General features: G+C 41.1%; 1 protein-coding gene across 1 annotated transcript; it reads right to left on the bottom strand.

The window, feature by feature from the left end:
• Positions 1 to 15,991: 15,991 nt before the first annotated feature.
• Positions 15,992 to 57,305, bottom strand: SLAMF1 (signaling lymphocytic activation molecule family member 1). Its single transcript, XM_007976481.3, has 7 exons — positions 57,127 to 57,305; positions 47,531 to 47,869; positions 45,267 to 45,551; positions 34,362 to 34,451; positions 29,376 to 29,449; positions 22,076 to 22,168; positions 15,992 to 20,370 (listed from the first exon to the last, which is right to left on the bottom strand). Exons 1-7 carry the CDS (start codon positions 57,200 to 57,202, stop codon positions 20,320 to 20,322), a joined length of 1,008 nt encoding a protein of 335 aa, XP_007974672.1. The 5' UTR covers positions 57,203 to 57,305; the 3' UTR covers positions 15,992 to 20,319.
• Between the last annotated feature and the right edge of the window lie 14,784 nt (positions 57,306 to 72,089).

Genomic DNA, 72,089 nt, shown 5'->3' with positions numbered 1-72,089 from the left:
CTATTGTCTTTCAGATTGGAGGAGATGGATGCCTGACAGTGTCTTAATCAAAGGCCCAGGAGGCCACCTTCAAGGAATAGGGTGAAGCAGAGGCAGATTAAACTTTATATAAATTGAAATTCAGGCCAATGAAGCTGGATCCCTTACTGCCATGAGGTGATCAGGCTCTTGTATCTGCCTAAGAGAAAGAAGGGAAAACACTCTCTGGTGGAAGAAAGTATAACTTTAAGCATTTCTGGTTCTTTTATATATAATGCACAGCATTGAATTTAAAAAATACCAGGCAGACAAAAATATGATTGATAATCAAGAGGTAAAAAGACATTAGAAACAGATCTATAGATATTAGATTAGGATACAAAGATGTTTAAATAGCTATAATTAATGTTTTGAAGAGAATAGTGGAAAAGATATATACAATAGGTGAAAATATATACACAATAGGTGAAAATTCTCTGTAGAGATATTTCAACAGAGATTTTGAATTAATTGAAAAATGAGGCCAGATGCAGTGGCTCACTCCTGTAATCCCAGCACTTTGGGAGGCTAAGGCAGGTAGATTACTACAGCCCAGGAGCTCGAGACCAGCCTGGGCAACATGGCAAAACCCTGTCTCTACAAAAAAATACAGAAATTAGCTGGGCATGGTGACATGTGTCTGTAGTTCCAGCTACCAGGGAGACTGAGGTGGGAAGATTGCTTGACCCTGGGAGGTCAAGGCTGTAGTGAGCCATGATCATGCCACTTCACTCCAGCCTGGGCAACAAAGTAAAACCCCGTCAAAAAACAAAAAACAAGGAAAGAAAGAAAAGAAAAAAGGAAAAGAAAAGTGAATCAGATATTATAAGAGATAGGAAAAACAAAAACAAAAACAAAAAAACCATATGGACCCTGTGTCACGTAATACCCAACCGTCCTTCTTCTCTTTGAAGAGACACCAACTTAGGCACATATTGGAGACTGTCTCTTCCGGGTTTGCAAACCAATATCACTAATAGTGCTTTCCTTCCTACTATTTAGCCATCCTGATCATCTTTTGGACAATATAGCTCTCAGAAAGAATGTTTCTGTCAGCCCCCCTAAGGTGTCAGACTTTCAGTCTCCCTCCCAGGAACCTATCCTTCCTAGATCTAGATAGATCTAGACAGGGCAGAGAAAGCCTGGCTGTTTATTTCACCAATGCAGACTTTCTCTACAGATGCAAATCTCCTCCACAAAAGGCAGCTTTGCAGGGCTATTCTCATCTTCAGGTCATCTGAACAGCCATCTTGAAATATATTCAGAGAAAACCACTGGGAGAAAGTAGGCAAGTTCCAAGAAGAAGTATTTTAATGTACAACAACTTGACTTTCTAGCAATGGAACCTCTCTAACAATGAAACATGAGAAACCTCTTTAACAATGGAAATGTACCATTGTTAGCTCTCTAACAATGGAACATGAGAAACTGTTGTGAGAGAGTTCAGGGAAGACATGGAGGATGTTTGGCCAGAGGAGGTGTTGGGGTTAGAGGGAGGGAACAACAAATTATACTTCCTCTACTCCTGATTTGGAATCAATTTTAAGGTAGACAGAAGATTCACACAGATGGAGAAAAAGTGTCAGCTCTGTTGTTGATAAAGCTGGTTGGCAAATGTGGCTTTAGGCAAGTTAATGCATGATTCACACTCAGGACCACACTTGGCACTTTCCTCAGTATCTTTCTTTTCTTCTTTCCTCAGTATCTTTCTTTTCTTCTTTCCTCACTATCTTACGATGTTGCCCAACCTAAAGTGCAATGGCTATTCACAGGTGTGATCATAGAGCACAACAGCACTGCAGCCTGGAACTCCTGGGCTCAAACAATCCTTCCCCCTCAGCCTCCTGAGCCACTGGGTCTACAGGCATGTGCCACCACACCCAGTTTATAAGACTATGTTTCTTAAAATACATTTCAGTCTTAGTTTGCTGCTGTTTCTCCATTCCCCTTTACCTCTTAATACAGACCTTCTTGATTACTCTTTTTTCCCAGTTGACTGATATTCTGTTCAGGATAAGAGTACCTCTTTTTAAGACTAAATAATGCTTCCTTCTGATTCCTTCTCTCCCAAGGTTGGCAGTAAAGTGTTGTTATACTACCATATTAACACATCTTAGGGATTCCAGAGAGCCCTCAACGGGACATCAAACAAAATTCTCAGATGAGCCTTTAACAGAACCTATGGAGAGATGGAGGAGCACGCCAATGAAAACACTAGACCTTAAAAGTTCTACTAGACTCTTCCTTGTCCTTATTGTGAAGCACCCCAGAATCTCCTTCACTGCCATTCACACACAAGTATCTGGCAAAAATGTAAAGACAAGAGATAAATTTACTTTTTATAGAGAAAGTTGGATAACTAAGGAAGGTCAGGAGTAGGAATTAAGAGAAGAATCAATGTCTCTAACTGTTCAAAGGATTTTCAGAGAGAAGAAGAATTAGATTTCATTCTACTCAGCTCCTAAGAGAAGAGAGGGACTAGTGAAGGTGAGGGGTGAATGGAGGGGGCCATGATAGGAAGGTGGATATTTGCTTCACTTAAAAGACTTTCTTACAAGCGGGAATGTACTCTGCCTTATTTGGGAGAGTGATTGTCCCCCTCACTAATGGAAGTGAAGCCTAGGTTACAGTGTCAGGGGTGTGGAAGAGAAGATCCAGGAATTTGGCCAAGAAATGACAGCATTAAGTGCTTTTAAGGTCTCTTCTAACCCTGACTATTCACAATCCTGTCAGTAGGAATGTTTGATCTATGACCTCAGAGATGTTCTGGAGCAAGAAGTGGCAAAATAAATAAATAAATAAATAAATAAATAAATAAATACATAAATAAATAAATAAATAAATAAATACCACCACCCTCCATTTGACATACAAATATTTATTTAATTTTGCTTCTTTCATTTTACTTTTTAGTTTTCCAAATCATCTCATGCAATCCGCCCATTTTATAATCCATTATTAAATTCAGTGGCCCTTTCTAAGCTCTCTGTCTCCTTTGACAGCTGATGTGGGTCATTGTTTTGTCCTCCTTGGAATCTCTTCTCCTACCATCTGTGGCAGCAAGTTACCTTATTTCCATCCTTGACTGTGTTTTAAATTCTTCTGCCTTTTAATGTGGGTATAACGTTATCAATGGCCTATTTTTTCTCTTTCTCTCTCTAGTCTCAACTTCAAAGTGTGACTACAACGGAGGTAACACTCATATCTTGGTTATATTTCTTTTTTCTGAGATACACTGTCTCATCATTGGCTGCTTCATGAGAATTTCCTACTTCATTTCCATTGTCACTTCAAACTTTTTAATCTAAAATAAACTTACCCCTCTTACTTAAGAAGAGAGTTGGGTGCACCTTCCATGTGCTTACTGAAGACCCCTCACTTCCTCTGTCATTAGGGTGACTACCCACCCTAGACACTGCCCCAGTGTAATTATTTTTAAATTTCTTTTATTTCAATAGTTTTTGGGGTACAGGTGGTGTTTGGTTACATGTATAAGTTCTTTAGTGGTGACTTCTGAGATTTTGGTGCACTCATCACCTGAGCAGTATACACTGTACCCAATGTGTAGTCTTTTATCTCTCACCCCCCTCCCACCATTCCCACTGAGTCCTCAAAGTCCATTGTATCATTCTTATGCCTTTGTGTCCTCACAGCTTAGCACTCACTTATAAGTGAGAACATACGATGTTTGGTTTTTCATTCCTGAGTTACTTCACTTACAATAATGGTCTTCGACTCCATCTAGGTTACTGCAAATGCCATTATTTTGTTCCTGTTTATGGCTGAGTAGTATTCCATGGTATATATATATACCACATTTTCTTTATCCACTCATTGATTGATGGGCATTTGGGTGGGTTCCATGTTTTTGCAATTGTGAATTGTGCTGCTATAAACATGCATGGACAAGTGTCTTTTTCATACAATGACTTCTTTTCCTCTGGGTAGATACCTAGTAGTGAGATTGCTAGATCAAATGGTAGATCTACTTTTAGTTATTTAAGGAACATCCATACTCTTTTACATAGTGGTTGTATTAGTTTACATTCCCACCAGCAGTGTAAAACTGTTCCCTTTTCACCACATCCACACTAACTTCTATTATTTTTTATTTTTGGCCATTATTGAAGGTGTAAGCTGGTATCGCACTGTCATTTTGATTTGCATTTCCCTGATTATTAGTGATGTTGAGCATTTTTTTCATATTTATTGGCCATTTGTATATCTTCTTTTGAGAACTGTCTATTCACATCCTTAGTCCACTTTTGGATGGGGTTATCTGTTTTGTTTTGTTTTGTTTTTTGCTGATTTGTTTGAGTTTCTTGTAGATTCCTTGAGATGTGACTTTAGTCCTTTGTCAGATGCACAGTTTTTGGAGATTTTCTCCCACTCTGTGCATTGCCTGTTTACTCTGCTAATTATTTATTTTGTTGTGCAGAAGCTTTTTAGTTTAATTAAGTCCTCTCTATTTCTTTTTGTTGCACTTGCTTTTGGGTTCATGGTCATGATGTCTTTGCTTAAACCAATGTCTAGAAGGGGTTTTTGTGATGTTACCTTCTAGAATTTTTATGGTTTCAGTTCTTAGATTTAAGTCTTTGATCCATCTTGAGTTGATTTTTGTATAAGGTGAGAGATGAGGATCCAGTTTCATTCTTCTACATGTGGCTTGCCAATTATCCCAGCACCATTTGTTGAATAGGGTGTCATTTCCCCACTTTATGTTTTTGTTGCTTTGTCAAAGATCATTTTGTTGTAAGTATTTGGCTTTATTTCTGGGTTCTCTGTTCTACTTCATTGGTCTGTGTGCCCATTTTTATACTAGTACCATGCTGTTTTAATGACTATAGCCTTGTAGTATAGTTTAAAGTCAGGTAATGTGATGACTCTAGATTTGTTCTTTTTGCTTAGTCTTGCTTTGGCTATGTAGGATCTTTTTGGGTTCCATATTAATTTTAGGATTGTTTTCTCTAGTTCCATGAAGAATAATGATGGTATTTTCATGGGAATTGCATTGAATTTGCAGATTGCTTTTAGCAGTATGGTCATTTTCACAATATTGAGTCTACCCATCCATGAGCATAGGATATACTTCCATTTGTTTGTGTCATCTATGATTTCTTTCAGCAGTGTTTTGTAGTTTTCCTTATAGAGGTCTTTCACCTCCTTGGTTAGGTATATTTCTAAGTATTTTAATTTTTTTTGCAGCTATTGTAAAAGGGGTAGAATTCTTGATTTGATTCTCAGCTTGGTCACCATTGGTGTATAGCAGTGCTATTGGTTTGTGTATATTGATTTTGTGTCCTGAAACTTTACTGAATTCATTTATCACATCTAGGAGTTTTTTTGGGTGAGTAAGGTTTGATACCTTCTACAATTATACCATCAGTGAAAAGCGACAGTTTGACTTCCTTTTTACCAATTTTGATGCCCTTGATTTCTTTCTCCTGTCTGATTGCTTTGACTAGGACTTCCAGTGCTATGTTGAATGGAAGTAGTGAAAGTGGGCATCCTTGCATTCTTCCAGTTCTCAGGGGGGAATGCTTTCAGCTTTTCCCTATTAAGTATAATGTTGGCTGTGAGTTTGTCATAGATGGGTTTTATTACCTTAAGTTATGTCCCATCTATGCCAATTTTGCCGAGGGTTTTAAACATGAAAGAATGCTGGATTTTGTCAAATGCTTTCTCTGTGTCTAATGAGATGAGCATATGATTTTTGTTTTTAACTCTGTTTATGTGGTGTGTCACATTTATTGACTTGTGTATATTAAATTATCCCTGCATTCCTGATATGAAACCCACTTGATCATGGTGGGTTATCTTTCTGATATGCTGTTGGATTCGGTTAGCTAGAATTTTGTTGAGGATTTTTGCATCTGTGTTCATCAGGGATATTAGTCTCTGTAGTTTTCTTTTTCTGTTATGTCCTTTCCTGGTTTTGGTATTAGGGTGATATTGGCTTCGTAGAATGATTTAGGAAGGATTCCCTCTTTCTCTATCTTTTTGAATAGTTTCAATAAGATTGGTATCAATTCTTCTTTGAATTCCTGATAAAATTCAGCTGTGAATCTATCTGGTCCTGGACTTTCTTGTTGTCGGCAATTTTTAAATTACCATTATTTTTATCTCGCTGCTTGTTATTAGTCTGTTCAAAATTTCTATTTCTTCCTGGTTTAATCTAGGAGTTCTGTACGTTTTCAGAAATTTATCCAACTCCTCTCAGTTTTCTAGTTTGTGCACATAAAGGTGTTCATAAAAACCTTGAATGGTCTTTTGTTTTTCTGTTGTATTGGTTGTAATATCTCCCATGTTGTTTCTAACTGAGCTTATTTGGATCTTCTCTCTTCTTTTCTTGGTTAATCTCACTAATGGTCTATCCCTTTTCTTTCTCTTTCAACAGAGCAGGTTTTCGTTTCATTTATCTTTGGTATTGTTTTCTGTTTGTTTTAATTTCATTTAGTTCTGCTGTCATCTTGGTTGTTTGTTTTATTTTGCTGGGTTTGAGTTTGGTTTGTTCACGTTTCTCTAGTTCCTTGAGAGGTGACCTTAGATTGTCTATTTGTACTCTTTCAGATTTTTTGATGTAGGGATTTAATGCTATGAAATTTTCTCTTTGCACTGCTTTTGCTGTATCTCAGAAGTTTTGATAGGTTGTGTCACTATTATTGTTCATTTCAAAGAAGTTTTAAATTTCTATCTTGATTCCATTGCTGATGCAAAGATCATTCAGGAGCAGATTATTTAATTTCCATGTATTTGCATAGTTTTGAGGGTTCCTTTTGGAGTTGATTTCCAATTTTATTCCACTGTGGTCTGACAGAGTACTTGATATAACTTTGATTTTCTTTAATTTATTAAGACTTGTTTTTCGGCCTATGTTTCACGTTCTGATGAGTAGAATATATATTTTACAGTTGTTGAGAGTGCTGTAAATATTTGTTAAGTCCATTTATTTTAGGGTATAGTTTCTTTGTTTATTTTCTGTCTTGATACTTTCTAGTTATGTCAGTGGAGTATTGAAGCTCCCCACTATTATTGTATTCTGTCTATCTCATTTCTTTTTATTTATTTATTTATTTTTTATTATACTTTAAGTTCTAGGGTACATGTGCACAACATGCAGGTTTGTTACATATGTATACATGTGCCACGTTGGTGTGCTGCACCCATTAACTCATCATTTACATTAGGTATATCTCCTAATGATATCCCTCCCCCCTCCCCTCATCCCCCAAAAGGTCCCAGTGTGTGATGTTCCCTTTCCTATGTCCAAGTGTTCTCATTGTTCAGTTCCCACCTATGAGTGAGAACATGCTGTGTTTGATTTTCTGTTCTTGTGATAGTTTGCTGAGAATGATGGTTTCCAGCTTCATCCATGTCCCTACAAAGGACATGAACTCATCCTTTTTTGTGACTGCATAGTATTCCATGGTGTATGTGTGCCACATTTTCTTAATCCAGTCTGTCATTGTTGGACATTTGGGTTGGTTCCAAGTCTTTGCTATTGTGAATAGTGCTGCAACAAACATACGTGTGCATGCATCTTTGTAGGAGCAAGATTTATTATTCTTTGGGCATATACCCAGTAATGGGATGGCTGGGTCAAATGGTATTTTAAGTTCTAGATCCTTGAGGAATCGCCACACCATCTTCCACAATGGTTGAACTAGTTTATAGTCCCACCAACTGTGTAAAAGTGTTCCTATTTGTCCACATCCTCTCCAGGACCTGTTGTTTCCTCACTTTTTAGTGATCACCATTCTAACTACTGTGAGATGGTATCTCATTGTGGTTTTGATTTGCATTTCTCTGATGGCTAGTGATGATGAGCATTTTTTCATGTGTCTGTTGGCTGCATAAATGTCTTCTTTTGAGAAGTGTCTGTTCATATCTTTTGCCCACATTTTGATGGGGTTGTTTGTTTTTTTCTTGTAAATTTATAAATTTGTTTGAGTTCTTTGTTGGTTCTGGATGTCAGATGAGTGGATTGCAAAAATTTTCTCCCATTCTGTAGGTTGCCTGTTCACTCTGATGATAGTTTCTTTTGCTGTGCATAAGCTTTTTAGTTTAATTAGATCCCATTTGTCAATTTTGGCTTTTTTTGCCTTTGCTTTTTGTGTTTTAGACATGAAGTCCTTGCCCATGCCTATGTCCTGAATGGTATTGCCTAGGCTTTCTTCTAGGGTTTTTATGGTATTAGGTCTAACATTTAAGTCTCTAATTCATCTTGAATTAATTTTTGTGTAAGGTGTAAGGAAGGGATCCAGTTTCAGCTTTCTACGTAGGGCTAGCCAGCTTTCCCAGCACCATTTATTAAATAGGGAATCCTTTCCTCGTTTCTTGTTTTTGTCAGGTTTGTCAAAGATCAGATGGCTGTAGATGTGTGGTATTATTTGTGAGGGCTTTGTTCTGTTCCATTGGTCTATATCTCTATTTTGGTACCAGTACCATGCTGTTTTGATTACTGTAGCCTTGTAGTATAGTTTGAAGTCAGATAACGTGATGCCTCCAGCTTTGTCCTTTTGGCTTAGGATTGTCTTGGCAATGCGGGCTCTTTTTTTGATTTCATATGAACTTTAAAGTAGTTTTTTCCAATTCTGTGAAGAAAGTCATTTGTAGCTTAATGGGGATGGCATTGAATCTATAAATTACCTTGGGCAATATGACCATTCTCACGATATTGGTTCCTCCTATCCATGAGCGTGGAATGTTCTTCCATTTGTTTGTGTCCTCTTTTATTTCATTGAGCAGTGGTTTGTAGTTCTCCTTGAAGAGGTCCTTCACATCCCTTGTAAGTTGGATTCCTAGGTATTTCATTCTCTTTGAAGTAGTTGTGAATGGGAGTTCACTCATGATTTGGCTCTCTGTTTGTCTGTTATTGGTGTTTACGAATGCCTGTGATTTTTGCACATTGATTTTGTATCCTGAGACTTTGCTGAAGTTGCTTAGTAGCTTAAGGAGATTTTGGGCTGAGATGATGGGGTTTTCTAAATACACAATCAGGTCATCTGCAAACAAGGACAATTTGACTTCTTCTTTTCCTAATTGAATACCTTTATTTCTTTTTCCTGCCTGATTGCCCTGGCCAGAACTTCCAACACTGTGTTGAATAGGAATGGTGAGAGAGGGCATCCCTCTTTTGTGGCAGTTTTCAAAGGGAATGCTTACAGTTTTTGCCCATTCAGTACGATATTGGCTATGGGTTTGTCATAAATAGCTCTTATTAATTTGAGGTGCATTCCATCAATACCAAATTTATTGAGAGTTTTTAGCATGAAGGGCTGTTGAATTTTGTCAAAGGCCTTTTCTGCATCTATTGAGATAATCATGTGATTTTTGTCTTTGGTTCTGTTTATATGCTGGATTACATTTATTGATTTGTGTATGTTGAACCAGCCTTGCATCCCAGGGATGAAGCCCACTTGATCATGGTGAGTAAGCTTTTTGATGTGCTGCTGGATTCGGTTTGCCAGTATTTCATTGAGGATTTTCACATCAATGTTCATCAGGGCTATTGGTCTAAAATTCTCCTTTTTTGTTGTGTGTCTGCTAGGCTTTGGTATCAGGATGATGCTGGCCTCATAAAATGAGTTAGGGAGGATTTCCTCTTTTTCCATTGATTGGAATAGTTTCAGAAGGAATGGTACCAACTCCTCCTTGTACCTCTGGTAGAATTCGGCTGTGAATCTGTCTGGTCCTGGACTTTTTTTGGTTGGTAGGCTGTTAATTATTGCCTCACTTTCAGAGAGTATTATTGGTCTATTCAGGGATTCAACTTCTTCCTGGTTTAGTCTTGGGAGAGTGTATGTGTCTGGGAATTTATCCCTTTCTTCTAGGTTTTCTAGTTTATATGTGGAGAAGTGTTTATAGTACTCTCTGATGGTAATTTACATTTCTGTGGGGTTGATGGTGATAACCCCTTTACCATTTTTTATTGCATCTATTTGATTCTTCTCTCTTTTCATCTTTATTAATCTTGCTAGTGGTCTATCAATTTTGTTATCTTTTCAAAAAACCAGCTCCTGGATTCATTGATTTTTTGAATGGTTTTGTGTGTCTCTCTCTCCTTCAGTTCTGCTCTGACCCTAGTTAATTCTTGCCGTCTGCTAGCTTTTGGATGTGTTTGCTCTTGCTTCTCTAGTTCTTTTAACTGTGATGTTAGGATGTCCATTTTAGATCTTTCCTGCTTTCTCTTGTGGGCATTTAGTGCTGCAAATTTCCCTCTACACACTGCTTTAGATGTGTCTCAGAGATTCTGGTATGTTGTATCTTTGTTCTCATTGGTCTCGAAGAACATCTTTATTTCTGCCTTCATTTTGTTATGTATCCAGTAGTCATTCAGGAGCAGGTTATTCAGTTTCCATGTAGTTGAGCAGTTTTGAGTGAGTTTCTTAATCCTCAGTTCTAGCTTGATTGCACTGTGGTCTGAGAGACAGTTTGTTATAATTTCTGTTCTTTTACATTTGCTGAAGAGTGCTTTACTTCCAACTATGTGCTCAATTTTGAATAAGTGTGATGAGGTGCTGAGAAAAGTGTATATTCTCTTGATTTGGGGTGGAGAGTTCTGTAGATGTCTATTAGGTCTGCTTAGTGCAGAGCTGAGTTCAAGTCCTGTATATCCTTGTTAAATTTCTGTCTTGTGGATCTGTCTAATGTTGACAGTAGGGTTTTAAAGACTCCCATTATTATTTTGTGGGATTATGAATCTGGGTACTTGCTTTATGAATCTGGGTACTCCTGTATTGGGTGCATATATATTTAGGATAGTTAGCTCTTCTTGTTGAATTGATCCCTTTACCATTATGTAATGGTCTTCTTTGTCTGTTTTGATCTTTATTGGTTTAAAGTCTGTTTTATCAGAGACTAGGATTTCAACCCCTGCCTTTTTTTTGTTTTGTTTTCCGTTTGCCTGGTAGATCTTTCTCCATCCCTTTATTTTGAGCCTATGTGTGTCTCTGCACATGAGATGAGTCTCCTGAATACAGCACACTGATGGGTCTTGACTCTTTATCCAATATGTGAGTCTGTGTCTTTTAATTGGACCATTTAGCCCATTTACATTTAAGGTTAATATTGTTATGTGTGAATTTGATCCTGTCATCATGATGTTAGCTGGTTAGTTTGCTCATTAGTTGATGCAGTTTCTTCCTAGCACCGATGGTCTTTACATTTTGGCATTTTTTTGCAGTGGCTGGTACTGCTTGTTTCTTTCCAAGTTTAGTGCTTCCTTCAGGAGCTCTTGTAGGGCAGGCCTGGTGGTGACAAAATCTCTCAGCATTTGCTTGTCTGTAAAGGACTTTATTTCTCCTCCACTTAGGAAACTTAGTTTGGCTGGATATGAAATTCTGGGTTGAAAATTCTTTTCTTTAAGAATGTTGAATACTGGTCCCCACTCTCCTCTGGCTTGTAGAGTTTCTGCTGAGAGATCTGCTGTTAGTCTGATGGGCTTCCCTTTGTGAGTAACCTGACCTTTCCCTCTGGCTGCCCATAACATTTTTTCCTCCATTTCAACTTTGGTGAATCTGACAATTATGTGTCTTCAAGTTGTTCTTCTCAAGGAGTATCTCTGTGGTGTTCTCTGTATTTCCTGAATTTGAATGTTGGCCTGCCTTGCTATGTTGGGGAAGTTATCCTGGATAATATCCTGCAGAGTGTTTTCTAACTTGGTTCCATTCTCCCCGTCACTTTCAGGTACACCAATCAGATGTAGATTTGGTCTTTCCACATAGTCCCATACTTCTTGGAGGCTTTGTTCATTTCTTTTTACTCTTTTTTCTCTAAACTTCTCTTCTGACTTCATTTCATTCATTTGATCTTCAATCACTGATACCCTTTCTTCCAGTTGATCAAATCGGTTACCGAAGCTTGTGCAGTTGTCACGTAGTTCTCGTGCCATAGTTTTAATCTCTATCAGGTCATTTAAGGACTTCTCTACATTGGTTACTCTAGTTAGCCATTTATCTAATCTTTTTTCAAGGTTTTTAGCTTCTTTGCAGTGGATTCGAACTTCCTCCTTTAGCTTGGAGAAGTTTGATCATCTGAAGCCTTCTCTCAACTTGTCAAAGTCATTCTCTGTCCGGTTTTGTTCCATTGCTGGTGAGGAGCTGCATTACTTTGGAGGGGGAGAGGTGCTCTGATTTTTAGAATTTTCAGCTTTTCTGCTCTGTTTTTCCCTCATCTTTGTGGTTTTATCTACCATTGGTCTTTGGTGATGGTGACGTACAGATGGGGTTTTGGTGTGGATGTCCTTTCTGCTTGTTAGTTTTCCTTCTAACAGTCAGGACCCTCAGCTGCAGGTCTGTTGGAGTTTGCTCAAGGTCCACTCCAGACCCTGTTTGCCTGGGTATCAGCAGTAGAGGCTGCAGAAGAGTGGATATTACTGAACAGCAAATGTTGCTGCCTGATCGTTCCTCTGGAAGCTTCGTCTCAGAGGGGTACCCGGCTGTGTGAGTTGTCTGTCTGCTCCTACTTGGGGGGTGGCTCCCAGTTAGGCTACTCAGGGGTCAGGGACCCACTTGAGGAGGCAGTCTGTCTATTCTCAAATCTCAACCTCTGTACTGGGAGAACCACTACTCCCTTCAAAGCTGTCAGACAGGGACATTTAAATCTGCAGAGGTTTCTGCTGCCTTTTATTTGGCTATGCCCTGTCCCCAGAGGTGGAGCCTACAGAGGCAGGCAGGCCTCCTTGAACTGTGGTGGGCTGCACCCAGTTCAAGCTTCCCGGCTGCTTTGTTTACCTACTCAAGCCTCAGCAATGGCAGGCACCCCTCCCCCAGCCTCACTGCCGCCTTGCAGTTAGATCTCAGATTGCTGTGCTAGCAGTGAGTGAGGCTCCATGGGTGTGGCACCCTCTGAGTCTGTCAAGGGATATAATATCCTGGTGTGCCATTTGCTAAGACCCTTGGAAAAGCACAGTGTTAGGGTGGGAATGACAAGATTTTCCAGGTGCTGTGTGTCACGGTTTCCCTTGGCTAGGAAAGGGAATTCCCTTACCCCTTGCGCTTCCTGGGTGATGCAATGCCTCGCTCTGCTTTGGCTCTCGCTCGGTGGGCTGCACCCACTGTCCGACATACCCCAGTGAGATGAACCTGGTACCCCAGTTGGAAATGCAGAAATCACCCATCTTCTGTGTTACTCACACTGGAAACTGTAGCCTGGAACTGTTCCTATTCAGCCATCTTGGAACCACCACTGCCTATCTGTCTCATTTCTTACATCTAGTAGTGATTGTTTTATAAATTTGGGAACTCCAGTGTTAGGTGCATATATATTTAGGATTGTAATATTTTCCTGCTGGACTAGTCTTTTTATTGTTATGTAATGTCCCTCTTTGTCTTTTAAAACTATTCTTGCTTTAAAGTCTGTTTTGTCTAATATAAGAATAGTTACTCCTGCTCAATTTCATGTCCATTTACATGCAGTATATTTTTCCACCCCTTTACCTTAAGTTTATGTTAGTCCTTATGTGTTAGGCAAGTCTCTCAAAGACAGCAGATACTTGGCTGGTGAATTCTTATTCATTGTGACATTCTGGATCTTGGAAGTGGAGCAGTTAGGCCATTTACATTTACTGTTAGTGTTGAGATATGATGTACTATTGTATTCATTGTGCTAGTTGTTGCCTGAATATCTTGTTTGTTTGTTTGTTTGTTTTTCATTGTGGTATCATTTCATAGGTCCTGTGAGATTTATGTTTTAAGAAGGTTCTATTTTGGTGTATTTTGAGGTTTTGTTTCAAGATTTAGAACTCCTTTTAGCATTTCTTGTAGTGCTGACTTTGTAGTGGCAAATTCTCTTGGTAGTGATAAATTCAGCATTTGCTTGCCTGAAAAAGACTTTATCTTCCCTTTGTATATGAAGCTTAGTTTTCCTGGGTACAAAATTCTTGGCTGATAATTATTCTTTTAAGGAGGCTAAAGTAAGGATAATTACTTCATTTAAGGAGATGAAAGATAGGACTCCAATCCCCTCTAACTTGTAGGGTTTCTGCTGAGGAATCTGCTGTTCATCTTATAGGTTTTCCTTTATAGGTTAGCTGATGCTTTTGCCTCACAACTCTTAAGATTCATTCCTTCATCTTGACTTTAGATAACCTGATGACTGTGTGTTTAGGTAATTATCTTTTTGCAATGAATTACCTGGGTGTTCTTTGAGTTTCTTGTATTTGGATGTCTAGATCTCTAGCAAAGCCAGAGAAGTTTTCCTCAATTATTTCCTCAAATTAGTTTTCCAAAATTTAGATTTCTCTTCTTCCTCAGGAACACAAATTATTCTAATGTTTGGTCATTTAACATAATCCCAAATTGGTTGGAGGCTTTGTTCATTAAAAAAAAATTTTTTTTCTTTGTCTGTGTTGGATTGGGTCAAGTCAATAGCATTGTCTTTGAGCTCTGAGGTTCTTTCTTCTACTTGTTCAATTCTATTGTTAAACCTTTTCAGTATATTTCGCATTTCTCTAAGTGTGTCTTTTATTTCCAAAAGTTCTTATTGTTTTTTATTTATAATATCTATTTCTCTGAAGTATTTTTGTCCATATCTTGTGTTATTTTAAAAATTTCTTTAAGTTGGTTTTCACTTTTCTCTGGTGCCTACTTGAGTAGCTTAATAATCAACCTTCTGAATTCTTTTTCTGGCAATTCAGAGATTTCTTCTTGGTTTGGATCTATTACTGGTGAACTAGTGTAATCTTTTGGTGGTGTTATAGAACTCTGTTTTATTATATTGCCAGAATTGTTTTTCTGGTTCTTTCTCATTTGGGTCAATTACGTCAGAGGAAAGGTCTGGTACTCAAGGGCTGCTGTTCAGATTCTTTTGTCCCACAGAGTGATCCTTTGATGTGGTGCTCTCCCCTTTCCCCTAGAGATAGGGCTTCCTGAGAGCTGAACTGCAGTGATTGTTATTGCTCTTCTGGCCCTAGAGATAGGGCTTCCTGAGAGCTGAACTGCAGTGATTGTTATTGCTCTTCTGGGTCTAGCCACCTAGTGGACCTACCAGGCTCCAGGCTGGTACTGGGGAGTGTCTGCAAAAAGTCCTGTGTTGTGATCTATTTTCAGGCCTCTCAACCATGGATACCAGCACCTACTCCAGTGGAGGTAGCAGGGGAGTGAAGCGGATTTTGTGAGAGTCCTTGGTTGTAGTTTTGTTTAGTGTGTGGGTTTTCTCAAATGCTGGTTATACTCACAGTGAAGTTGTCATGTGGACAGACTCAGGACCTCTGGTTAGCCACGATGTTACAAGTGGTGGAATTAGCTGTTGTTTTCTCCTTCCTTGGAGCAGGGCTGCTTTGTTATGAGTTGCTGTAATGGCTTGACTTGATTGGCCTCCAGCCAGAAGGTGGCAATTTCAAGACAGCATCAGCTGCAGCAGTATAGGGGGAATACAAACTTGCTCTAAGGTCACCTGGATAAGTATTTGGGTTTCTCAGGTGATGGGCAGGGCCACAGAACTCCCACAAGATTATGTCTTTTGTCTTCAGCTACCATGGCGGGCAGAGAAAAACCATCAGGTAGGGTCAGAGTTGGGCATGTCTGAGCTCAGACTATCCTTGGGCAGGGCTTAATGTGGCAACTGTGGAGTATGGGGGTGTGGTTCAGGCCAATGGAGTTATGTTCCCCAGGGGGATTATGGCTGCCTCTGTTGCTCTGTACAGGTAGCCAGGGAAGTGGGGGTGATAGGCCCCAGCAGTGATAGGCCTCACCCCACTCCCACAGAGCCAGCAAGGCCAGTCTCACTCCCGCCATGCTCCCCTAGTAACCAACAGAGTCAAATTTATATCCAGGCCTCTGGTAAGCAGGGCTGGGATGTTGCCCTGGGATACTATCCTCTCTGCTGAGAATGCAGGCAGGGCTTTCAGGCCTCACCCCTCCCTGCGTACTGTGGCTTCTGTGCTCGTATCTGCACTTTCTGTTCATCTCCACAGATCCTGCCAGGACAATTCATACTCAGTCAAAGTTATTACAAAGTTCAGCTGGAAGTTTCCTTCTCCCTGTGGCCCTTCCCCAATTCCACTGGCAGCCGTCCCCAAGGACCCCTGTGAGATAAAGTTAGAAATGACTTTCCTGGACTTCCCAGGGGACCAGGAGTGCCTGCAGTGCTCTTCCCACTGCTTCTTCTACTTCTATATTTTGCTTGGTTCTCTAAATTCATTTCAGCTCTAGGCAAAGTTAAATCCTTTTCCTGTTATTTGGATTTTCAGGTTTCCCCAGTGAAGATGTGTGTTCAGAGGTGGACTTTCCCCCTCTCACACTTTAGGCACTCACAGTTTTTCAGCTATTTCACTGAGTTCATGGTGGCAAGCCACTTCTTTCAAAGGGTCTGTGAATTCTTTCAATTTTCCTGCTATATTCCTGCAATGGTTCTTGGAGCAAAAGTTCATGATGTGAGTCTTCACACATGTTCTTCTGAGGGAGAGTTGCAAGTTAGTCCTGCCTCCTAGCTGCCATCTCCTGCCCCAGGGTAATTATTAATAGCATCTTCTTTTATTTTCCAATGGGTCTCAATAGATCACATAGTGATCTACCTGTCATAATATTTCAATTGCCTGTGTTCTCTGTATCTCCTGCTGGATGACAAGCTCAAACACTTAGTAGGAACTTAATAACTTTGTTGAATGAGTGAAGCATTGAGTAGAACTAGAAGTCTTCTGTGAAATAAACTTAGTACAGTTAACATTTTAGAGCCTGTCATTAATCTACATTGGCCTTCTTATCTCCTTGCAGCCTGTAAGAACTGAGAAACCAGCCGCAGTTTCAGCCAGTCTGTGACTAAGTCCACATCCTTTAGATACAAGGAAGTGGTGGGGATGCTAAGGTTGGGTAGGTTGTGTTGCTATATCACCCTCTTGTGGCTGGTGTGTGAAACTCATCACAAAATCCTTTCTGTGGTATAATCTCTAAGGTGGTAGTTCTATAGACCTCAACCCAGATCTCATTTTGGTTTCAGGTTAGATTTTGTCATCACTATTTTTTAAAAGTTACCCAGGTAATTCTAATATTTAGGTAGCTTTTGTTGTTATTGACAGGTTTGGGCCATGCTTAAGTGACCAGGTGGCCACCTTTGACAGACTACTTCTTGGTATATAGAAATGTATTTAGTTTTCTCAAAGCTCACCAGGGGGCCAGCATATCTCCAGATCAGTGGTTCTCAACTTGGGGAGATTTTGCCAAGCAGGGGGCATTTGGTAGTGTTTGGCGACACTTGATCGTCACAATCAAGGACAGGGCATGTGCTATAAACCCAGTGGGCAGAGGCCAAGGATGCTGTTAAACACCCTACAGTGCACAGGACAGCCCCATGACAAAAAAATTATCCAGCCCCAAATGTCATTAGTGTGGCTGTTGAGAAACCTTGCTCTAGATTTTGTCCACAAGGGGAATTTGGAAGAGTTCAGGGAAGGGAATTACTCTGGCAGTGACAAAAATTAAACAATCCTTTCAACACAGTTCTCCATGTGGAGGGTGTTTCCTGACCTTTAGTGAAAGGGATGCCAAGCTAACTCTTGTCCACCTCTAGGAAAGGGACAACCTCACATCCTATCTGATCAAATCTGCCTCCTTCAGCATTTCATAACTATGGCATGGAGACATAAGGCCAGGAAACACATCATGCCATGCTACTGTGTTATAAATCCTTTAGGAAACACAAGACGAAAGTGCAATTTCCTTGATGGACTGGTTGTAATTTATTCATTTCCGAAAAGTAGAAACATAAACTTTGGAAGAGGAATCAATTCACAGTGGCTTCTCAGCCAGCACACACCACCCCCTGTAATAATTACATCTCCGCTGTGTGAATGGAGGAAGCGTCCTGAAGAACCTGGGACGATGCCCAGTTGTACTTCAGAACATCAGTCCCTTCAAACTGAGAATGGGTGTGTTCCTCCTGATTTCTCTAGAATTCAGACATGCTTGGTCAAAAGAAAACAGCATTAGAGGGGAAACACGGGGAAAACTTATTGTTTTAAGCCTGAGGAAAACACAAGCTCCTGCTCCCCATAGTTTCCCATTTGGGGGAAACTAGAGAGTGGTGAATGTATCACCAGAAGGGGTTGTTTTCCCACTTGTAAACATGGTCTAGGGTGAGAGGCATAATGCCAGTGATGTTTGGTGGCTGGCCCAAAAGACTCCCTCCCCAGTGAGGTCTTGAGCCCAGGGGTTCAGGATACTTGGAAGTGAAAGCCTCTTCTTCACCCTTTGTTTCTGTCCTTCCATCAGTTAGAATTCAGCTACTGGAAAAATCCAAGTGCTGGGAACTGAGCTTCTAGAACAATCTGAGTTGTAGTAAAGGAATGGGTGCTCATAAGCCTAGCGTTTACAAATCTTCATTAGTAGCTCCACAGTTTTGAGAGTAGACAGTGAATGAGGGTAAGGTTATACAAGGGTGGCATAGTGTATAATTGTGAGGCATTTTTGTCTGCCTACCACCTGAATCCCACTTCTATTATTTGTAGAATTCCTTAATTCATAAGAAGTGAACATGGAAAATGCCAGATATTCAATTACCAGCCTCCCTCGGAGATAGGACGTGGACATGTGACCTAGGATTGACCACTCAATTCCAGACTTTGAATTATAAGTTAGAGATGAAAGGATGAAGAAGCATCCTGGAGAATTCATTTTCATGGCAGATAGTGCAGCCATAACAGTAATATCAAGTTTCCAAGTCCAGCGGAGACAGTGAGGCAGTGGTAGAGTCTGTGCCTAGTGCTGGGGACAGTGGCTGTGCATGAACAGGATGGTCATCCTTGGGCTAGTTTTGTAATTTTGGCTGTGCCCCCAAAGCCTAGTCTCCTCTTTTCCTGCTCACTTTCAAAGCATGGTTTTGCAGAACCTTCTAGCAGTTATTGGAACCAATCAGTATCTTTTCAATAGGTTCCTTTTCTACATTAAAAAGCCAAAGCCAGCTTCTGTTGATTGTAACCAAGAACTCTATTAAAGAAGTTGATACCAAGAAACGAGATGCACTAAGCAACAGGCTTACAATGTGAATAGACCACATAAAGGAGGAAAGATACAAGGCAATAAGGACCTGAGTTTTGAGCTGGGAAGTTGGTGCCCCTTATTATGCAATTGTATGATAGTAGCTGTTTCTTACAGTACTTGCCAAGTTTATATAAGAACCAATAAGAACAAGAAGAGCTTAAATTGAAGACAGCTTGTCTGAAAGCAAAGAATAGGAAAAAACATAGGACTTTATCAAAAAAAAGGCTCTTTCTGCCTGCAGCTTGCAAAATAAGTTATTGAGCATTCAATGATTTGAAGTTGTTAGACCAAAATAACTTAATTTTCTACTAGAAGATAAATTTAGTGTGAGGAGAGGTATGCAGGGAGTAGAAAGTGCCAAGGAAAGACCTTAACCTGCAATACCCCCTTGAAGCCCTGGATATAAAATACGTTCAGAATCTGGTCACAGAGAGTCTTAGCTGAGGTTCCAGGTTTGTTCAAGGGAATCAACAGAGAACTGGGATTTAAACATCATTTTGAGAAGTGAAAAATCACCATGGGACAAGTTCCTCTTAGTATTCCAAGCTCCTTTGTAACAGCACCATCAAACATTTGCTACTTTTTTCTTTAAAACTGAATGCCATTTGCACAGAAGTGTACTTTTAAGACTCTTACATGGTTTCCAGTCCACTGTTCAAAACTCAGAGATCTCAAAATTGTTCTTTCTGTTTATTGACTGTTTAGCTTCTGGGTTTTGCAAATAAAATAATGATATTCTTAGCTTCTTTTATACAATAATATCAGAGTGTTTTATGTATAATAAGAAATTCACCCTTCAGCCTCTATTCAATCTTTATCCTGAGAGAGAAACTGAGGCACAGAGGCTTGATCAGGTCTGCAGGTTATCATGATCAGCTCCCAGAACAAAGTAAAGATGGCCAAAATGTAAACTTTTCCAGACTTTGTGACTGGTGGTCCACTGTGTGAGATAGGTACTCAGATGTCCTGGCTTTCAGTCTTTGGTTTTTATTATCCAGTTCCAGCCAAGAGCAAGATGCCCAAAGTCTGAACTCACATTACCATCCATTTCATCTGCCACAACACAAAGATGGAACGCTGTTATCAAGTAACGCTCTGTCCTGCGCCTGCAGCCACGGCAGAGCAAGCTAAATTCTTGGGAAGCCTCACTTCCTTGTTCATTTCACAGATGTATGTGGAAGAAACATCACCAGGCAGTTGATCCGAGAAGGGTACAGATGTGTAGCATGTCTGTCAGAGGAAACCTGGGGCCTGGGGCCAAGTTCAGTGTTCATTTTGTTTTCTCCATTTTCCTTCAGAAAGTCCCTTTGTTCGGTCTTTGGTATCAGCTCTCTGGAAGTGTCACACTAGCATAGACTGTGATGGAATTTGTTTCCTGGGGACAAAGCAGAAGTCTGTGAGTGGAGGGACTGGATACTCACTTCATAGGATGCAAATGAAAACAGCGCTGCTGAGGAAAAGGAAAGGGTCTTAGAGATCATGGCTTGTGCAGGGTCTGTCACAGACAGGGCCTTGTTGGGGCAGCACTTGGGTACCCACACTGCTTCTCCACCTGCAACAAGGGCCACAGCTCCCTTCCAAGCATAAGCCTGCCATTATGGGGAGCATGATCTGAGGACCAGCACTCAATGCCCTGTCTCCCCGTTTGCCCTCTCCCCTTCCATCCCCTTGTAAGGCAAACCATTTGTTTTGCTGTTAGGCATGGATCACAATCTGGGGAAGCCAAGAGAGTTGTAAATTATTGAGTTTTTAAAAAGTCTAGCGGGACTCAAAGGGAGAAGAGAAAAGTGGTATTGTTAGGGGAGAGGAAGGGGAGAAGAGGGTTATGCGCAAAGATCTCTCATGTCAAAGAAACAAATAAAAGAGAATGGGAATTTAAGGGGTTTTTCCATAAAGTGTTAACTATAGCATATTGGTTTTGTCCTTAAGTAAATTTCATTAAAAATCTATATATTTTTTGAAGCTTTTGAAGTCAGGTTTATATTTTTACTTCCCTCTTAGATATGACAGTGTACTGAGAATGGATCTCAAGTTGAAGATGGATTTCATCTTGAAATAGGGCACCTGCCCAGGCATTTCTGGGTGGGTGTGTGGGCGGTAAGAGCTTTGAAAAATAAGGTGGATGCAGGCATTTGTGTGACGTTTGTGCCTCTATAGTCCTGGGCTCTCTTCTGAAACAGCCCAAGTGGACCAAAGCTTTCAGCCCAGAATTTATTTCTGTTCATTCAGCAAAGGAAAGATTCCTGTCACAAGTAAACTTAGTCCCTGCTGATCTTGCGATAGGGTAGAACAGGCAAGTCTCATTTTGAGCTGCACCTCATATTCTCTTCTAGGTTTAACACCTATGCAGAGCTCCACCCCTAAATATTCTAATTAAATGGGGCTGGACAGAGTCTAGGCATGAGCATTTTTACAGTGCTTCCCTGGTGAGTCCGCTTTGTAGCTGGAGTTGAGAACTCCTGGACTCCAGCTGCTGTTCCTAAACTTGAGTGTGTATCAGAATTATCTGGTGTGTGGGTTTTTTAATATGTAGGTCCCTGGCTACTCGCCATAGACATTTTCATTTAACAGAATCCTAGATGGAAGGCCCTAGGAATCTTTATTTTTAACAAGTACACCAGCTGATTCTGATGTGGTCCTTGGACAACTCTCAGAGAAACACTGGCCAGCGGGGAGTGAGCAGTGGCCCCATGTGAGCAGGTGTTGGGGGTTTCATGGAAATGGAAAACCAAGGCCACAGAGACTCTTTTTTGCCTGCATGCTGTGGCCCACCTTCCCCGGTCCAGGACTTATCCATGTGTTTCATTTAATTTGTTTTTGTTTTAGTTTTTTAATTTTTTTTTTACTTTTAAGTTCAGGCGTACATGTGCAGGTTTGTTACACAGGTAAACTTGTGTCATGGGGATTTGTCGTACACATTATTTTGTCACCCAGGTATTAAGCCTATGGCCCAATAGCTATTTTTTCCTGATCCTCTCCCTCCTCCCATCTTAAAACAAAACAAAACAAAACAAACTTCCTCCTTTTCCCCTCCTCCATATATTCCCCCTCTACAGAGAGTAGGCAGAGAGATGCCTCACCTGGACAGACTCTGGGACAGGCTCTGTGGCAGCAACATATATGGTGGTGCAAGGGTCCTGAGCTGGGAAGGTGTCAGGTTTCTTCTGAAGAGGCTACAAGAGAAGCAAAGAAAGCAGATTAGCTGAACAGAGAGAGCTAGTTCTCATCCATCTCTCTGATGGAGAAGCACAGACTCAAGAAGCCTTGAGGCAGAGCATTCCTTTGAGTCATTTGGTTCAACCTCCTTCTCAGGTGGGAATTCTCCCTCAAATTCTCTGGAACTCAATTCCCCAGGCTTTGCTTGGACTCCCCAAGTGGTGTCTTGGAGTGCACAACCTCCCAAGGCAGCCTCATCCATTGTTAATGCTTCCCAGATGTTTTAAATGTCTTCCTCAAAAGAAACTGAAATTGGTGTGGCTCTTACAGGAGCAGCTGGAGGGGACAGAATAGCAACAGCATTTAGTCCATCTCACTCGTATCACCAGCTACATGTGGAGTTCTTGCATCCCACACTGCCATTCCTACTCTTCCTCCTTTTCACATATGTCTTCTCATTTGCCTCACAACCACTCTATGCGTTAAATACTGTTACTCACACTTCACCGAGGATGAAGCTACAGCTCAGAAAGATCAAATGTTTTCCTAATGTGTACATGCAAGAAGTGTCAAAGCCAGGAGTCCCCTACCTTAAGCTCTTTTAACTTAAGGTACATGTCCTATCACTATTCTTCTTTGGTCACCTCAACTTATAATGACCTATCCCTTACCTAAATTCCTCAGGTATTTAAAGTCTAATTTATACATTATGGCAATCTATGCTATATTTAAAACATTCTGATATATTTATGTGTTGTTTCTCCAGTCTACACATTCCTTGAGAAATAAGCTATATAGTTTTGTATTCCCCACAGAACAGTGTGGGACGCATAAAAATAAACCCTTCGGTTGATATTTGTTGATGTTACTTTGAACAAATTAAAATCCACAATACCTGGACAAAGACTTCAAAGTAAATTGAGACCACATCCTTGTAAGATGCGGATGCCATCACTTATAATAGGAAAGTCATTAATTCAACACTTTTCGGGGACACTGGTTATGGGATAATGCTGCTGTCCACTCTCCCTGGGTATAGAGCCAGACTTGAAACCACACCACTTGTGTTTTGATGCGAGAAAGCTTGGAATTTTGTTATGTGATGGAAGGGTTAAAGAATTAGGAAAGTTTATTGGAGGAAAAAGGGATGGGACATAATTTTTCTCTTCATATATTTGATGAATTGCCATACAGAAAAGGAATTTGATTTGCTTGTAAAGTGTTTCAGGTTTAAACAAAGATTAGGATTTGGGGGAAATACTTTGGTTCAATATAATGAAGATCTTTCTGATAGTAAAAGATGCTCAAATGAGGGATAAATTGCCTTGACAGGCAATGAACTCCTATAGTTTTAAGTGCTTGGGCATGGTCTAAACCAGTGCTGCTGACTTTTATTATGCATATGAATTACTTGGGGATCTTGCTAAAGGGTTGATTCTACTTCAGAAGATCTGGGGCAGGGCCTGATTCTGCATTTCTAATGAAGTCCCAGGTGATGCAAATGCTGCTCGTTCACAAACTATATTTCAGTAAAAAGGAGCCAGGCAACACTTTGGAAGTAATGTTGTAACAGATAATTCAAGCAGTGATTGGGTGGTTCAAATAGATGACTTTCAAGATCCCATATAATTCTTAAATACATTTTGAAGAAATTTTGAGTTTAAGAAAGAATTTCTTGCAGTAATGAGATAGATTAAGAGGCTATGAAAACAGTTTATTAAGAGACCTTTATCAACACATGCAACCTCTGCTGGTCTTCCTGTTTGGAAGAACTTTAGCATGACCTGACCTAGAGGCAGAAGGAAGAAGGCAAATAAACTTACATTTTTAACATTAATTCAGAAGTTTTAGAAAAGACAAAAATATGTAAAAGAAATCACCCATCGTCCTATTAAAACTATGTGTGTGCTTAAATATTGGCTTCAGGATCTTTATCCAGGCATAGGGGATTATTTTAAACATAATTATAATAAGTTAGTATGTTTTTGTATCTTGTCATCTTCTGTTAGGATCACTGATTTGTGCATCTTTAGGGAACATCATTTACAAGCAACTCCAGGAGCATTATTTTCTCATAACTTTTGTGAATGGTGGCCCTTGGAATTAATTCTGCAAGATAGTAGCTCTGATAAGTCCTAGAAGAGTTCCTAGCACACAGTAAATATTTGTTAAGTGATTTTCATGTTATTATATTCTTTATAAGATTATTTTATAACCATTCCAAAAAGACTAAAGGCATTGTTAGTTTTTATTTTTTTTTATTATTTTTTAATTTTTTTTAGGTTTAATGTAAGAAAGAAAATACTCTATATACATATAACATATGCCAAAATGGTGCCTAAATTATAGATATTGTGAAATCTTAGGCAGTTTTAGGTTGGGTTTTATTGCCCTTTATTATTATTATTATTATTATTATTATTATTATTATACTTTAAGTTCTAGGGTACATGTGCATAACGTGCAGGTTTGTTACATATGTATACTTGTGCCATGTTGGTGTGCTGCACCCATTAACTCGTCAGCACCCATCAACTTGTCATTTACATCAGGTATAACTCCCAATGCAATCCCTTGTCTGCATTCTTACAGTCTTTATAATGACATAATAAAGACATTGCAAATATGAACAAAGAAAATTGTGAGAATGTGGGTAAGTCTAATTATATATTTTGTATATAAAACAATAATAATTATGTCTTGTATGTTTAAAATATATATGAAATTCAGATAATGACAAAACAGCCACATAAATCAAGAGGTGAAATTATTGTGGACTTAACGTATTATGCAGGAGAGAAGTAAACATTAGACTTTAGTAAGTCAAAGACATATTTTACAATTTCTAGGGTAGCCACTAAAAAGACAGAAAAAACTTATTCACTAATATGTAGAGGAGAAAATTGAATAATAAAAATATAACTTAAAAAAATTTCCAGCAAACAAACCCCAGTCTCAGATAGCTTTACTAGCAATTCCTACCAAATATTTAAGGGGAGAAATAAGACCAATTCTACCCCCAAATCCCAGAGAATGATAGAAAGGAAATGCACCCTGTAGTGGGTTGAACTGTGGCCCCAAAAGATATGTCCACCCAGAATCTCGAAATGTGACTATTTGAATAAAGGTCTTCACAGATGTCGAGATAAGGATTTCAAAATGAGGTCATCCTGGATTAGAATAGATCCTAAGTCTGACGATGAGTGTCCTTACAAGCGATGGAAAAAAAGAAGACACAGACAGGGAGGTTATGTGAAGATGAAGGCAAAAATTGCAGATAAACAACTATAAGCCAACAAATGCCACGGATAGCCTGGAGCCACCAGATGCTGGAAAAGGCAGAGGATTTTCTCCTAAAGCCTCCAGAGGGAGTGTGGCCCTGAGGATGTGGCTCCTTATTTTGGACTTCTGATCTCCAGAACTGTTAGAGAATAAATTTCTGTTGTTTTAAGCCACCAAGTTTCTAGTAATTTGTTACGGCAGCCCTAGGAAACTAACACATACCCCAACTCATTATGTGAATTAGCACAAATCTTTATATCAAAACCCCACTCGTTAGGCATGACTCCCCAGGTCCCTTCCAGTCTTAAAGTCTGAATTTTTAACAGGAGAGTGACCCACTTTACCATGATGTGGGTATTAGGGAGAGTAGCTCTTTGTCATTTTGGGATCCATCTGAGGCTTGTGATTAAAGAAGAGCCCAGGAAGAACTCTGTTACTTATTTTTTAAGGATATTTTAAATATTTCTACCTCAACTTGTATCCCAGTTAGATATATTCACAAGAATGCTATATACCAGCCACTGCAGTGCCTTCTTTAAAAACAAAAGGCATTACACAAGAGAATTACAGGCCAATTTCACTCAGAAACATAAGTGGAAAACAAAACTCTTCACAAAATACTAGCAAATAAAATCCAGTAATGCTTGAAAAGGACTAGACTAAATTGGTATGCAACAAAATTAAGACCTTCTCTTTACCAATAGGTATCTCTGAGAAATTTCAAAGGCAAGCCACAGATAGGTGAAGGTATTTGCTGACATATCTGCCAAAGGGAGCATATCCAAAATACATGAAAGGCATATGCTAGTCCATAGAAGAAAGACTAAACTTCAAAGGAAAACGGGCAAGAGATTAAATGTGCACTTTAAGAAAAAAGTTTAATATGGCCAATAAACATATGAAAAGTTGCTCAACTTCCTTAATAATTAGAGAGATGTGGAATAAAAGTATAATAAGACACATCTAACAGTAGGACTAAAATTAGACTGTTAATGCCAAGTTTTCATTAGAATGCAGAGCAATTGAGGCCGAGAGCAGTGGCTCAGGCCTGTAATCCCAGCACTTTGGGATGCCGAGGCAGTCAGATCGCCTGAGATCAGGAGTTCCAGACCACCCTGGCCAACATGGTGAAACCCTGTCTCTACTAAAAATACAAAAATGAGCCGGGTGTGGTGGCACGCACCTGTAATCCCAGCGACTTGGGAGGCTGAGACAGCAGAATGGCTTGAACCCAGGAGGCAGAGGTTGCAGTGAGCTAAGATCCTGCCACTGCACTCCAGCCTAGGCAACAGAGTGAAACTCTGTTTCAAAAATAAATAAATAAATAAATAAATAAATAAATAAATAAAGCATAGCAATTGAGACTCTCATATGTAACTGATAGAAAAGTAAATGGATACACCCACTTTGAAAAACAGCTCGGCCTTATCTAGTCAATTTGGAGATATGCATACTCTATGATTCAGCAATTCGACTTTTAGGTATATCTAGGTATATATTCAACAAAAATATTTGCACATATCCACTTAACGGCTTGCATATGAATATTCACAGCTGCAACTTTCATAATAGCTTCAACCTGGAAATAACCCACATGTCCATCAACAGTCAACTGGATAAATAAACTCTAGTATACTCATACATTTATATTCTATGAAGCAATGAAAAAGCATGCATTATATCTAAATTCAAAGACGTGTGGATCTCATAAAGATAATATTGAGCAAAATAAATCAGACATGAGAGAAAAAAGAATAAAGAATTCAATTTTTATAAAGGTCAAAGATAAAAAAGGAAAAAGCTAAACTATATTTCTAGAAGTCAGGATAGTGGTTATCTTTGGGGAGGAGAGAGGAAGTAATGATTGGGAAGTGGCACAGGAGGCCTTCAGGAAGTATGGGCAATGTTCTAGTCTTTGATCTGAGCGGTAGTTTTATGGTATTAGAAGACTCAATACTGAGGCCAGGCACAGTGGCTGACATCGGTAATCCCAGCACCTTGGGAGGCTAAAGTGGGCGGATCACTTGAGGTCAGGAGTTTGAGACCAGCCTGGCCAACATGGGGAAACCCCATCTCTACTAAAGATATAAAAATGAGCTGGGTGCGGTGGCAGGTGCCTGTAATCTCAGCTGCTCAGGAGGCTGAGGCAGGAGAATCACTTGAACCCAGGAGGCAGAGGTTGCAGTGAGCCCAAATCACACCACCGCACTCCAGCCTGGCTGATAAAGCAAGACTCTGTAAAACAAACAAACACACAAAACAAAACAAAACAAAAAAAAAAGCAATACTGAAAAATGTAATTTCTCCTCATATAGATCTGTAGACTCAATACAATTCTAATAAATTTTTTTCTTTTTATGGTACTTAATAAGTTGATTCTAAAATACATATGAAAGTACAAAGGAACAAGAATAGCCAAAAATTTTTGCAGAAAAACAAATTAGGAAGACTTGCTTTATCAAATATTGAGACACGCACTTAAGGGTAATTCGGTGAGCTGACATTAATGTGTTTTGTACTTTTTTGGTCAGAGTTGATCCTGACTGAGGAGTGCATATGCGTGAGTGTGTGTGTGAGTGTGTGTGTGTGTAAAATGGAGGAGAGGACTCAAAGTGTGATTAGAAGCAGTTGGAGGTAGCAGAGGAGGTGCAAGTTAGTCTCCTCAAGTGTTTGCAAAGTAAGACATGCCTGCCCAGCGCTCTCCTAGGTGCTATAGTGGCAGAGGAGAGAACAGACTCCAGTCCTCAAAGACTTTCAGTCTTGCAGGTCAGCTCAGACTCAAATGTAGAACTGGAGGACAGTCCTGAACTGATGAATGCCACTGAATTTTAAATTTTATTTAATTCAAATTAATTTAAATTTAGAAACCTACATGTGGCTAGTGACTACCATATGTCATACTTCACAGTAAAAAAGAGGGATGCTAGCAACATAGGATAGAGTAGTGAGGGAAGACACTATGGTAAAGATGAACCTGGTTACCTAAATATGCAGATGAGAGCATGGGGGGAAAGGGTTACTCTTGGGATTCTCATCTATGTAAATGGAGTTTAGTTAAGGGAAGGATGGAGCTGGGTTGTGTAATAAACCCTCCAGGCCACTAGGGGACAGCAGAAATAAGAACTTCGTTCAGGAGTCCATCTCCTGGTTCTCAGAAGTGCATTTGCTATCTTTTGATGCAATTTTCTAAGGTACTAATCAAAACCGTGTGTACCTTCACATCCTTTACTCAAGAATTTGCCTCTTCCTACACCCCAAATGGCCAGATTCTGGCTTATACAGTACCAAGAATTGCCTTCATGTTGAAAAACAACAGTGTCTCTACATCTAACCATGATTCTTTTAGTGTCGCTATCCCTTCCTTCTACCATATCTGCTTCTCAACTTCACCATGTATCCAGTTTTTCCATCCTTCACTTCTTAGTCCGATGATCACTCTATCAACAATGCTTTCTTCCATCTCCAGTCTATATATCATCTTTCATCTCTTTAACCACACTCTAGCTAGAATTTTGAAGATCCTACCTTCCTTGTCACTTTTGCACTTTGTAAATGCCTAAACTTGGATCAGTACAACATGTCACACAATAGCTTTTCCAAACCTTCTCCTCTCTCCTCAAGCCTGCACTGTTTTCCCTAGAAAAGGAAATAATTGAATAACATGGAACCCTAGGCTCCTAGAATGCCAGAGCTGGAAAGATACATACATAAAGTATTTATTTCCAGCTTCTTCATTTTTTTGCTATGAAGAAACATGACCAGAAAATTATCCAGTGTTACCCATTATTAGTGACCTTTACGAGAACTCTTGTTCTTGACTCCTGTTCCCTACTTTCCTCTGCTCTGAATGGAAAACTGTGAATGTCCAACAAGCAAGGTAGACTGGCCAGGAATCCTATAGGAAAGAGGACAGGTTCATCTCAAACAAAATATAGAACTTACACCTGGTTTCTGGACTTGGGCATAGATCGTAAGGCTTTTTTTTTCCATTGTTGTCTGGTAATGGTCCGTTTTACCTGGTGAAAAGAAACCATAATGGTTATCTCCCTCTGGTCCCCAGCAGGAGCTCCTTACTCAGACCTGTCTGGTCTTTACTGTCCTTTGCATACCCACTTTCACCAAGGGTACAATAGAAACAAAGCCCTGAGTCCCAACCTGCCTGCACATTTGTTGTATTGTCTTAGGTTAGTTACTTGATCACTCTCGGCCTATCTGTGAAATGGGATTTGAAATACCTGCCTTGTGGGGCTGTTGTGATAATTAAATGAGATACCACTTGTAAAGTGTTTAGAACATTGCTTGATGCATAACAAATGCCCAATATGCATTAGGTGTTTTTCTCATTGGTGTCCCATTCAATTACTTTAATCTCTGTTGTTCAATGTGCATATCTGGTCTCCTAATAGGATTCTAAGTTCTTTGAGGGCAGGGCTAGTTGTTTATACCTGTTTTATATTTTCCAGCTGGTAGTATATTGCTTCACTCGCAGCTTTCTCACCTCCCTATTTCTGGGGGAATTGATGTGTGGGAGGTAAGGGTGGGGGGACATGTAAGAGGGATGTTCCAACTGGGACTGTTTAGAAAATAAAGCAACAATGTCATTCTGTTGCCCAGCCTCTGGAAATTTTGCTCAGGGCCTAGGGTCTCTGGAAATTAATAAGTTGCAGAACATTTTAATTGTTAGCCAATTTTAAAAAGCTTTCTTTTTAAATTATAGGAGTAATTTAATCTCATCATAAAATAAAAATTGCGAAGAAATATATAAAAAGTATAAATCCCCTTCCCCCATTAACCAACCCAATTTCATTCCCAAAAGAAACCATATTTCTCAACACTTGTGAAAAGAAGTGGGGAAAAAAGAGAAGAAACCATTTTTAAACGTTTGATGTATATCCCTGTAGATCAGCTCTGTGCAACAGAACTTTCTGAGATGATGGAAATGTTCCATATCTGCAATGTCTAATACAGCTTACAGACACGGGGCTATGGAGCACCTGAACTGTGACTAATGCCACTGAATTTTAAATTTTATTTAATTCAAATTAATTTAAATTTAAAAAGCCACATGTGGCGAGTGACTACCATATTAGACAATGCAGTTCTGGATATTTGCTATACTTATATAGGCTTTTTTTTTTTTTTTCACACAACTGGTGTCATTCTGCACACACTTCTCTGTAACTTGATCTTTGCACTTATTCTGCACACACTTCTCTGTAACTTGATCTTTGCACTTAAAATGTCTTGACGCTAGGCCAGGTGCAGTGGCTCACGCCTGTAATCCCAGCACTTTGAGAGGCCGAGGTGGGCGGATCATGAGGTCAGGAGATCGAGACCATCCTGGCTAACATGGTGAAGCCCCGTCTTTACTAAAAACATAAAAAATTAGCCAGGTGTGGTGGCGGGTGCCGTAGTCCCAGCTACTCGGGAGGCTGAGGCAGGAGAATGGCATGAGCCCAGGAGGTGGAGCTTGCAGTGAGCCAAGATCGCGCCACTGCACTCCAGCCTGGGCAACAGTGAGACTCCGTCTCAAAAAACAAAAACACAAAACAAACAAACAAAAATGTCTTGACACTTTTCATGCTGGCACAGTAGACCTATTTCATTCTTTCTAAAGTTGCACAGTATCCTTTGTATACATCATGAGGCAGTAAGGATGGTGAGAAAGTGGCAAACTGAAGCATGGAGGTTTATTATGGGCAAAGTCCAAGCAGAAGCAATGGAGGCTAGACCCAGAGGAAATCACAGCCTTTAGGATAGACTTATTTTAACACCAGTTAATTTATTCTCTTAAAAAACTAGGCTGGGCACAGTGGCTCATGCCTGTAATCCCAGCACTATGGGAGGCTGAGGTGGGCAGATCATGAGGTCAGGAGTTCAAGACCAGCCTGGCCAACACGGGGAAACCCTGTCTCTACTAAAAATACAAAAATTAGCCAGGCGTGTGGCACGCACCTATAATTCCAGCTACTCAGGAGGCTGACACAGAAGAACTGCTTGAGCCCAGGAGACGGAGACTGCAGTGAGCCGAGATCATGCCATTGCACTCCAGCCTGAGTGACAGAGCAAGAATCTGTCTCAAAAAAAAAAAAAAAAAAAAAAAAAAAAAAAAAAAAAAAAAAAGGCACGTCTCTGAGGAAATAGCATTTTTAGGAGAAGCACATTTTTCTTTGGAAGGGAAAGGCCCAGTGTGTATGTGGTGAGCATGGTGGAATGTGCTGCGTGAGGGTGTGGGGAGTCTTGGGGAGGAAATGTGGGGCAGCCACTGATGAAGTTCCAGGAATTCAAGGAAAGTCAACATGGGATTTTTTTTTGCATGGGTATGAGTATGGTGTGCCTAGTGGTTTCAACTTCACTTTTTGGTCAGAGTTGATTCTGACTGAGGAGTGTGTGTGTGTGTAAAATGGAAGGGAGGACTCAAGAAGCAGTTGGAGGTAGCAGAGGAGGTGCAAGTTAGTCCTTTCAAGTGTTTGCAAAGTAAGACATGCCTGCCCAGCACTCTCCTAGGTGCTGTAGTGGCTACAAATAGAGTAGAGAACAGACTACAGTCCTCAAAGACTTTCAGTATTGCAGGTCAGCTCAGACTCAAATGTAGAACTGGGAGGACAGTCCTAAATGGTCAGACAGATGGAAGAGGTGAGGTTGATTGTTGCTGCTTAAAAGGATCATTGGACCAAGATAATTTAGTCTCAGATATTTTCCCCAGTGCAAGAACAGGTTTTTAGGAGTAAGCTCAACTCAACTACAAGTCACCAAGGTCTTAGGCTCTAATGAATAAGTCTTGGCCTTAAAATTAGAACATTTATATTGTAGCCATCATAAGCTGCGTGGCATTGGACAAATCACATCATCTCAGTGGGTCTTTTCTTTTACCATAACTGTAACATGAGGGTGTAGAGTATCTAATATCCTTTTCAGTTCTTACCTGAAGCATAAAGTCTTATGTTACCATGATTTAAAATATTTTAAATCTGTTCTAGGTATTGTTTCCAGATGCTTCTAGTGCAGCCTCTCCTGGCCATAGCACTTAAACATTGCCATTTTAACTCATCTACACTAAGAGATTTGTCTATCTATCTATCTATCTATCTATCTATCTATCTATCTATCACCCATCAATGGGAACCACTGTGTTCAGTGTTTTCCATGTATTGATACCAATCTTCACCACAATACCATGAAATACTTAATATTACCCCCATTTTGCAGATGAGAAGTTAAGTCATTTGATCACACAGCTTGTCAGTAGCAAAATCTACATCTGAATGTAAGTTTATTTAATGCCTATACCCACATTCTTAATCAATGTATTCTCCTGGACATGAAATTGCCAAAGAGTCCATTGAAAAGCCTTCAGCATCAGGCTGCATTCTGATGATTATATCATTAGAAGCTGCCAATAAAATTTCTTTAGCAAGGTTTTGTGAAAGGTACAGCAACTAAATATAAATTTTACCACAAGTTGGAGGCAGAGTTTTGTGTGTTGCTAACTTACGAGGGACAAATGGTGAATGGGGATGAGGTGAGGATGGGTATGTGTGTTGGGAAAGGTAGTGGGGAGTTGTGGGATGGGGAGAACTATTCCCTTAGAGCATAACCATGTGATAAGCCAAGTGTAGTTGAGGAAAGAGTATGGCGTAGGATCCCAGCAATTTTGCTAGGTAGGTAATGTGGATAAGTTCAGTTCAGTTTTCTCATCCTGAACATCCAAAAATCTCACTATTTCCTTATAGTACGAGCTAAATGTAATTGCCCTACCCCCAGCCCGATAGGCTGTCAACCTAATTTCTATCTGAATCACGCATCCCTCTTGCCTGGCTAACTCTTAGATGGAGGAAATGAGACACAAGTAGGTCGCTGTGCTATGATCTAGATTTTTTGTATAAGCAAAACCAACATCAGAGTGCTGAGATAAGGGCTTTTCTAAGAAGGTTGCATGTAGATGACATTGATCTACTTGAGAATGAAATCAGTCATCAGCTCAGTGTTCTGAGGACCAAGTTCTATTTTACCATCGGAAGGCAGCCAGGGCATCTGTCCTGGTCTTGGGTCAGGACATTTTGACTCCAGTATTAGTTGGTAGTAGTCAAGGTGGCTGAGGGGAGCACAGTGCCCCAAGATATTGAATCATAGGGACATTTGGAAGAGGGGACAGGGGATGGTACCTCTAGACACTTAAACTTCAGGGGAATAATTGTGCCTTATTGGTTTCATTCTAACCTTGGTGACTTTTTGGATGAGATCCAAGAATTTTCTGAATTCTGTTCCCAGTGAATACTCTTAAACCTCTTGTACATTTCTTCAGCATCCTGTATTTCTTTTTTTTTTTTTTTTTTTTTTTTTTGAGGCGGAGTCTTGCTCTGTCTCCCAGGCTGGAGTGCAGTGGCACTATCTCGGCTCACTGCAAGCTCCGCCTCCTGGGTTCACGCCATTCTCCTGCCTCAGCCTCCCGAGTAGCTGGGACTACAGGCGCCTGCCACCACGCCCGGCTAATTTTTTTGTATTTTTAGTAGAGATGGGGTTTCACCGTGTTAGCCAGGATGGTCTCGATCTCCTGACCTCGTGATCCACCCATCTCGGCCTCCCAAAGTGCTGGGATTACAGGCTTGAGCCACCGCGCCCGGCCAGCATCCTGTATTTACCTTGACAGCAGTGCTAGTCACACTAAACTGAAATTATAAGAATAATGTCTCTGACATTAGAAACCTGTGGCTCTTCTATTTCTCTCCATAGCCTAGTAGAGGGGATCAAGACATGTTGAATTAGACTGAAATAAGCAAGGTCCCAGGATAGGTTTATCTACTATTTTTGCAAAGGTGGCCCCATGCAGAAAACCAAAGTGGTGAGAGCAAGTCCGAGCCTATGGGGAGAGGTCCCCTGCTTACCACAGAGAGTGTGATAAGAATCTCTTTATTGCCAGACACCTACCTCTTTTTCTCAACTGTAGTATTACCACCATGATGAGAATCATGATGGCACCCCCTAACAGCCCAGCATACATTGCCCATGGCTTTGTTTCTGGAAAAAAAAAAAGAAGTCAAAGAGCAATCTCAAAAGTATTCTGAGCTTAAAAACATCCTACATGAAAGTGGGATAACAGAGCCTCATGTTCTATTTCTGCATTCTCTCCCAAGGGAGATGTTTGTTTTCATGGTTTTAGAGATCAGCTTTAGACCACTGAAAATTTTTGTGTCTGTTTTCTTATTCTAATTTCTTTCACTATACTTTCACATTCTTAATTTCATAAAGATTTTTCTATCCAAATGCTTTATTTTTAACTCAACTACCACATATCTAAAATTAAATTATCTTCATCTCTCCTAAGTCAATCTCTCTGCCCAGTTTCTCCATCTTAAGATTGCTAATGTGTCCTGTATCCATTTTGGGTAAAGAGAACATAATGGTTCCATGTGCCGTCCCTGTGAATTCACACTATTCTCATGAGACACTGGGAGGAAGAAAGATTTACTTATCTATTTTAAAAATAAACATAATAGTGCTATTGCTGTCCTTTCATGAAAATAACTGTGTTGAACCCAGCAGACCTGAACTGAATGGAAAGTATTTAGTCTTTCCTCTAAATCATCTTCATGTTTAAAATTAGCCTGAGAACTAATCATCAAGGCTCAAAATCAGAAAGAAAACTTGTATTGCTTTCTCTCCTTTACCCACTTTATCAAATTCTTTTGAACTAGGAGCAACACTTTGAAAAACAGTGAATGAGAACTGTTGCCCCCAGTAAACAAGACATGTAGCTCAATAAGAAAATAATGAACAATTATTGAACATTTGCAACGGGCCACATATTTTTAGTGCATCACGTATACTGACATATTTAATCCTCACAATAATCTTACAAGGTAGGTACACTCATTACTCCCATTTTATGGAGAAGGAAAACAGCCTGGAGAACCTCAAGAACTAGAGCTTGATTTAGGAGTAGAAATGTGGCTGAATACTAAAGACAGAATTCTTGGAGAGTCAGAGAGACTTATGGGCTTGGGGAAAGTTACACCAGGGTAATGAAACAGTGGGGACCAAGCTGAAGCACTAGAGTTCCAAGTAGAATATTCGCACTAAGGTTCTAAATAGAGTAACACCAGATGCTAACATTAATGTGTTAAACTTATGAGGATGATTGTGGAATAAGCCTGCTTGTTGATGAACCTGTGATGAATTTGTGGGGCAGAAATTGAAAGAAAAATCATTGAGTTCCAAAGGAACAGAATCATGGTGGCCAATAGCCTGAACTTTGTGTTTCATCAGTCTATGGAACTGATTCATGGTGGCCCCAGGCTACACCCCATACTCTCCTTCCTGCTGCACCCTAAGCAGTCCACCATGCTTGCCCAGCCTTGATGCCCAGGCCAATCTTCCTTTCTTTCTGTCACCTTTCCTGACCATCCCAGATCTTGTTCTTCCCTCTCCCTTGGACTGCTGCAGCACCAGTGGTTTATGTCATGTATCCTAGAACCTGAGTTTTGGCAACATCATCTTTACCATGGAGACCATTTTCAGTGATGTTATTTGGAGCCAGATGGATAGGTTCATATTGTGGGTCTACCACTTGATAGCTCTGTGACTACAGATAAACTACTCATACCCTCTGTGGCTTCAACTTCCTCATCTGTAAAATGAGCATAACAATAAGTTCACAGTGTTGTTCTGAGAAACTCATGCAGTAATGTATGGAAAGTGCCCAGAGCAATGTCTGGAATCCATCATGTGGTCAGTAAGTGTCAAACACAATCAGATGTTTACAGAGTCGACCAAAGATACAGACAGTCTCAATGAATTCATAAAATGCATCCCACAAGATCCAAAGGGGTCTCCAGCCTGATAGCTGACCAGAAGTTGCCTTCTGGGTTTGAAAAGATTATTTTTCTCCTTGGGCCTTTCATACATCAAGTTAGCCCAAGGAATCTTACTGAACTGACTTTGCAAACACCTTGGTTATAGGTTCTGTCCCCTAAATTAAGTGTTTTAATTTTGCCAGATACCAACTTCAACAGTCATATGCTCTGATTAAAAAAAAAGTTAAGGGACAGGCAGAGAGTTCTGAATTTGTATAAAGCATGACATTTGGAATCATTGTTGATGCTGGAGGAAGGAGCAGCTCCACTCTGAGTGACTTATGGTCACTGAGAACCCTCTGCACAGGAGTGTGTCTGTGTGTGTGTGTGTGTGTGTGTGTGTGTGTGTGTTTGAGAGAGATTGATCCATTCAAGGTTTATGATATTGACACCAGGAACCACTGGAGAAATCACTCTAATACTAGGATAAGAAGGAAAGCCAATAGCCTGAACTTTGTGTTTCATCAGCCTATGGAACTGATTCAGCAAACCATTATAGTAGCACTTACTATTTTGACTAGTTCCTCTTTCTTCTTCTATCATAGATATGTTGGGAACTTCCAATACAACAGTTGATTTGAGAAGAAACACCCCCACCATTTATATCATTTTAAAAGATAATATTTCTCTCTAATTTCACTTGAGATTAAAAAAATAAAACCAACAGACAAAGTAGTACCTCGGAACTGGAAAATAATATGACAAAACTGCATCAGTAATGCCTGGCGAGTCAGCCTCCTGTCCCTCGCTCCTGATGTTGGTTGCTCTGCTGCCCACCAACTCACAGGAACTAATGATGACTGGGCGCAGCACCAAGGCTTCAGTATGAGAACGCTAGCCCTCTCTATCTTTTCTAGGGTCTTAAGAGGATGAAAGCAATCTGCTACCTTTGTCCTATGACAAGCATCTGCCAGTCCACCTAGATTTGAGAGACAAGTTGGCCATGGTCCTGAAAAATATTTTATAAATTCTATTTTTTTTCTAATCTTTGGATACAAATAAAAACAGTAGACTTTTTTAACCTTAAGGGAACTATAATATAGTGCTTATTTCACCCAATGCACTAATTTTATTTTGAGGACACTGAGACTCAGACAGGAGTATCTAGAATCATAGAAAAAGTCAGTAGCAGAGCTGAATAAGATGGGAACTACAGATTTTGTGGTTTGTGCTTTAGCCTCTGGAGATGGGGTCCCCATGAAGAAGGCAGTAGTGATGTGATGTCAAAGCTCTTTTGACTCAAACCTTTTGAGTCAAAAGCCCTCTGAGGAGCCAACCCATCCTTTATCATCCTCCATCCAGTGCATGCTCATTCCTGGCCCTAGGCTACACCCCATACTCTCCTTCCTGCTGCACCCTAAGCAGTCCACCATGCTTGCCCAGCCTTGATGCCCAGGCCAATCTTCCTTTCTTTCTGTCACCTTTCCTGACCATCCCAGATCTTGTTCTTCCCTCTCCCTTGGACTGCTGCAGCACCAGTGGTTTATGTCATGTATCCTAGAACCTGAGTTTTGGCAACATCATCTTTACCATGGAGACCATTTTCAGTGATGTTATTTGGAGCCAGATGCATAGGTTCATATTGTGGGTCTACCACTTGATAGCTCTGTGACTACAGATAAGCTACTCATACCCTCTGTGGCTTCAACTTCCTCATCTGTAAAATGAGCATAACAATAAGTTCACAGTGTTGTTCTGAGAAACCCATGCAGTAATGTATGGAAAATGCTCAGAGCAATGTCTGGAATCCATCATGTGGTCAGTAAGTGTCAATTACTTCTGCTAGCCTCAATTCTCCAAATAGTTGCTAGGTTCTAGGAGGCCAGAAAACATCTCTTACACTACTTTAACAGCTCTCTTAGTACTCAGTACATAATAGAGTCTCAGTAAATTCTTGTTGATTGATTGGAAAGACAAGAAAATGAGTTTGATCTCAAGTCCAAAGGAGTCTCTTCACTGGTGTCCAGAGATAATTCAGTCCCATCTGTTCTTTACTTATGACTTAGTTTCCCTATCTGTATAGTAGGCCCAAGTATTTTTACACTTGATGCTCATCCATTTGTTGCTATTTTCTAATTATATTTACATGGAAATCAAATGTCAGAGACTCCATGCTCTTAGGAATTTGGATAAATATGAAAAAAGTGCTACCATTACAGTTTGTTCAGGTCAAGCTGCAGGTGATTTCTGTAATTTCTGGAAGTAATTTCCTTGTGGTTCTCTAAGTCTTTGCTCATATAACTCTGCTAGCTCTACTCTGTGCTTCCTTGGGTGCAAAGTCTAGTCCTTTCGTCAGTGATATGGTTTGGCCATGCCCCCACCCAAATCTCAACTTGAATTGTAATAATCCCCATGTGTCAAGGGTGGGGCCAGGTGGAGATAATTGAAACATGGGGTGGTTCTCCTGTGTTGTTCTCATGGTAGTGAATAAGTCTCACACGATCTGATGGTTTTATAAATGGAGCTCCCCTGCACAAGTTATCTTGCCTGCTGCCATGTAAGACGTGATTTTGCTCCTCATTCACCTTCAGCTATGATTGTGAGGACTCCCCAGTCATGTGGAACTGTAAGCCAATTAAACCTCTTTCATTTATAAATCCTCCAGTCTCAAGTATGTCTTTATTGGCAGGATGAGAACAGACTAATACGATCAGTTTCCACAAACAAACCAAAAAAATTTTTTAAAAAAACCTACACCAGTAATTTTGTGGGCTTAAGTTCTCTACTGAAGATTGAAGGCTCCCAGGAAGCAAATTCCATTGTGAACCAGGCAGCTTTTACCACCCAGCAGGCTCAGACCCTCTCTTTCTCTTCCCATTTCTGCACAAGCATCATCTTCCTCCATTCTCATACAGAGCCATCCAACCCACAACCAGATTCCTCGGGGGTCTCCACCTGCCTTCTAGCATTTATTAAGGTACTATCCTAAACAAGTATGATTCCTTTTTGAAGAGGAATTCTAGTAGCAGTTCCTTGATTATAATGTGTTTCTTTAAATATATTTTTTTACCTAGTAAGATGTAGAAGTCCCACTTTGATTGCAAATTCCATGAAGGTAGGCCCTGTACCTTATTCTTTATTTGTATCCTCCATTCCACCTGAAACAATATAGGGCAGGAAGGAACTCAATATGCACTCGATGAACTAAGTTAAATTAAATTAGAGTCCACAAAAATGGATCTGGAAAAAGACTGTCATGTGCCTTTCTGTTTAAAAATTACCAGAAGGAATGCAGGGTCACCTGCTGAATGGCCCAAGGCAGGAATCAAAGGGAAGGAGCAGTGACCCACTTGGCTTATACTTTACAGTGACAAGATGGAGCCAGGAGGCAAGTGTGTGTCTGTGCCATCGGCGCTTCACCTGTGCTCCCATTTTCAAACCACCATTTCCTGTGGCAGAAGCTCCAGCTCTTTTTCTCTTTGCTCAGTCATGTGGGGAGGCCTCTCTGGATGGTGATGCTGAGAAATCAAAGTTGTCCTGGGGTCCACAAGCTCCTGTCTCCTTCATTCACAAAAAAATGCTACCTGAACATTTCTGAACTGGAGGTTTGGAACTCCCCCTACTCCCAAGGCTCTTAGAGGCAACTGAGCAGGCTGGTCAAGAACTCACATGCCATTTCGGAAGAGTACGTTGCTGGAGTCTCCACCCTGGGTCCTCCCCACCTATTGGCTGTGGTTTAAACGTGATAACTTGGCAGACAGTCACACCTCCAAGGAAAAAGCCAGAGGGCTTTTTTTTTCTTGTCTCTTTAAGTCTGTTGTCACAGAAACACAAAAGCGTGTCTCTCTCTCTCTCTCTTCTCAAGTCCCCAAATCTTATTTTTTGTGTTTTTTTAGGGAAGACGAAGAAGAAAACTAAAAAGAATCTGAGAAACAAATGTAGTTCACCCAAGAGATACTGCGATGTTAGCCTAACGGTGGGAGCATGCCGGATCTCCTTCCTGCCTTTCATGTGGTTCTGTCAGCAAAGGCTGCCATCTTCAAGAGATACATTTTTGTTCGTGGCAGTTTCCATTCAGAACTGGGGGTGGGGAAGGACGCTCGTGAACCATATACTAATTTAAGTTCTGGGGCCATCCAAGTGAACATTTTACAGAGTTCACAGCTTCCAGAAAAATCCCTCATAACCAGTATTGCAGAGGCTACTAGCTCCAGTGCGATTTTGCTCATGTTTTCGTGGTAATATGAGTCTTTTCTGGGCGTGTAGCTGCTCAGCTAGGAGCTATGTGTCTCAGCTTCCCTTGTAGCGGGTGTGGCCCCATTACCAGGCTCTGGGCTGTGTGAAGTTTTCCGGTTTTTTCTTTCCACCATTGTTGCTACGCTCGCTAAATTGGGAAGACCCTAGAGAGAGACCTGTCTTTGTGCTTGGAACATCTAAGTGACTCGGAAACAATGGGAACTCCCTATTTGAAGAAATGACCTTGTTAGAAAGGGGAAGCCTCCTGAGCTCACTGGCAGGCGTCAGCCTTTTCTTTTACCGAGCTAACTCAGACGTGCTGAGCCAGCGTTTTGCTGATCTACTGAAAAAGATCCTCTCTTCAAGATGAGCTTCCAGAGGCATTCCTTTTTAGATTCCTTCATTCTAGCACAGCCATATCTATTTCAGAATACAGTCATCGAGGACGGCAGCAAGTCACACACTGTCCAGAGCTGACCCACATCCACTGGCTTCACATGACCTAGCCAGAGTACTTCATAGCACCCTAGGATTTGGACGTTGCAATAAAGATGCTTCATCATGATAGACATTAAAACACTGGAATGGCAATTGGAACAAGGATGAATGCATGGCCTGAACAAATGTCACTTAAAGAAAAAGATTTCATGGAACATACAACTTTTTGCGTGGTTTCACTTAAGTGAGCCCTGTCAAGAGACTGTGCTCACATCACATTGCATTCCGTCTCATCACATCATTAACCGCTGTGAGATTTTCATTAATGAAAATGAAAAATGTCTTAATATCACTGTCCTGATGACAGATGGTGAAGCAACCTCTAATAAACCCTCAGACCCCACCCTTTCATCCCAAGACTGGGGTTTCCCTTTGTATGCCCTAGGAAAAAAGTCTTTGTTAACTGACAGTTGCTGCTTTGGCTCGGGTCTCATCATTTTGATGGATGACTGCAATAACGGCCCCCAGGAACTAGTTTCTCTTTCTTCCCCTTCTTCCCTGCCCCCGTCTGTTCTCAATACTACTGGAGTTTCTCTTTGAAAAGCAAGACTGATGGTGTCACTCCTCTATCTAAAACTCTTTATTAGTTCCTATCACCTACAAGATAACACAGATCAAGACCCAGCTGTATCTGCTCCTGCCTCTGCCTGGAATGTCTTTCATCAGCTTGGGTAATTTCTACTTATTTTTAAAACCTAGTTTATGTTACATCCTCTGGGATGCTCTCTCTAATCCCCCGAGACAGTGTTAATAAAGGATCATGTCTTTTTTATCTTTGTGTACTCGGCCCCTAGCACAACGCTGGAATATAGTAGAGCTTCAGTAAATGTTTTGTCAAACTAAGTGCAGTGTTTTAAGAACTGGTAGTATGCATCATTCATTTGCAAACACAAATCAACGTACTAATAAAATTCTGTTTTCAGTATTTAGGCAACCTGGTATACTGCGAAGGGCAGGCCACAAACCAGCTGTGTGATCTGGTTCTGAGGCAGGGAAGGTCTGGTCACCTATCCCTGCAGGCTGGCAGGGCGGGGAAGAGGCATCTCTACTTGTATTACATGTTGAATTGTGTTTCCCCAAATTCATATGTTGATTTCCTTAAACTATGGCCTTATTTGGACATAGGGTCTTCACAGAGTTAATTGAGTAGGACTGAGGTCATTAGGGTGATGTTATGGGTTGAATTGCATCTCCCCTCCCCACATTTCTATGTTGAAGCTCTAACCCCAAAGACCTCAGAGGCAGGGTCTTTAAAGGTTATTAAGTTAAAATGAGGTCATTAGGGTGGTCCCTAATCTAACCTGACTGGTGTCCTTATAAGAAGAGGAAATCTGGACACACAACGAGACACCAGGAAAAAGAGAGAGAGACCGGGTTGTGAGCACACAAAGGAAAGACCAGGTGAGGACACAGTGAGAAGGTAGCCATATGCAAGCCTAGGTGAGAGGCCTCAGAAGACCCCAAACCTGCCAACACCTTGACCTCAAACTTCCAGCCTCCAGAACTGGGAGAAAAATAAATTTCTGTTATTTAAACCACCCAATCTGTTGTACTTTATTATGGCAGCCCTAGCAAACTGAGAGGGGTGGGCCCTAATCCAATATGACTGGTGTCCTTTTAAGAAGAGAAAATTTGGACACAGAAATACACGTAGAGGGAAGATGATATGAAGAGACAAGGGAAGACGGTCATTTACAAGCCAGGGAGAGGAGCCTGGGAGAGATCTTTCTCTCACAGCCCTCAGAGAAAAACAATCCTGTTGACACCTTGACTTTAGACTTCTAGCCTCCAGAACTGAGAGCCAACACATTTTGATTGTTTAAGCCACTCAGTGTGTGGTCCTCTGTTACAGCAGCCTTAGCAAACTCATACACAGTGGCAAGCCTCTATTTGCCGTTCTTATTGACACACACACACTGAATCAAGGACTGTTGACTCTGGGAGGGACTTCACTTGTTCGCCCTTTTCATTTTACTGAGGATGAAACAGAGACCCAAGAGAGGGAAACGGCTAGATAGTTCTCTTACAAACCAAGCCAAGATCCTGACAGGGCCCTTCCTATGGTGCCAGGTTTCTACTGCTTCCTGTCCCTCCACTCCTGACAAGAACTTGCTTCCTACTCAGTAAATCTGGTTCCTGCTGGCGCATTCTTGGTCCTCAGAGTGGCTTAGATGGGTAAGTCCATCTTCACATGTTTTCTTAGAATGTCCTGAGCTGAGTGCCCTTAGTGTAAGCTTTATGGTCCACCAATACTTTGGTATGCACTAATAAATTCTTTTTAAACTACATTGAGGAGCATGAAGAAAGTTCTGCCCCTTTTTTGGGATAGGACAGGGTAAAATACTCAGTGCCCTGTCTTTGTACTCTAATAGGGCAGCTATACCCAGAGATGGCTGTGCTGAGGTAAGGGTTGCTGCTTCCTCATTTAACATTAAAAAATACTTTATATTTATGTAGTTTTTAAAATAAAAATTACATTTTCATTATGGTTTATAAGGCATTTTAAGTGCACTACCTCTTTCACTAATGCCTATGAGGCTTCCAGAATCGGAAAGTCTGGCTCCATCACTTGCTCTGTGTGTGACCTTACTTAACCATGTGATTGCTTTGTTTCCTCATCTGTGAAGTGGGGATACTAATACTATCTATATTATTTTGTTGCTGTGAGGATTAACTGAAATGCCACATAACTGGCACATAGTAAACCGCAATGACCCACCAGTTGTTGTTATTTAGAGATGAAGAATCTAAATCTCAGAAGGGCAGAGGGACTTGATCTTGTAAGTAGAAAGGGCAGCATTGGCCCTAGGACTTCCAGGCTCACATTCTGTAAGTCACCCACTATGCTGCACTGCTTGCTTGTCCTGCCAGCACCTTCTAAATGACTATGGGTAGGCTGAGCGCTCTGAACTGGGGGGTAGCCTCTGAATGTGGTTTGTATGCAAGGTGGGCAAGCAGCCAGACATAGCCAGTAAGTGAGCAGACAGGGGACTCTGGCTATGAAATGTCTGGGGAGGAAACATGCAGGGGGTTAGACTCATTCAAGAACTCCTAGGGGCACACTGGAGGCCAGGTGGGATTTTCCCAGCAGTCCATCTGGGAATACTCCGGGGGAGTCTCTGTGACAGGCAGTGCTATGTGGAAGGGCATTACTTGGCTGAATTCCCCTGTCCCTCAACCACGACCACCCGGGAAAGCCCTCCACATGGACGCCATGGCTACTGTAGACAGAAGACCCATTGGAACGATTCCTGTGTACCCCCCAGTGGATGCAGAGAGGAGAATGTCAGGGTTTAAGAAATGCCTTGCAGAGCAAGCACCCTGGTCCTACTGTCCCTGAACCTGCCTGAGGCAGGGACACAAGATCTGTTAGTAAAAAGGGCCTGTGTTCTATTCTGTATCCAGGTGGTTAAATGGGCTTACTTAATAAGTTCTGTCTTCCTTTTGCTGACAGAATAATGATGCTTTTCTTTCTAGAGGAAGAACAGTCAGAAGATGTAGGTTTAGGGGTTAACTGCACTATTTACAAGCCAAAGAAACTTGAGGAGGGTACTTAAATGCTATGAATGTCACTTTCCTTATCTGTAAAATGAAAGTAGAATAACACCTATCTGGCAAGGTTATTGTGAGGATCAAAAGAGATTATACAGTTGAGAGTGTTTTGCTAATGATGAAGCGCTATGCAACATATCATTATTCTTCAAACTTCACAGTTCAGGTCTCAGTCTCTCTTTCTGACTCCCCTGGTCCTGCTATGGGATTCACAGTCCATTCCATAAAACGAGGCCCTTCACTATATCCTGTGTTTCATTATTAAGCACATGTTTTACATCTTATCTTTACAATGACTTGTTAGAGAGGAGAGATCACATATCATATTTATTCACAATTTCTAACCAGGTAGGTGATCAATAAATACTAATTGATGGTGTAGAACTGCCCCAGCATTAGTGGAACAGAAACTTGGGAGCCAGGCCCGCCCACCTGGCACTCCCTCACCCAGTCAACCTTGCAGGTTGGAGCCAAAGCAAGAGGCAGAGAAGGCTACGCCTTGGAGACCTAGGCTCTGGCTCTGGCTCTATCACCTCCTGTTGGTTTCATCAACTGTGAAATGAGCATAATAATGCCACCCTAGTCAATATGAGAGTGAGCTCACTAAATGCACATGGTAAACTTTTGCAAACTATAAAGAAAATGTAAAGTATTGTTACTAAGGTGAATGCCATGACTGGGGAGCAATTGGGTCAGGTGAAGACTGAGCCCATGCTCATTAAGGTGGCACACAGGCTGCCACCAGTGTACTCACCTGAGTGATCTGTCCTGCATCTGGGCCATGGGCTGAAGGTCTGGGAATTGTTGCTGATGGCGTTGCTCACAGTGCAGATATAGATATTGTCAGCATGCTGGGGGCCGAGGGTGAGGGACAGGAGGTTGGAGCTGTTGGCTGAGTGCAGTGGGTGGGTGCCTGCCTTTTCACTCCAGCTGTAAGTCACATGGTCCCCCTTCTCCACTGTGCAGCCCAGTATCAAGGTGCAGGTCCCGTTCTCCTGGGTCTTGTTTAACACTTTAATTTCTGGAGTGGAGACCTGCTCTGTCAGGAGTGGGAGGAAGGGAGCCATCACTGAAATGAACCCCTGGGAATTCTCACTTGACCTTTTTGTTAGAACAAAGTACAGCCTAATGGCATTTTCCCTCCCCCTCAGTGTGATTTATTTCTAGTGGGGAATCTACTGCTTCACACTGTCCATCATGCACCACTACATCCTTTCTAAGACCACCTTGGGATAAAATAAGAATCTGCTTTTTAGGCCCCTTCTACCAATATTGTTAGGGCTTCACTCGCCCTTCCTGCTGTTCTTGACAGAATAATGATGAAACATTGCTATTCTCCTGTCTCCTATCAATGGAGTTTGCTGTCAACTAATCCACCATGGTTTTTAGTTGGCTTACGTTGTTACTTCCTAGACCTAAAAGAATGACTTTTTAGTGGTGGGATTTCATCTATACAGATGTGTGTGGGAGGGTGTGTGTGTGTGTGCACGCGCGCGCACACACGCGCATGGGTGAGTGGGTGGGTGTGTAGTAAGTGCTTTTGTGTGTCTGAGATAGGGATAGGTCCTCAAGTATAACCATAGGCCTCATCAATCTATCCCACTCTAAGGCCATGAAATAAGCCAGATAAAAGGTAAACTCTTGCTTATTTAGCAACTATTATAGGACAAGAGCAGTGCTGGTGTTTCACATTCATCATCTTTTTTAGTCTTCTCAACAATTATAACTCTAGTTGTAATTATTCCCATTTTATAGATGAGAAAGCCAAGTCCCAGGGAGGTGGAATGTCTTACATCTCACAGCTTCTAAGTGGCCAGGTTAAGATCTGAACCTAGGTCTATCTGACTTCAAAATCCAAACTCTTCCTTTGGCTGGAGAACAATGCCATGGTTGGAGAGACCACATGTTCCAAAGTAAGAATTTGATCACAAAATGTGACAAAAACAGGTAACATAGGAACCAAAGGATGGAATGTCTGGAATCCACACCGCTTTGGAAAATGCATCCTGTGCAGCCTCCATGCTCATGGCAGTCTTGCCCTGGAGTCACTGCTGGAAGTGACTCTCAGGTACCTGGGCGAGGGCCATGGGAATTCCACAGGCACTGTTTGAAGGAAAGGGAATGCTGGGGCAAGGGAGGACTGGTGAAAGTATTGCTGCCTTCCCTCTAGAAATTTGAGAATTTCAAAGAAATGTTGGTTAGCTGGGAATTCCTGTCCCATCCCCAGAGATAAGGAAGTCATTCTGAAGAAGCAGGAAAGCCTCACATGGCTATCAGATCCCTGGGAATTCAGAAGAGCCTCTGGGCCTAAGAGATGCAATCCCTGGGTCCACTCAAGAGGGACTGGTAGTTAAAGAGGCTCAAAAAAGCACTGGCCTTGGGTTCAGGTGGACTTGGTTCCTAGTTTAAGGACAGCAGCTAAGAGACTTTATAACCAAAGCCTTTGTTTCAATGCCAAAAGGCACTTCTTCCACCAGGTAGGTGTGATCTGGTGCCAGAATGCAGGGCTTAACAAGTGGTATGTGGGCTGAATTTTAGCCTTCTTTATCCAGAACCCCCAGTGCAGTGAGACACCTACACAAATGTGTGTACATGGGCTAACCGCTTCTGGTTAGATTTCACTGTCTTCACGTATGAGAGACTGGGTTTGATCTGTGGTATTCAATTTCTTTTAATCAGAAAAAAATTCTGTTTTCAAATAAAATATTACTTGCAAATCAAGATTCTTGGGGCTATAGGCCCTCCAGCCCACAGGTAGCTGGGCCCCTTTCCTTTGGGAAATGGGAGTAAGAGTAACTAATGCTTAATCAGCTATCATCAATGTGCAATTTGGGAAAAAAAAAAACAATTTCAACCTTTAAAACGTCTTCCATGCAGCAGGTTTAAATACCCCTGAACTAGAAGATCATTATAGTTACTTCCAATTCTGAATGCCTTTGCTTTTAAGAGAGACCTGAATTCTTGGTCAAAGGAGCACCTTGGCCCTTCAGTGTGGACTGGGGAAGCCGCCATTATTACCATAAAGCCTCAACTGCAGGCAAAAGCGCTGAACTGAAACATTTTTCTCCAGGGTCATAAGGTACCATCCCTCATCCTCCTTCCTGCTTTCCCGGATCCCCAGGGTGAGATTCTCCAGATAAAACTTGTAGCGATCTCCTAGGTAACGTGGAGGGCCTGCTTCGGATGGATCAAGAGACACTATTTTGTTCTCGACACTGTTCTCCAGTGATTTTGCCATTGTGACGACAATGTGGATGCTTTTGTTCATGCTCTTATTTATCCTTTCATGTGTCAGGGGCAGCAGCACTTTGCTTCCCAACTGCCGGAGAATCTTTGGGCAGTTCATCATGCGCCCACCTGTGGGAGGGAGGAGAAGAGAGTCCCTTATTATTAAGGCCTTTAGATAACATCGTGTCAGCAGAACAGGAAGGACAGACTGGAGGCTCTCCCCCTTCCTCTTGGGCTATCCCTGGAGCTGCCAAGTCCTTCATGGTCTATGAGGACTGCCATGAGGATCCCCACTATATTCTCAATATTTCAAAACTGTCAGTAGACATCTTAAAATTACTTAGGATAGAGTTGTATAGAGTAACTAGAGCACTGGGTCTTTATCAACTCAGATTTAAGGTTCAGGCATCTAAAAAGCACAGAGAAGTTAAATGACTTCCCTGACTAGTCAGTGGGAGTCAGGACTAGAATTCAGGTCTGTTAATTCTTCTACTAGGGTTTTATTCCACCATTGAATATACAGGATGAAGGACGGAGAGGAAATGAAAGTGAATCTGAGCTCATGAGCCCAGGAACCATTTCAGATCATGAGGAAAACAGAAAAATCTGAGGAATGTGGAGTCAAGAAAGGGTAAGCCCAGCGTTCAAACTGTGGAATCCTCTCTCTCTAAAACACCCTGAGATAGTTAATAATGTCGACAGTGAGATATTACTGTATTTTTCTCTTTCAAAAAAGCTGAGCCAACAAGATTAAAAAAAAAAAAGAAAAGAGCCTTTCAAACCACTATAAGGGATCCTACTGCTGATTATTTCACACCTCCTCTCTCCTCAAACCCACAACCTGCCTTTCCCCCTCCTCTCTCATGTGACGACTTTGCTTTTTGTTTCACTGAAAAATAAAATGAAGAAACGAAAAGAGAACTTCCATTTATTACCACCACTAACTCAACTTACCACTTGGATGGATGGTCTACATTCCCACGCAAGTGGAGCCTCTTCCCCCATGGAGCACTCACCTACTTCAAGGCTTTGTTTCGGCAACTGCCTCCATCCCTCACATTATCAGGTTTTTTTTACTAGGTTATTTCCATCAATACACAACATGTAAACTTGTAGTTTCCTTTATATTAAAAATATCTCCCCTGATCCCAGGTCCATCCCCAGCTACCGCTCCATTTCTCTGTTTTCCTTTTCAGTAAAGTGCTTTAATGTGTGTTTACAGTTTATTTTCCCATTTCCAGACCCGTTTTCCCTTGGACCCACTATAAACAGGTGTTCTTTCCCACTGCTCCCTGCAACCACCTTTGTCAAGGTCACTGTCTACTCCACGAAGCCAAGTCAAAGTTCTTATCTTACTTGCTTTCTCAGGGGTACTTGACATAGTTCATCCATCCCTCCTTGAAACGCTGTCATCATCTGGATCAGGGAACACCATACTCTCCCGGTTTTTCACCTATCCTATAAGCTGCCTCTGCTCAGTCTTCTTGGCAGGAGCCTTCTGTTCTTCCAGACCTCTAAATACTGGAGCATCCCAGTTCTCAGAGTTCTCATTCTCATCCACACCAATCCAGTTTCTCACCCAATTGCACAGTCTGCCATATTTCTGGGATGCTACAGAGTTATATCTCCCAACCAAACCCTTCACTGCACTCCCAGCTGCCTACACAAGATAGGACTTGGAGGTCTAAAGGGCATTTCAAACTTAGCAAACAAACTCTTGGTTCCAAAACACCTTCTGCAAACATTATAATTCAGCCAATTTCTCAGGTCAAAACATTGGAAACATCCTTGACTCCTTTCGTTCTTGCATACTCCAAACTCAATTTTTTTTTTCTTTGAGTCCGAGTCTTGCTCTGTCGCCCAGGCTGGAGTACAATATTGCAGTCTTGGCTCACTGCAACCTCTGCCTCCCAGGCTCAAGCAAGTCTCTTGCCTCAGCCTCCTGCGTAGCTGGGATTACAGGCGCCTGCCACCACGCCCGGCTAATTTTTTGTATTTTTAGTAGAGATGGGGTTTCACCATGTTGGCCAGGCTGACTTTGAACTCCTGACCTCAAGTGATCTGCCCGCCTCCGTCTCCCAAAGTGCTAGGATTACAGGCATGAGCCACTGTGCCCAGCCGTACTCCACACTCATTTTAACAGCAAATCCTCCTGGCTCTGACTTCAAAATATGTCTGGTATCTGAACCCTTCGCACCTCCTGCATTTCCACCACCATCATCCCAGGCCTGGTGCTGCCGTCTTCTTCCAGCTGATCTCCCTGATAGAGTAATTTTTAAAAACCATGTCCTATTTTGTCTCTCTCCTGCTTTTAAATTTCTATGGCTTTCTAGCACTGATAGAATAAAACCATAGTCCACTATTGATATGGCTTCAAAGGCCCTGCATACCCAGTCCCTGGCACTGTTCCAACTCCATTTCCTGCCCTCCTCTTTGCTCACTGTGCTACAGTCACACTGGCTCCTGGCTGCTTCTTAAACCCACCAAGAACATTCCTGTCTCAGAACTTTTGCTTTTGCTGTTCCTCTCGCTGGAGAATTTCTTCCCTTCCATACCTGGATAGCTCATTCTTTCACTTTATTTTAGCTATCTGCTCCAAACAGTATCTCCTCCGAGAGGCCTCCTCTGACCATGTATCTAAAATAACTTTCTGTTTCTTTCTGCACTTATCACTGCCTTATATTATACTGTATATATATTTTTTGTTTTATTTTTGTCTCTCCCACTAGAATGCAAAAGCCTCAAGACGAAGAACTTCATTTTGTTCATTATTTTGACCCCAGGACCTACAAAGAGGTACTATGTGCTTAGCACATAGGAGGCATTTAACAAATATCTGTTCAATTTATGAATGCTGAAAACCGTATTACCTGACCAAAGCCTCTTATTTAGGTTCAGATACATATAAGTTTATAAGTTCAGAGATATATATATATCTGAACTTAACCATAAGTTAGTGTTCATAAAAGAAGGAGTCCATGACTCAAAGAGAGCATAGATTGTTCTAGCTGATAAGAAAGTCAGAGAGTAAAATAGAACCATCAGCTTAAGTAATGCAGCTACCTAGAAGAGACTCTTTCACAACTGACTTGTGGCTAAGATGAGATATTGGAAAATTGGACACACTGGCCCAAATATTCTTGTTACCAAAATACCCTGAAATCCCAATGTCGTTCAGTAAAGGGCTCAGCTAGTAGTAGACTGGAGATTCAATGACTGGGGAAGAAGAAAAAGTAGTCTATCTGGGCTAAAATCTGGATTAGAGTGATTGAAATTCATAATTGTTGAGGAAAATTGAGAAAGGCAATTAGGCACTTGTTTTTTAAAATATTGCTAATATATTAAGCTTAAAACAGAGTGCTCTCCCCTGCTGCTTGATGACATGAGGAACATTATAGTTATTGTGGTGGTGGTTGTTTTTACATCAATAAACTGGGAAGCATGTTGGATTTTCTTCCAACCACACTTGTGGATGCCTGACTGTCTAGATAATGTAACCCTTTTGGTGGCCGCATACCTGAATTGTAGGCACAGTACTTAAGAGAGTAACTTGAGTCCTGAACCTAAACTTCTAAGTATAAAGAAATGGGAAAAAATTTACAGCCATATGTGCAAGAATGAACTTCCAAACTTCTGTATAAAAAGTTGTGTAGATGAGCATATGTATATTTTTCTGGGAACTCATCCATAAATGCCATCTCTTAAAGGGATCTGAGATTCAAAACAAGATTAAGAATTGCTAGCATAGTGTTGATTTTTAAAGACCAACTTTGATAGGGGAGAAAAAAAGAATTTAAAAATTCCATTTTCAGACCATAACCCATCGCCACCACTCCCCAAAATGGCTCCCATGCACCCTTCCCCACTAACCCTGCACACCCTTTGCACCATGACTGCTTTCAGAACTTGGAGCTGGTTGGGGGAGGAGAAAGAAGGATATAAGAGAGGTAGTGAATAACCAAAAAAAATAAAAGAAATCAAAGAAAAAAATCAAAGAAATAAAATAGAAGGAGAAAGAGGAAGAGGAAAGGGGAAGGGGTAGATGAGAGAGACTGAGTGGCTTATGCACACTCAGTCATGAGGAGTGGAACTAAAACTTCATCAGGAAGAGACCCTTATACCCCACAACCCACATAAAGAATGATGACGCAACACCTGAGTGTGTGTGTGTCGGGGTCTGGAGGGGGTACTTGAGATCACCCTCACCTAAGCATAAGGTGGAAAAATAAGTGGGGGCTTTAAAGTGGTTCATAAAACCCCTCAAGTGGCGTCCCTGCTCCTGAAACATCCTGCTGCCTGATGAGTGTTTTCCAGTGTGTCTGTGATTCAGCCAGCCCTTGTTTGCTAAAAGAGTCTGGGAGGAAACATTTGTAGCTGTTAACACCAACTCACTTTCCTTCACGGGCAATTCTACTTCGAAAAATGAGTGATTCACATGGGCCTATGGAGTTTGGTCAAAAATTATTAATAGTATGATTTAGCCAACCCTCTCACAACATGGGCTTCTACCTAATGATAACCCTTTTTGTTTTATTGTATCATATTTTTTTGCCTAGCCCTGATACTTTCATATGTGTTTTTAGTACCTTGCTACAGCATTCTTTCAGGAACAGAAGGAACAGAACTTATGGACTCCACAGTTGTTTTGGTAAATTTAGGCTCAGAAAAAAAAGACAACTTGTCTGTGTTTGCTTTTTAAACTGTATCCCCATCAGTCAAAGTCCTATTTTTATTCTTTGGCACTTCTGGGTCATTCTATCTTATACTATTAGCATGTACCTTCCCTAGCCTTAGAGCCTAGAACCACTCTTTATTTGCCTAGCTAACAACTTCCATCTTTCTGGTCTCCATTTTGACATGTCTTTCATAGGGAACTTTCCTGACTCCTGACTTAGGTTGGGTTGTCCAGCCACAGGCTTCCAACGGACGATGAATGCACTCCTTCATATCACTCATCATGTGTTCAACTCTGGTTCAATGCCTGTAATCCCTTACTCTTATGAGCTTCCAAGAGTACAGACTGTGTCTGTTTTATTCACTGCAGTATCCCTAACACCCACCTGGGACATAGTAGGAGCTCAGTAAATCCTTGTTGCCCAAGTGAATTAATAAAAAGGAATGGATGAATGAACGAATAAGCAAATGACAACACAGAGTCCAAGTTCTCCTCCCACCAAAATTGGAATGTACTCTGATTTGCCTTTATAACATCCCTAAGAGGTATGTTATGGAGGAAAGTGGTGGGGACCATTTTCCCCACTTGCCAGCTGAGGACATGGAAGTGCCTTAAATATAAACCCTAGGTTTCAGGTACAACAGACAACTTGCCATTTCCCCTGAACACTTGAAACCGTTTATCTCTGCATTTGTGCCTCCTCCTGGAATACTCCTTCTCAAGTTCCATAAAAATCAAACCCATCAGACCTATTTATTTGGGGCTAAGTTTTTAATATTCATTTTTATTAACTTTATCCCAAATGTGCACATGAGATATTCTGGATTAGATTCAAATTTCTTATTAAATGACTCACAGTAAATAGTAAATGCTTTGGCCCCCGCTTCCCCCTAGGATGATGTGATAAGAGCAAGGTCAATTGTTTTATGTGAGTAACCAGACACTCCATAGGTAAGAAATAAGGACAAATTATTTTCCCTACCTATAAAAGGGGAAGGAGGCAGCAATCCTCCCTGCCCTTCTTAAAGGTCTGCTCCTTATTCCAACACTTTGATAGGTAAATAAATCTCTCCAGGAGCCAGATAGTCCCTTACATGTCTTGGCTTTTATGGCAAGTCCTGGGACTTGTCTCAAGTTCTGGGGCTCATTCCTTCTTGCGTGTTGCAAAATGAAGGCACAAGCTTGTGCTGGCCTGCTTAGGAAGATAGCGACTCCAGGCTTCATGGCCCCTTGGGCGCTCTACCTAGGGACCTTGTTCAGGCTGTAACCATTTGGTCCTCTTCGGAGAAGTTTTATTATTCATTTGGATCAGAGCAATTACCTATACAAATGACTACAGATTTAATTCTCATGGTATGAAAAAAGTGTCAGGAAGCTAGGTCTTCACCAGGACACTGAAAAGTCCAGAAAAGTTTTATTTCCCCACTCTCTTTATCCTTAAGTCTCTGATTTCTTCTCTGCCATGTTAAAAAATTGATACATAATACATGTACATATTTTCAGGGTACATGTGCTATCTGATACATTCACATGTTGTGTAAAGAGCAAATCGGGATAATTGGGATATGTATCACCTTGAGTATTTCTCTTTATGCTAAGAACATTTGAATTATTCTCTTCCAGCTATTTTGATATGTACAATAGATTATTGTTAACTATAGTCACCCTACCGATCTATCAAACACGAAGACCTATACATTTGGAAAGACACACAAGAAACTGGTCACAGTGGTTGCCTCCAGCATGAGGTATGGAAGGCAGATTAGTCTTCACTACATACTCTTGTGTACTGTTGAAGTTTCATGGACATGACATGTTTTACAGATGTGATAATCAATAAACAAACTAGTTAACAAAAAAAATTAAATGAATATTTGCATGATGAAAAAATGTTTTCATTTTCCAAATTACAGGTCAAATACTTCTTATATGCCCTCTACATTCTTCTATGATTTTTATCAGTCTCTCACCTTTTGCACATTTGTATACTTCAATTTATTTCAATTCAATTCCACTCATATTTTTCAATTATAGATAGCAAATTCTAATTTTTACCATGGGATCTGGATACAAATTGTGGCATTCTCCCCACCCCTGCTTCCCAAACATGGGCTTGTCCAGTTTCACTCATTGAGGCCTCTGGAGTCAGATAGCTATGTGAGCACAGAGAAATTGCTAAACTACTCTGTGCCCCTTTCCTCATTTATAAAGTTTAATGGTACCAATAATACATACATATCTTATAGGCTTGGTGTGAAAATGAAATGACTGACACACATAAAGCATTTGGAACAGTGCCTGGTATAAAGCAAACATGCAGTATATACTAATAGTATTCACTCAACAAACATTTGTGTACAGGCTTTCAGTACAGAAACAGTGTCAGGTGCTGCGCAGTGGCTGTTGTTCATTTTGTTTTCCCCACATCTTGCACCCTTGCACCCTTGACAAATGATGTGGCTGCCACATCACTTGTCCTTAATAGCTGCTGAATGGGATCATTCAAAGTCAGTCTATGGATAAAAACAATTAGCCCTGATACTCTGATTTCCAGTCCAGTGAGGGAGACAATGAAAGTGACAGCATCACATCGCATCACAGTATTAACATTTTTGAGAAATAGAAGTGCCTAGATTGACATCTTGGGATAGAATGGGCCACTGAACGTACAAGGTTAGGCCAAGTCTAGAACCCACGCACTTGTCCCTCACCTTCCCCCAAAGTGTGTGAAGGGGGTGCGGAGGACCTGCATGGAGGAATAAAAATACTCACTGAGGTAAGGTCATCAATTATAACAAATGTACCACCCTGGTGGGGGATATTGATAACAGGGGAGGCTATGCATGTATGGGGCATAGGGTATATGGGAAATCTCTGTTCTTTCTGCCCAACTTTACTGTGAACTAAAACTGCTCAAAAAAATAGTCTATTAAAACAAATCTCACTGGGGGAAATGAAAAATTCACTTTACTTGGGGAAGGGACATGTGGACTTTTTGATTTTTACAATTCTGACTGGGAATTAGAAGTTGAGCTGAGTAGAAATGAGAATGGGAGTGGGTGCCAGTTTTACAAGTATCAAGGTTCTTGCTTGGGCAAATCTGTCATGACCAACCTGTCCCATTTGCAAAGCATTTCTGCCTGGGTTTTATTGGGGCTTCACAAAAGGGTGTGTATTTAAAAATAAAAACACTGAAAAGCTTTTGTGAAGATTCAAAGAAGAAAACATGCAATAAAGTGAGCAGCCTCCGATTGGATAGACTTGCCTTGTGGGGCTGGGCTGCTTCTGCCTGATCGGTGACTTCCAAAGCCTCAATAGGACCAGCTATTGGTCAGCAGTGCCTAAGATGCTATGGGCCAGGCTGGCCAAGAGGCTAGCAAGCACAGAGATGGAAAAGTCCAGCTCACAGTTCAGCACCATCACTCCTTAGAGTCACCAACAAGTGCTCCAAAAATGGTGCAGTCACAAATTGGTTGCAACAAGGGAAGCTTGGCTTTCCCTGTGACCACTTAAAGTGGTTCAGTTTGGTTTTCTGAGCCCTGAGCTCAGTTCTCTCTCTCCTAGACCTTGGGAAGTATGACCCGTGGGTCTGCAGATTCCAAAAGGAAGTGGCTGAGCAAGCCCTGTTCATCTGGCTGTCTGGTAAAAGACATATCCATTGTGCAGCACCCCCACATCCCTGGTATATCTCGGTGCTTTTCCTGGAAAAGTCCATATTGGATTTGCGGTCTTGAAAACCCCAAGCTTAAAACACCCTGGGCCTCAGGATTTCCCCCCCTGTCCGTAATGCCACCTCTTCTACTCCAGGCTACCTCCCACAGTCTAAACAAATAAGCAGAAAGAGATTCTCACCCCACTCACACAGGCAGTCCAAAGTCCACTTCTTGCTTGGCTTTTTCTTTCTCAAATACCTTTTCTCATAGCCCTGATACTTCTAAACAGAAAGCAAGAGCCTGCCTTGGGAAGAAGATATCCAGAAAGACAGGAACAGAGTCCAGATCCAAAGGTAGCCCTTGTCTGGCCTTCCTGCTGGAGCTACTGTCTGAGGGTCCCCAATTTGCATTTCCCACATACTGTAACCAGCCCTAGGCTCCAGAAATCCCAACTTCTTCCCTCTTGCTTTCTTGGACCTTCTCTTCCAAGAAAATACACACCAGTATGACCGCACTGTGGTCACTGCTGGTTATTAGCCAAAAGCCTGGAGTTTTCACTTCTACTCTCTCTTCCCATTCTGGCTAATGCTTTCTGTTGACCCGTGCTCCTGGTTTGTCAGCCTGCATGGGCACAGATTCCCTCCTAGGGCAAGGATGTAGGGCAAATCATCTCCCAGAGCTCACTCCATCCAGCTCAGTCTCTCTAGGCTGGATCTTTACCAGAAAAATGCCCATGTAAAACCAACCACTCAACCAGGACTTCTACCAGAGCCTGTCACCCTAAGACTGGTCAGAGAAGTGACTGGAGCCTTTGGCTTAGAGCTCCTTGGAAATTTCCTTGGAAAAGGGGTTGGTGGGGTTGAGTCTTGGAAACCCAAGGGCCCAGGAACTCATAATGATCCTTCCTCTTTGAAAGAGGCAGTTGAAACTGACAGCCAGTCCCTAAGGAAGAGTGACCAAACACAATCCCCAGCCCTGCACCTTCTCTCCATCCACGAAGATATGCTATTCCAGGCAGCTAACGTGGGTCTCAAACCATCAGGCAGATGAACACTCACCTGTTCCATAGCTTGCCCCAAAAGCCAGGGAGAGAAATAGCACAAAGGTCAAGGAGAGGAGCCCCTTGGGATCCATCAGCCAGTGAGGAGAAGGAAGGGGTCCTGGTCAGAGCCTGGCAGCTGCTCACAGACGCTAGGCAGAAGCGAGCTTCGTGTCATGCAGTGCTGCCTCTGCTGTCTAATTTATGTATCAGGAACCAGCAGGTTCCTGAACCCGCTTCCTGTATCACCGGGACTTTTTCTGCTTGTGTCTTGAGGATTGCTCATCTCCCATGAGGCTTTAAATCACTTTTTTGTTCTCAAGAAGCAGGCTTCTCAAGAAGCCAGGCACTTAGCCTATGGGAGCCAGGAAAGGGGGTGTGTAGTCACCTCGGCCAAACCCCGGCTTTGGGCAGAAACCTGCACCCCTGCTTCTTTCCTTAGCTGTCTCCAGGAACCGGATGTTGCAGATTATCTGAGCAGTTCTCTCCGGTAAGTCTTCTTGGATTGCAAAGAAAAGATGTTTTGTCAGATCACTCCTCAAATTTGGCAGTTCACAGCTGAACTTAGATGACTGCATTTTGATGAGCTCATAGACCTCTTATTTCTGTTTTATTTCATAATTTCAGATAACACTTCAACATGTAGTCTGGTGCGGGTGCCACTGTCACAGAGAGATGGGATGGGCAAGTGCGGGTCACTTGGAAGAAACCCTGTGACCCCAATGAGTGCAATGTGGTATAATTTAGTGTCCCATGCTCCTAGTTTGTCTTCTCGCATGTGTGTGGATTCCCTCCCAGGCAGGGATGTAGGACAAATCTATCCCAGAGCTCCATCCTTCCAGTTCAGTCTCCTTGTTGTGTTTGTTTTTTCCTAATTTTTAACGTCTGTGCATACATAATAGGTATATATATATATAGATGTATGGGGTATATGAGATATGTTGATAGAGGGATGCAATGTGTAATAATCACACAGGGTAAACGGGGTATCCATCACCTCAAACATTTATCCTTTGTGTTACAAACAATGCAATTATACTTTTAGTTATTTTTAAATGTGCAATTTAATTATTATTGACTATAGTCACACTGTCGTGTTATCAAATACTAGTTCTTATTCATTCTTTCTATTTTTTTGTACCCATTAACCATCCCCACTTCTTCCCCAACCCCCACTACCCTTCAGCCTCTGGTAACCATCCTTCTACTCTCTGTCCACAGGTTCAATTGTTTTACTTTTTACCTCCCACAAGTGAGAACGTGTGAAGTTTGTCTGTCTGTACCTGGCTTATTTCACGTAACATAATGATCTTCAGTTCCATCCCTGTCGTTGCAAATGACAGGATCTAATTCTTTTTTAGCTGAATAGTACTCCATTGTGTATACGTAACACATTTTCTTTATTCAGTCATCTGTGATAGACACTTAGGTTGCTTCCAACCTTGGCTATTGTGAATAGTGCTGTAATAAACAAGAGAATACAGATATCTCTTCAATATACTGATTTCTTTTCTTTTAGGTGTACACCGAGCAGTGAGATTGTGGATCATATGGTAGCTCTATTTTTAGTTTTGTGAGGAACCTTCAAACCATTCTCCACAGTGGTTGTACTAACTTATAGTCCCACCAACAGTGTACAAGGGTTCCCTTGTCTCCACATCCTTGTCAGCATTTGTTATTGCCTGTCTCTTGGATAAAAGGCTTTTTAATTTAACTGGGGCTGTGTTGTATTCTGGGAGTTGCCTTTATTTTAGAGTTTGTGTCTAACTTTTCATTGAGGAGAAGGAACTAGTATTGGCAGAAGGAAGATCCCGTCCTCTTTCATGAGTTAAACTATAAGAATGGGATACTGGAAATGTAACCAATGCTCACAGGGAGACTTGAAAGAGTAGGGAAGTGTTTTTAGAGTTCATTGTAACAGGTCATAGGCACTCTCTGATGGGCCTCCCCATGGGGATCAGGTAATAAAAGTTGGTGGGATATGTGAGCTTGTTCTTTGTCCTCACTGTTTTCTTCCTTCCTTTCCCCAGCACTCAACTGTCCTCCTCACAACTATTCCCAGTGGTGTGTGCTTGAACCAGCATGTACCAATTAATAAAACTGTTAAATTTTCAGGAATCTGGATGGGCACAGTGGCAGGCCTGTAACCCCACCACTTGTGGAGGCCTAGGTGGGAGAATCTTTGAGGCCAAGAGTTTGAAAACAGTCTGGGCAGTATAGTGAGACCTCATGTCTACAAAAATATTTTTAAAATAAAAATAAAAAATAGATTTTCAGAAAGCTTGTGAGGTGCTTGATGAACATGGCCATTATTAAACATATAAAATTAAATTAAATTATATAAACTTACAGTTAAGCTGGGTGTGGTGGTACATGCCTGTAGTCTCAGCTAGTTGGGAGACTGAAGCATGAGGATCCCTTGAGTCCAAGAGTTTGAGACTGTAGCATCTTTATAGCAGTGTGAGAATGGACTATCATGATCATGCCTGTTGGCGTGGTTTGCCACTGTATCCCCACCCAAATCTTATCTCGAATTGTAATCCCTATAATCCCCAAGTGTTGAGAAAGGGACAAGGTGGGAGGTGATTGGATCATGGGGGCAGTTTCCTCTCCATGCTGGTCTTAAGACAGTGAGTTCTAACAAGATCGGATGGTTTTAGAAGGCAATTGCTCTTGGCTGCACTTCCCTCTCCTACTGTGATGTGAAGAAGGTCCTTGCTTCTCCTTTGCCTTCCGCCATGATTGTAAGTTTCCTGGGACCTGCTTAGCCATGTGGAACTGTGAGTCAATTAAACCTTTTTCCTTTATAAATTACCCAGTCTTGGGTAGTATCTTTATAGCAGTGTGAGAATGGACTAATACGCCTGTGAATAGCCACTGCACTCCAGCCTGGGCAACAGAGCAAAACCCTGCCTTTAAAAGAAACTTTACAACTAAATAAATTATACTAAACAGAGGGAATAAAATCTCAAAGCTCATTGTTTCTTAATTATTTTATGACATTACTGATATCTATGTTCTTGAGGTAATTGACATCTCTTATGTGTCTACAGTGGAAATTAAATACTGGATCGTTTGTGCTTCTGGACCTGTCTTCCCCACTCTGCATTCAATGGCATTATGTTGGGAACTTGAAACTGGCCATGATAAGAGTTTATGCCATGGAAATCAGCAAGCAATATAAATCAGAACTTTATTGTTTTGTTGATTGTCTAAATGTAAAAAAGTAATAGAGAAAACATAATGATGCAGAGTACACTTAAACGTGTGCCATGACTGTGGCCCTTACTTTGGGATTAGCATAAAAAATTGAGGAAACATTTTTCCAGTACTCAAAAACTATCATCTGATTCAGCAAAAAGTCACTAGTGTCACTGATGAGCAAGTGATGTTCCAACACATGTTTTTGTTGTTTCACATTTCTGTAACTTCAAAAAAGACATTAACCAACATTCATCTTGGAACTACATTCCTTTGTCAATTGTAACCACAGTTCGACTGTGGATATGAATTAAGCCAATATGAAAGCAAGTAGCCTGTGAGATCAGTGGCTATATGGAATTTACAATAAAGGAGATTGTACATTTTACTAAAATACAATAAATTGTATTTTATAAATTGCATGTTACATATTCTTCATATGAGCAAAATTTATAACAAACTCATTTACATATATGCATACATTATTTTTCATTATGGTTAACCATTTACCAACACACCACTGTTACAATAACTGAGAATCCAAATAGTGAATGGCATACTGTCTACATATTCATAAAATATCAGTTGAAATAACTAAATGATGTGAGAATACTGGGATCCTGTAAAAATGGGAAACCAATGATCCAGGTCTGATTTCAAGACCGGTGTTCTCTCCTCAAGCTGCACGGCTCCTGGAAGGCATGCTGTCTATTCATTTCAAACCATTCTCTCTCAAAGACAGACACTTATTCTCTTGTTTACTTTGCCCTTCCTCTTATTTCCAGAATTAGCCCTTCTCCAGCCTCACCATGAGGCATCTCCACTCTGACCTCCTGGATCCCCTCTGCACAGAAAACTGAGCTAATGCTAAGCACTATTTGAAGAGTTTTCCTGTTTGGTGCAATCTAGGACTCAATAAAAACACACATTGAATGAGGGTCAGAAATTGTTTAGATGAAGGTTCTGAGGTTCTAGAGTGGATTCTATAGAGTCCTCCCTGTCCCCAAATTCTTCTTCACCTGGAACGTCTGAATGTGGCCTTATTTGGAATAAGGATCTTTCAGATGTAATTAAGGAAAGAATTGAGATGAGATTATATTGGGTGAATTAGAGTGATCCCCAAATCCAATGAGAGTAGTGCATCTTTATAAGAAATAGAAAAAGGACACACAGAGACACAAAGAAGATGGCCATGTGAAAAGACAGAACAGAGACTAGAGCTATGCAGCCACAATCCAAGGAACACCAGAGACAACCAGACGCTGCAAGAGGCACAGAAAGATTCTCCCCTGGAGCTTTCAGAAGGAGCCATGCCCTGCCAATATGTTATTTTTAGACCTTGGGCCTACAGAATGGTAGGAGAATGAATTTCTGTTGTTTTAAGTCATCAGGTTTGTGATAATTTGTTACAGCAGTCACAGGAAACTAATACAGGACCTGAGGTACCATGTGACTGACTGGAGATTTGCAGTTAGTACATCTAGTATACTGAGCTGCTTCCTTCAGCTATTAAGAGCAGATGTCAATAGACCAACAACAGAAGATACACAGATGATAGTGCCTTGTAGTTACAAAGTTGTTTTCAAAAGCCTTCGCATTCACGGCCTTATTTGATCCTCCTAACAGCCCTACAAAAGAGCTGGTGGCATTTGTAAGGCAGGATCTGGACCAAACTTGGGAATCCTGACACTGATCAGAGCTCTTTCCTTTTTCCTGGTGAGTATTTATCACCATGAATACTCAAGAGGATAAGGAGGAAGGAAATCTTGCTAATTGAACTCCCTGGATGCCTGGGGTTTCCACATGTGTTATTTCATTAATCTTGGTAGCAGTAAGAAGCAGGAATAATTATCCCCATTTTACAAATTGAAGTATAGTGCTGCTAAATAACTTGCTCAATGGCTCAGAGCCAAAAAAAAAAAAAAAAAAAAAAAAAGCAAGAGTTGGATTCATACCCTGGGTTATCTGACTCCAGAGTCTGTGTTCTATCCATTCACCATACCACTTGCATTATACCGAGCAAGAATCTTAGCCAGTCTTCAGGCTCATGTAGGCCAATGGCTCATTATCTGTGAAACATTCCTTCTGGCACAGGCCACAGCGTGGGCAATAGGAGAATCCTAGGTGAGCACTGTTTCCTGTCCTAGCTTCCCATGTCTGTAGCTCAGCACCGTTCTTTCTCTTTGGCGATGCAGAGCCCCACCCTGAGAGTGAGGAGGACTACATTTCTGTGGAAAATAGCCTTCCCCAAAAAACCTCAAATAGGTTATCCATCGAAGACATCTCCTACCTCTTGTACTCTTAAATGTGTCCCTAAGACTTGCCACTCTCTCTCCTGACACTATGGCTGTAAGTGCCAATATCACCTGCCTGACAGTGTCTGGGCTGGACTGTTCCTGAGTGTCTTGGCTTCCCAGCCAATGGTCATCATCATCATAGCCTCTGACCAGAGGTCCCCTATAGAATGAACTGACCCCACAGAGAAGGGCCACTAAGGCCAGATCACCTGGCCACATGGAGCTCATGATGAGCATATTTATCTGGATAAGAAAAAAAAAAAAAAAACCTGCAAAACCAAAATGAAAACACAGAATTCCCCCAAACTCTGAAACCTCTCCTAGTAGACGTGATTGAAGAGTTTAAAACTGGCCTGGGGAAAGCACTGGGAAAAAACACCCTGGGGTCCGCCCTGCTGGGTGAGATGAGGAAGCCCACAGGGCAGATGGCTGATATGGAGGCTGAGCAGACTAGTCAACCAGATAGCCTTGTTGTGGCACTGGGGCTGTCAGGGTTGAGGGGAGAGTGGAGAGAAAACTGGGCTTTGAAGTGACTCTAGCCCAGATCCAGGCTCAGGCTCTACTCAACTCCTTTATGCTGAATGGTCATGCCTGCCATTAGCTCCCTAGCCAGATGGATAAGCTGAGTGACCAGGCCTGGGGAGGAGAGATGAAAATCCCACTGGCAGTGCCTTCTTCCCTGTATCCTGTCTGTGGTTCTGGGATTGCCCACTGCAAGGCCCTCACCAGGTTTCTCACATCAGTGAGAAATTCAGACCTGCTTCAGGGCACTGGAGTCTGGAAGTGGAGAGTGGAGAGGGTCTTTGCCATCTGAGGACTTCCTCTCCAAACTGCTGTCATTTCCACTGATGCTCCTCCATCCTTCCAGACCCCAGACCCAATATGTGGGGATCCCTCCCTTCCTGGGGCCTGTGCTAAACTGACTTGGAATTCTTCATGTCCCTTAAGGGGTGACTGTGACCAAGAAAGAGTCACTGCTTCACAGACTCTCCCCACAGCATTTTTAGAAGCATTCTTGGTAGGACTGCGGTGCTTCCTACTACCTTTCAAATGACCTCATGTGGCAGTCATGTAATTTGCTAGCCTGCTTTTTACTGGCATACATTGTTAAAGAAAGGGAAATGCCCATGCCACTCTACTCCTTCTAGGAAGAAATAGGGTTCAGGAACTGGTGACAGTGGTTATTGAGTCACCAGCCTCAGATCTTTTCTGTGCTCCAAAAACTGCCTCCCATAACCCTGGTCTGCCTTCTTGGACAGAGTGGTAGATTTGAGAATAATTTGCAAAGTATAACTTTGCAACCTGGAAACCCTGTATAACCACTATCAGAAGCAGAATTCATTTCTGTCTCTGAATAGTTCTGGTCCTTAACTAGCCAGTCACCTCCCTGAGAAACAGAGACCGCTGGGGAATGGGCGCTGTGTGCTCCATGAAGTCATTTAATGACCCTCTGAGATACCCATGGGCCAGTTATGCAGTCCAAAGCAGTGAGTCCTGCACTGTCACACCAATGAAGTGGGCTGACCTGAAGTGAGTCCAGGAAAGAGGGGAGAGCTAGGACACTTGAGCTGCTTGGAAAAGCTAGCTATAGGGTAGAAATCTTCAGTGAACAATTCTAACTGGAACCACTGGAGAGAGAGGTGCATAGTGGAGAGTAACTCCAGATGAAGCCCAGTGATGGAATCCCAATCCACCTGCTTCTCCATCCACTTGCCTCTTCTCCATCCACCCACCTCTTCTCCATCTACCTGCCCGTCCCAGCACTAACTATGAGAAAACCATTCCATTGGTTTAAAATATAGTGACTCTAAACATCCTTTAATGATATATTCATACTTACCAACAATAGCAAATCTAATTGTCAACCACTTAATGACTTTATCAGATAACACTGCTAGTTAAGAGAAAAATATTTAGGAATTGTGGTCTTTTTTTAACATTGGGGTTCCATCCTCCAATGGTTAATTTTATGTGTCAACTAGATGGCATTATGAAGTGGCCAGATTAAACATTATTTCTGAATGTGTCTGTGAGGGTGTTCTGGATGAGATCAGCATTTGAATCGTGTCTCAGGAAAGCAGATTGCCCTCCATCCAACTCATTGAGGGCCTGACTAGAACAAAAAGGCAGAAGGAGGAATTTGTCCATTTTTCTTCCCGCCTGCCTAGTGAGCCCTTGTGCTGGGATTTACACGGTCAGCTCCCCTGGTTCTCAGGCCTTCAAACTTGAACTGGAATTACACCACTGGCTTTCCTGGATCTCCAGCTTGCAGACAGCAGGCCATGAAACTTCTCAGTCTCCATAATCACATGAGCCAATTCCTCATAATAAATCTTTTTATGTATACGTATCCTGTTGATTCTGCTTCTCTGGAGAATCCTAACTAATATTCATCTCTTCTTTTAAAAATCACAAACGTAATATAGCACTGACGAAAATATCTATAAAAGAAAGAAAATAAAATGTGATCCAGGTATAGTGGCTTACGCCTGTAATCCTAACACTTTGGGAGGCCAAAGCAGGAGGATTCTTTGAGGCCAAGACTTTAAAATCAGCCTGAGCAACCTAATGAGATCCCAGCTCTACCAAAAAAAAAAAAAAAAAAAAAAAAAAAATTTAATTAGCCAAGCGTGGTGGCGCATGCCTGTAGTCCCAGCTACTTAGGAGGCTGAGATGGGAAAATTGCTTGAGCTCAGAAGTTCAAGATTACAGTGAGTTATGTTTGTACCACGCACTCCAGTCTGGGTGACATAGTGAGACTCTGTAAAAAAAAAAAAAAAAAAAAAGAGAAAGAAAGAAAGAAAGGAAAATCTACCATCATTTTTTAACCATCACAACTGCTTTCAAGTTTGCAGTTTTCCAAACCTTTCTTTAGAAGGCAGCAGACAGCAGACTGGTTCAGAACTCTGGTTACGTGGTCAGATAGTTCTGGGCCCAGGTCCCCATTCTGTTATCTATAAATCATCCCACCTTAGACAAGTGATTTAATCTCTCTAAGCCACGCTTTCATCATCAGTAACAGAGTTAAGACGAAGAACAATCTCATAGGATTGTTGGGAGAAGTAAATGGCATAAATACAAGTAAGATGTTCGCTGCAGCACCTGACATGTGAAAGCCATTTTGCATTGGTGTCTATCACTTTTTATTGTTTCCTGCAGGTGGTCATGATTAATTAAATGGCGAACCCCATAAAGCTGCAGCTGGGGATGCACAGGAAGTTCTGCTGTGTGGTCAAGATCAAGGACACTCCTCAGAGACATGGAGCAGAATGTTTCAGGCACCCTACAAATGAATGTCATTCCTAGGCATCTCTATTGGAGGCAACGATAACTTGGCAACATAAATTAGGGACAAAAGCACACTATAGACTATTAAGACTTTTAGCAATTGAAGACAGAGAGACGGACTTTATGTAATAAGTGTTTTAAAGCCCTGTTGTAAAAGAATTGAAATTTCTCAGCATAGACTATCACATTTCATAAAGAAAATATCAGTGTCTAATAGAGAACAGGAAGAGTTGTATATGTAAACCATGAATCAGAACAGAAAATGTGAAACAGAATGAAAATGTGAACTGAACCCTTGGCCACACCTGATGCAGTTTCGCAGAATCCACATGTGGAGGGATTGGAAGACAATACCAAAATCACACAGCACAGTAAATGCAGTTAGTGTTTATTTTCATTGTATAAAACACCTCTGAGGTTCTCATTCTGTATGGTGGGCTTGGTCACTTCAATTTATCTTTTTGCTTTATTATAAAATTTCAAGTAAAAAAATGCCTCTGGGTATCATCGTAAGTAAACATCTGATAATTAGGCTAATCTCAAATAATAATTACAGTCAAGATGCTGGTGCCTGGGATAGACACCACGTGCCTTTTACTAAGCAGCGGCTTAAGTGAAGTTTTTTCTTGCCTCAGTGGGCTACTCATTCCAGAAGCACATTTGTAACTACAGTCACTGGGTTGCACCTAGTTTTGTATTTTTTTTAATTTAACATAATACGTTACAATGACTCACATGTTGTTGCCTAGTTTAATGAAGAACAATTTCTTAAAGAACATTGTGTTCATATCTCTCCTTGAAAAAAGAACAAATGAAGATCAAGAGATTGTTTAAAATGTCAAATTTTAAAAAGCGTTCTATGGAGTAAAAGAAGTAAAGATCATACTCAGAGATAGATACTTCCTTCTTTAGTTTTATTGTTTCTAAATTTTGCTTTGTTGAGCAAGATAATAGAGTTAAAACAACAAGGAGTACGTTTTATCTTAAGAAATTTTCCAAGGGGTGAATAAGTCAGTTAAGTGGCAGCCTCTTTTTCTGTTGTATTTGTCTTTAAGAAGGACGGCTCATGGTGCCCAGTTCTGATGACAGAACCTGGATAAACACTATTAAAATGAACTCTGGTCTTGTCTTGGGCCCCAGCTGGCTGGGATATTGTCCTGCATGCTCAGATGGCATTCTGAAACCCAGCTGTCCTTCCTGGATTTTCTTCCAGCCAGAACCTCCAGCAAAAGTTTCTGTGGAGACATTTCCCTGCAGCTTAGAACATCTACTAATTTCTCCTGGAGAAGACTCCCACTGAAAACCCTTCCCTGGAACAGAGGGCTGGGAGAAAGACAAGCAATTACTGTTGCTTCCTATATTGTTTACTGAACTCTTTAAAATACAAGAATCTATTTTAAGAACATGGGTCCTTAATTTGGCTTGCTCACAGAGGTGTGGTATGTCGTGGGACTACAAGAAGATGAGAATTCTACAGCAGTACAGCTGAACTTTTCCGTAAGCTCAGCACCAGGTTTAACCTTACTATTATCCACAGGTGATTCACAGATGAGGAAACTGAAGCTTAGAGAGTTAAATAACTTGCTTGAGGTCATGCAGTAAATAAATAGCAGACACAGCACTTGGATATAATCTCTACTGCCTCTTACCACACTGACCCAGGATACATACTATTGAGCAAAGCCATTATCAGAGCCCTTCATACCTAAGGACAAGAAGGCCAGATAAGGAGAGACCAGGGAAAGAGAATAGCGGTGGTCCTATGCCCTCCTTTTATGACATTTTTTCTAAGTTCTTGCCCCATATCCTAATCTACTTATCATTAAGGATTTTTGACTCTTGACTTCCCTCAGTCTTTCCCGTCTTCTCAGAAACTGCTCCAGCCTTGACCTAGGGCTTTCTCTTCCTCCCCACTTCTTTCTGCCCTTTGAGTTGTCTCACTCCCAGGAGATTTCTTGCCACTGGCCTAGGTCAACAAACAGACTCATCAGGGTCCTGCCATAAGCATGATTCTGCTCTCCTTATCCTGAGTTATACACTGAGGCTCCACAGGCCCTGATGTTTCTGATGTAAGACAGGTGAAATCCAAAATTGGGGCTTAGCCCAGGAGGGCTCTTGGCTTTGCCCAAGGAAGAATTCAAGGGTGAGCTGGTGGTGGTAAACAATGACTCTCAGAGCAAGGCTACCCCAATAGGCTGTGTGCCCAAAGTAGCAGATCAGAGGCAGTTTTGCACTCACATTTATATCCACTTTTAATTATATGCAAATTAAGGGGCAATTTATACAGACATTTTTAGGAAAAGGGTGGTAACTTCCTGGTTGTTAGGTCATTGCCATGGAAAGGGGCAGTAATTTCTGAGTGTTGCCATAGCAGTGGTAAACTGACATGTTACACTGGTGGGTGTGTCTTATGGAAAACTGCTTCCACTTCAGCCCTGTTTCAGCTAATCCTCAACTTGGTCCTGTGTCTGAGCCCTGCTTCCACAGTCAAGTCCCACCTCCTACTTTACTTCCACTGTTTGACAGACTCATGGCTCTCTATTTGGGATCTTAGATATTTGGCCCCACTATTGCCCAGCTCTGCTCTTCCTTGAATGATTAATGTTTGAACAATTTATACTGCCACCCAAAGAATCCGAGGGTTCAAGTTTGACCTTATGCTAATAAAATTTTTATGCCAAGTAAGTTTCTTTTTTTTTTACATTTTAGATTCAAGGGGTGCAGGTGCGGATTTGTTATTGTGCAATGCTGGGGTTTGGACTTCTACTGAACCCATCACTCACATAGTGAATATAATACCCAATAGGTAGTTTCCAACCCTTACACCACTCCCTTGCTCCCCACTCTTGGGGTCCCCAGTGTCTGTCTATTGTTTCCATCTTTAGGTCTGTATGTACCCATTATTTAGCTCCCACTTGCAACTGAGGACACGTGATCATTAATTTTCTGTTTTTGTGTAATTTATTTAGGATAGTGGCCTCCAACTGCATCCATGTTGCTGCAGAAGACATGATTTCATTCTTTCTTACAGCTGCATAGTATTCCATTGTGTACATATACCACATTTTCTTTATCCAACCCACTATCAATGGGCACCTAAGTTGATTCCATGACTTTGCTATTGTGAATAGTGCTGTAATAAACATATGAGTACAGGTGTCTTTTTGATAAAACTATTCCTTTTCCTTTCAGTAGATTCCCAGTAGTGAGATTGCTGGATCAAATGGTAGTTCTAAAATAACTTTGAGAAATCTCTATACTGTTTTCCATAGGTGTTGAACTTATTTACATTCCCATCAACAGTGTATAAGTGTTCTTTTTTCTCCACATCCTTGCCAACATTTGTTATTTTTTCACTTTTTAGGAATAGCCATTCTAGCCGGTGTGAGACGGTATTTCATTGTGGTTTTAATTTGCATTTCTCTGATTATTAGTGATACTGAGCCTTTTTCATATGTTTGTTGGCCAGTTGTTGTCTTCTTTTGAGAAGTGTCTCTTCGTGTCCTTTGCCCACTTCTTAATGGTTGATATAAATGGATGTTTCTCACCTCCAAATGTTGAAATGTAATTCCCAGTGTTGGAGGTGGAGCCTAGTGGGAGGTGTTTGGGTCATAGAGGCAGATCACTCATGAATGGCTTGGTGTCCACCCCACAATAATGAGTTCATGAAAGAGCTGGTTGTGTAAAAGAGCATGGCATCTCTCTCACTCCCTCTCCTGCCATGTGACATGCCTGCTCCCCATCATCTTCCACTATGACCGTAAGCTTCCTGAGGCCTCACCAGATACTGGTGCCATGTTTGTATGGCCTGCAGAACTATGAGCCAAAAAACCCTCTTTTCTTTATAAATTACCCAGTCTTAGGCATTCTTTCACAGCAATGCAAAATGGACTAACACAATGGCGTTGTTTCTTTCTTGTTGATTTGCTTAAGTTCCTGATAGATTCTGGCTATTAGTCCTTTGTTGGATGCATAGTTTGCAAATATTTTCCCCCATTCTGTAGGTTGTATTTACTCTGTTGATTTTTTTTCTTTTGCTGTCCAGGAGCTCTTTAGTTTAATTAACTCCCATTTGTCAATTTTTGTTTTTGCTATGTTTGTGTTTGAGATATTAGTCATAAATTCTTTCCTAGATTAATGTCTGTAAGAGTTTTTCCCAGGTTTTCTTCTAGGATTTTTATAGTTTGAAGTCTAACATTTAAGTCTTTAATTCATCTGAAGTTAATTTTTGTATAAGGGGAGGGGTAGGGGTTCACTTTCATTCTTCTGCATATGACTAGACTGTTTTCCCAGCACCATTTATTGAATAGGGTGTCCTTGCCCCATTGTTCACTTTTGCCGACTTTGTCAAAGATCAGTTGGTTATAGGTTTATGGCTTTATTTCTGGGTTCCATGTTCTGTGCTATTGATCTATGTGTTCATTTTTGTACCAGTACCATGCTGTTTGGGTTACCATGGCCTTGTACTATAGTTTGAAGTTGGGTAATGTGGTACCTATGGCTTTGTTCTTTTGCTTAGGATTGCTTTGGCTAGCCAGGCTCTTTTTGGCTCCATGTGAATTTTAGAATTGTTTTTTTCTAATTCTGTGAAAAATGATAGTAATTTGATAATAATTCTGTTAATTCATAGATTGTTTTGAGAAGCATGGTCATTTAAATGGTATTGACTCTTCCAATCCATGAGCATGGAATGTTTTTCCATTTGCTGTCTCATCTGTGATTTCTGTCATCCATGTATTGTAGCTCTCCTCATAGAGATCTTTCACCTCATTAGTCAAATGTATTCTTAGGTATTTTATATTTTGTGGCTATTGTAAATGGGATTGAGTTATTGATTTGATTCTCAGCTTGAATGTGATTGGTGTATAGAAATGCTACTGATTTTTGTATGTTCATTTTGTATCCTGAACCTTTGTTGAGATTCTTTACCAGGCCTAGGAGCCTTTTGGAGTAATCTTTAGGGCCTTCTAGGTACAGGAACATGTTGTCAGTGAACAGAGATAATTTGACTTTATTTTTTCCTATTTGAATGCCTTTTATTTCTTTTTCTTGCCTGATTGTTCTGACTAGGGTTTCCAGCACTCAACTGAACACGAGTGGTGACAGTGGACATCCTTGTCTTGTTCCAGTTCTTAAGGGAAATGCTTACAAATTTTGCCCATTCCATAGGATGTTAGCTGCGAGTTTGTCATGGATTGTTCTTATTATTTTGAGGTATGTTCCTTTAGTGCCTAGTTTGTTGAGGGCTTTTCTCATGAAGAGATGTTGAATTTTATTGAATGCTTTTTCTGCATTTATTGAGATGATTATACGATTTTTGTTTTTAAGTGTTTATGTGGTGAATCACATTTATTGATTTGTGTATGCTGAATCATGTCTGCATCCCAGAAGTAAAGCCCACTTTATCCTGATGAATTGTCTTTTTGATGTGCTGCTGAATTCAGTTTGCTAGTAATTTGTTGAGAGTTTTTGCATCTGTGTTCATCAGGAGTATTAACTTGCAGTTTTCTTTTTTTTTTCATGCCCTTACCAGATTTTGATATCGGGATGATACTGGCTTTATAGAATGAATTGAGGAAGAAGCTCTCTTCCTCAATTTCTTGGAATAGTTTTAGTAAGATTGGTACCGGCTGTTCTTTGTACCTCTGGTAGATTTCCACTGTGAGTCCGTCTGATTCTGGGCATTTTTTGGTTGGTAGTTATTTCTTTTTATTACTGATTCAGTTTTGCAACTCATTATTGGTCTGTTCATAATTTCAATTGCTTCCTGGATCAATCAGGAGATTATGGGTTTCCATGAATTTATCCATTTCCTCTAGATTTTCTAGTTTGTGTGCGTAGAAGTGTTCATAGTGGTCTCTGAGGATCTTTCGTATTTCTGCAATATTAATTGTAATGTCACCTTTGTCATTTCTGATTGTGCTTATTCGGGATCTTGTTTTTTTTCTTGGTTATTCTAGCTAGCAGTCTATCAATGTTATTTATCATTTCAAACAACCAACTTTATTTTTTTGATCCTTTGTGTGAGGTTTTTTGTTTTTTGTTTTTTTTTCCCTCAGGTTCATTTATTTTTGCTCTGATTTTAGTTATTTCTTTTCTTCTGCTAGCTCCATCAAAAAAGGTTATCATTGCATGGTTGTATGTATATAGCTAAAGGAACATGAAGACAAATATGAATCAGAGCCACAGGGATTTC

Source organism: Chlorocebus sabaeus, chromosome 20 (genome assembly GCF_047675955.1).
Source record: "Chlorocebus sabaeus isolate Y175 chromosome 20, mChlSab1.0.hap1, whole genome shotgun sequence".
Taxonomy (NCBI): domain Eukaryota; kingdom Metazoa; phylum Chordata; class Mammalia; order Primates; family Cercopithecidae; genus Chlorocebus; species Chlorocebus sabaeus.
The sequence above is the reverse complement of the archived record's forward strand: the minus strand, read 5'-3'. Positions and strand labels throughout refer to the sequence as shown.

What these genes read in the sequence shown, in the direction of transcription:
- SLAMF1 (XM_007976481.3), bottom strand. Translation starts at nt 57,202, where the DNA reads ATGGATCCCAAGGGGCTCCTCTCCTTGACCTTTGTGCTATTTCTCTCC. An exon ending in ACTACAGTTGAGAAAAAGAG is followed by an intron (nt 29,450 to 34,361) that starts GTAGGTGTCTGG and finishes TCTTTTCACCAG; the next exon opens with GTAAAACGGACCATTACCAG. An exon ending in CTGTCCCAGAGTCTGTCCAG is followed by an intron (nt 20,371 to 22,075) that starts GTGAGGCATCTC and finishes CTTTGTCCCCAG; the next exon opens with GAAACAAATTCCATCACAGT.